Source organism: Triticum aestivum, chromosome 5B, assembly GCF_018294505.1.
Source record: "Triticum aestivum cultivar Chinese Spring chromosome 5B, IWGSC CS RefSeq v2.1, whole genome shotgun sequence".
NCBI lineage: Eukaryota > Viridiplantae > Streptophyta > Magnoliopsida > Poales > Poaceae > Triticum > Triticum aestivum.
In genome coordinates, this window is record NC_057807.1 from 94798616 (window position 1) to 94870472 (window position 71857).

A 71857-nucleotide genomic window follows, 5' to 3' on the forward strand; every position below is an offset into this window, starting at 1 on the left:
GACTCTTGCTTTCAACGTCAGCAAAAATCATCAGAGTGGAATTGACTTTGGGATAACCATCGTCCTCCTCTTCATCTTCACCTTGGTCCAACTCCTTCTCCTTCTCATTGGGTTGTTTCTCTCGGAACTGCTGGATTAGGAGTCGACATTGTCGAGTGGTATGCTTCGGGTAAATCAGATTACATTCCTCATCCTTCTTCGTGTGGATGTGGCATGGCAAATCCAGCACATCATTCCCTGCTTGATCTTTGACCTTCTTAGGGGGCCAGGGCCCCTTAGGTTTTCCCTTAAACTTTCCTAGACTCACTGCCGCAATCTCTCCAGGTGTCGCTGGTTTGGCCTTACGTTTATGTTTCTGACTAGAGTTACCTCCTCCGGCCTCTTGGCCGGCCGGTTTACTCTTCCCGCTACGGAGTCGATCCTCTATTCTCTGTTAGCGTATCGGGTTGCTATCTCCATCATCCGAGTCAGAGTCATATCCCCAGTCCAACCGAATTTCAGGACCAACTCTCTGTATTTGACGCCTTCCTTGAAAGCGCACACAGCTTGATGCTCTAACATATTCTCGACAGTGTGATGCAAAGTGGTCCATCTTTGAATGAATTCCCTCAAAGTCTCATTCGACTTCTGCACACAATGTTGCAACTCGGGCAACCCTGCTGGTCGCTTGCATGTGCCCTCGAAAGTTCTTATGAACACTCGAGATAGCTCCTCCCAACTGTGAATACTCCTCAGAGTTAACTGAGTCAACCACGCTCGGGCCGATCCTTCCAACATAAGAGGGAGATGCTTCATCGCTATCTCGTCATTACCGCCTCCAATCTGCACAGCCACTCGGTAATCTTCAAGCCAAGTTTCAGGCTTGGATTCGCCGGTGAACTTACTGACCCCAGAAGCCAACCTGGAGTTGGGAGGAATCACCGCTGCCCTGATGGCCCTGCTAAAACACTCGGGACCGGAAACATGCACTCTGCTGCCACTTGGACGATCTCTGCCAAGGTCTTCTCTGTGTGCTCTATTCCGGTCGACCAGGCCTTGAACGAGGATAGACCTCGCGTCGAAGCCCGGCTCCCTTGGATCAACTGAGGCTCTGCGCTCGCCACTGTGATGGTGCCTATCATCGTTCCGCCGAGGCACATACAATGCACTCCTTGGAGGAGGCGTGGATCCCCGACAACGATTGTCACGGTCGAGTGGATGATCATACTGCCCACGGCCTTCACGCCGTGGAGGCGATCTTGGGCTGTGAGCCGAGTGAACTGTGTCCCCTGCAACGGACCTGCTGTGAATCCTATTCCGCGACTGAGACACTGATGTGTTTTGCTCTCCTCCTGCCCGGAGCAAGGCCCGGATCTGCATCAACCCTCTGCCAGCTTCTGACTGGGAAGGTTGGATTGATTCTGCTATTCGGGCCGCACCTGTGAGATTCTGAATCGGAGTTCGGTATACCTTAGGTGGAGGCAGAAAAAGCTGTCGTTGACTGGACTCGTGGATCCGCTCCTGGGCGCGCTCGTCGAGAGCACGCTGAAGGTTATTCAGTCGAGTGCGCTCAGCCAAGTTAGCTAGGCGCACCTCCTCCAAGGCCGGAGCCTCGGGGGTTTCTCCTACGATGGGCGTGTGGAGTGCATCCATGGTGCGGCGACGAAGTTCTTCCCTCTACTGCGGAGAGAGGGGTTCGGGTCGGTATTCCTCATGGCCGCGCGACGGATCGCCGCCGCCGTCTCCGCCGCCATCACGGCGGAAACTGGGAGGGCTGTGAGGTCCGTCGACCATCAAGACTTCAGCCGCAGGGTCGCTGCTGTCGCACTCGGATGCGGTCTCCGCGGAGCCAGTCGACAGGTCGAACAGGCCATGGAGAGTTTCGTCGGGCTCGATTGCCGCGACTTGGTGGGTGGTCGAGCGCCGTGCCACCACGTGCTTCATCCACCGCTGAAGCCGCGATCGACCGGATCGCTTGTGGCGACGAACAACGGGGAGTGAAAGCACCGTCGGGGTCGACTGATACTGAGTCGATGGCTGCCGAAGGAGAATGCCGCGAACGCACGCCCGAAAGTGCGTTGCCCCTTGGACGGGGAGCGCCTCGACGTCTAGGGGGCTTCTTGAAGCCATGCGGAGTCGTCGGCGATGAACACCAGCGCGCCGAGACGGATCTCGCGGCCATCGGCCAGTCCGCCGCCGAAAACCATGACGATGATGATCGGAAAAAACTTGCAACTTCACCAACAAGTCGCTAAGATACCTGCCCCACGGTGGGCGCCAACTGTCGTGGTACTAAGGCTGATAGTAGAAAGGGGGTAGGTATGGAGAGGCAAGATATTAGCTATGATGAAGGTGTACACACGAGGTTTACGAGTTCACGCCCTTCTCGGTGGAAGTAACAGCCCTACGTCTTGGTGCCCGGAGGAGGTCGATTGGTTTATGTGTGTGATGTTTACAAACGGTGCAAACCCTTGTCCCAGAGGAGGGGGTGGCTTATATAGAGTGCGCCAGTACCCCAGCCATCCTCCGTTACAAGGGGCTTAATGTACATAAAGTAGGGGTGTTACTGGTAACGTCGGTCTTAAATACTCTTAATGCTCATGAAGACTAAGGAGTGAATGCCCGGCCGTTGCGTGCCCTTCCGACTCCTGGTCTTTGATATAGTCGAGTGACCCCCATATGGTCGAGTGACGGTGGGGGATGACGGTCGAGTGATGTGGTCGTCGAGTGGATTGCACTCGACGCACTCGACCGGCGCTCTCCTGTTGACTCTTGGTCTTTTTATCTTTTGGGGTAGTGACCTTAGGTAGGACGTATAGGTCAGGCCTATGACCCTACCCCAGGTCTGTATCCTCGTCAACTGAAACTGGGCACTATGTCAATAGGTTAGTACCAAAAAAATGATATAAAATGATTGTAAAACATCCAAGATTGATAATATAATAGCATGGAACAATCAAAAATTATAGATACGTTGGAGACATATCAGCATCCCCAAGCTTAATTCCTACTCGTCCTCGAGTAGGTAAATGATAAAAACAGAATTTTTGATGTGGAGTGCTGCCTAACATGTTCATCACATTTTTTTCTTTATAGCATGGACATTTGGAATTTTATATGATTCAAAACAATAGTCTAGTTTTGACGTGAAGACTTTAATACTCAAGCATACCAACAAGCAACCATGTCTTTGAAAATATCAACACTAATGCAAGTTATCCCCTAGCCCATTATGCTCAATCATTGATCCATTCATGAAATACACTTGAATATTAGCTACACCCAATGCTCAAATACGATCATAGTGCCCCTTAGTTGGTGCTTTATAAGAGAAGATGGAGACTCAAATTCAAAATAAAAATTGCATAAGTAAAAGAAAGGCCCTCCGCGGAGGGAAGTAGGGATTTGTAGAGGTGCCAGAGCTCAGAGCTTAAATTGAGAGATAAAAACATTTTTGGGAGGCATACTTTTCCCATGAACAAAAACGACTTAGAGCTCCCAACACTTCCCATGCTAGATACATCATAGGCGGTTCCCAAACATAAAATAAAGTTTATTCCTTTTTCCACCATTACTTTCACTTTTCATAGCTAGCGGAATCCACGGTTGCCCTCCATACCAACACTTTCCAAGGAATTTATTATTTGAAAACATAAAGTAAATTCAATTTTCATTTCGGGACTGGGCATCTCGTGCAATGACAAGTGAATAAACACTCATCATGAGAATAACACATATAGCATGGAAAATATTGGCCACCCTTCACCGCCTCGCGAGCGGTAGAGCACACAAAAGAGAAATTTATTTTGAAAATTAGAGATGGCACATGCAAATTTGCTTAGAACGACATGGAAATACTGCATATATGTAGGTATTGTGGACTCATATGGAAAAACTGGTTTAAAGGGTTTTGGGTGCACAAGTAGTGATCATACTTAGTTCAAAATGAAGGCTAGCAAAAAGATTGAGAAGCGACCAACCAAAAAGCAAAAAATCTCGTACCCAAGCATTAACCATAAGTAACACCAAATAATGCACCATAAGTAGGACATAAAGTTCATTGCATAACTATTGACTTTCGTGCTTGCATAGAGAATCACAAACCTTAACATCAATATTCTTACTAAAGCACAATTACTCATCAACATGACTCACATATCATATCGTCATATCTCAAAACCATTACTAAGAATCAAGTTTATTTTGTCCAATGATCTTCATGAAAGTTTTTATTATATCCTCCTTGGATATCTATCACTTTGGGACTATTTTTCATATGTTGCTTTTGATAAGCTCAAACAAATTTAAGTGAAGAACATGAGCATATTTTTTCTTTCTCTCAAAATAATCTAAGTGAAGAAAGAGAGAATTTCTGAAAATTTTACTAACTCCAAAATAAATCTAAGTGAAGCATGAGAGCATTTCTTCAAAAATAACAAAGCAAACCGTGCTAAAAAAGATATAAGTGAAGCACTAGAGCAAATCCATGCCTCTAAAAATTTTAAGTGAAGCATAGGAGCAAGCATAACATAATTTTTTGCTGTCTCAAAAAGGTGTGTCCAGCAATGATTCAAGACTTAGAACACAAAGCAAAACAAGCAAAGACTCATATCATACAAGACGCTTCAGGCAAAACTTATAATACGTGACGAATAAAAATATAGCTTCAAGTAATATACCGATAGTTGTTAGAAGAAAGTAGGGATGCCACTCGGGGGCATCCCCAAGATTAGTTGCTTTCTACTTCTTGAATATTAACTTGTGGTGCTTCAGGCATCCCCAAGCTTAGCCTTTTGCTAATCCTTATTCCTTCATCCATCATATGATCACCCAAAACTTGAAAACTTCAATCACACAAAACTCAACAAAACCTTTGTGAGATCCGTTAGTATAAGAAAGCAAACCACTACTATAGGTACTATTGCAAAATTATTCATTTTTTTGCATTATATCTACTGTATTCCAACTTTTCTATGGCAAAAACTCATCAAATAAAACCATAGAATCATCAAAACAAGCACATAATGCAAAGAAGACAGAATCTGTCAAAAACAGAATAGTCTGTAGCAATCTGGATATTACAAATACTTCTGTAACTCCAAAAATATTTCTAAATTAGGCAAACCTTAGTAATTTGTATATTAATCTTCTTCAAAAAGAATAAACTCAAAACTACGTTTCTGTGATTTATGAAAATTATTTTCGTGAGTGCATAAGTTTCTGTTTTTCAGCAAAATCAAATCAACTTTTACCCAAATCAACCAAAAGGCCTCGCTTGGCAAAAACACTAATTTAAACCACAAAAACACCTAACCAGAGGTATAATTGGGTATTTTATTAAAAACAGCAAGAAAACCAAACATCAAAAAGATACAAGTTGGGTTGCCTCCCAACGAGCGCTATCGTTTTACGCCCCTAGTTAGGCATAACGCGTATGATTTAAGTTTTGTCATCCTTATCCTTGTTTTCCTTGGAGGTATTTATGTCTGGAGGTTTTGTAAATAAAACATAAAACACATTGTCCATGGAAACCTTAGCACTATTATGTTGCTTTTTATCATAACCCATTTGATTACCGGCAGTGATCCAAGAATAGTGTTGATTAACATAATTAAAAACTTGTTGGATCATATCTAAAACGGGGGCTTGCTTCTTCAGATTCTCATCAAAGATTTGATTATCCCCAAGCAAATGTCTCAAAGCATAATCACTATTATAAAGAATTTCATCAATCATGGGTTTTTCACGATTCATGCCATAAAAATCAAAGATTTCCCTAGCTTCCCGTATTATGTAGTCAAATTCATTCATCAAAACAAGAGTGGCTAACTTTTTAGCTTTAGGATTCTTTATAACGAGCAACTCATAGAACAATTGTTGCAAGGTAGGATGAGTACGAATAAATCTAGTTTAAAGTTTCAGAACAAGTGCCGAAATAGCTTCCGCATAAGATTTTGTCCTCTTAAGTATAGGAATATCATCGAGACTTAATTTTCCGACACAATTGAAAAATTCTTGGATATGTTCTTTTCTCATAAAATTCCCTTGCCCCAAGACAAAAGTTTTGGCATCCAGATTACCCATACGCTCCATTTTAGGAGTTAGGCCATCGTTTGTTTCTACCCTACCAAAATCACTCATGATGACTTCACAACAAGATTGCACTCAAAAACACATCTGACGAGAAAAAATGGCAAACAAAAAAGAGGGTGAATAAAACGACAAATTTTTGTGAAGTGGGGAAGAGGAAAATGAGAGGCAAATGACAAATAATGTAAATTGCGAGGAGATGAGATTTGTGATTAGGAACTTGGTTGATGTTGAAGATCCTCCCAGGCAACGGCGCCAGAAATTCCTTTTGATGTCTGCTAGAACTACGTCAGTATTTCCCCAAAGAGGAAGGGATGATGCAGTATAGAGATGGTAGGTATTTCCCTCAGTGATGAGACCAAGGTTATCAAACTAGTAGGAGAACCTCCTCACACCACGTAAATAGCACCTGCACACAAACAACAAAATACTCGCAACCCGACGTGTTAAAGGGGTTGTCAATCCCTTTCGGGTACGGGGCCTCCAGATAGGCAAAAAATGTGAGGTAAAACTGGTAGATAGGATAAATAGATCGCGGAACAAATAAATTGCAGCAAGGTATTTTTGTATTTTTTGTTTAATAGATCTGAAAATAAATGCAAAGGGAAATAGATCGCAAAGGCAAATATGATGAAAAGAGACCCGGGGCCATAGGTTTCACCAGTGGCTTCTCTCGATAAAAATAGCAAACGATGGGAAAACAATTACTGTTGGGTAATTGATAGAACTTCAAATAATCATGACGATATCTAGGCAATGATCATTATATAGGAATCACGTCCAAGATTAGTAGACTGACTCCTGTCTGCATCTACTACTATTACTCCACACATCGACCGCTATCCAGCATGCATCTAGTGTATTAAGTTCATGGAGAAACGGAGTAATGCAATAAGAATGATGACATGATGTAGACAAGATCTATTTATGTAGAAATAGACCCCGTCTTGTTATCCTTAATAGCAACGATACATACGTGTTGTTTCCCTTTGTGTCACTCGGATCAAGCACTGTAAGATCGAACCCATCACAAAGCACCTCTTCCCATTCCAAGATAAATAGATCAAGTTGGCCAAACAAAACCCAAATATCGTAGAAGAAATACGAGGATATAAGCAATCATACATATAAGAGATCAAAGAAGACTCAAATAACTTTCATGGATAAAAACATAGATCTGATCATAAACTCACAGTTCATCGGATCCCAACAAACACATCGCAAAAAGACTTACATCATATGGATCTCCAAGAGACCATTGTATTGATAATCAAGAGAGAGAGAGAGAGAGAGGAAGCCATCTAGCTACTAACTGCGAACCCGTAGGTCTACAAAGAACTACTCACGCATCATCGGAGAGGCACCAATGGACATGATGCACCCCTCTGAGATGGTGTCTAGATTGGATCTTGTGTTTCTGGACTCTACGGCGGCTGGATTTGATTTTCGTTGACTCCCCTAGTGCTTCTGGAATATTGGGGTATTTATAGAGCAAAGAGGCGGTTCAGGGGCACCCGAGGTGGGCACAGCCCACCTGGACGCGTCAGGGCCTCCAGGGGCGCCCTGGTGGGTTGTGCTCCGAGTACCCCCCCCCCCCCCCAGGTGCTTTCCTGGCCCACTGGATGACTTCTGGCCCAAAAAAATCCTCAAAAAGTTTTGCTGCGTTTGGACTCCGTTTGGTATTGATTTCTTGCGATGTAAAAAACATGCAGAAAACAACTGGCACAGGGCACTATGTCAATATGTTAGTACCAAAAAGTGATATAAAATGACTATAAAATGATGTTAAAACATCCAAGAATGATAATATAACAGCATGGAACAATTAAAAATTATAGATACGTTGGAGTCGTATCAATCCTTGGTTTGCAAATACTTCGAGCGCTCACTTCATAAATAATTGTTGGAATACATTTGCAAGAAGGGTACTGCATCTTTACCATACCGAAGCTCACAGAAATCATATGTTTCAGATTGTTTAATTCCGAATTTCCTCATTTGCTTAATCGTGTGGCGATCGACATCTAAGAGTTGACATTGTGACCTTAGCATGTGCCTCTTATCTGGACTTACCAGCTGATGATTGTGATCGAGGATTACCTTCTAAACACTCCAAATACCCTCCTGAGTGATTCTGAATTGAACACAAGCCATGCAAGCAGTCCTCGAAATACCTCATTCTTTCTTGGTTACATGTGTTGGATGAGTGGCCTTTACACCTACCTTGCTACAAACAAAATATCTTGAACTTAAAGTCGTATCTTCTCTACACTTAAGGTGGTACTTCCTAATGTTGAATCCTTTGGTTTGAGCATAAGAATTGTAGAACGTGTATGCCTCTTCCTCTGGTCCAAAGCACATCCTAGCTCTTGGAACATTACTTTCATCTTGCAAATCATTCCTTGGTTGGTTGCTCGTCCTCGATGGAATTGTGTTCATTGGCGATTCCTGCTAGGGTAACGAAATCAATCAAGATATAGATAGTCCAGAAAGAAGAATTCCTAGGAGAGGATTGTACTAGTACTCAACTCACCATGAATGGAGCTATGCATAGAGAAGGTTCCGGTGGAGGGGTTGTTGTACCTTGATCTAGTGCCTCATTGTCGTCTTAGGGTTGCATCCTCTTGTCGTGCTTAATCAAGATGGTCCATAACAAAGAATTTCCAAGTAAGAGGACTGTACTAGGACTGAACTCACCATGAGTGGAGCAGTGGGCAGAGTAGGTTCCGATGGTGGGGCTGATGTGCCTTTATCCACTGACTCGTTGATGTCGTCGAGCTGCGTCATCTTGGTTCACATCCTGTTGGTTCAGATACATGTGTATTGTCCTCAAACAGGTATCTTGTTATGATTGATGATTTATGGAGTGTGCAGACCTGGGGGATAATCAAACACTATTTTCCAGCGAACAGTCTCGGGAGTCGGATAATCACTACAACAAGAATTGAGGCTGTTGCAAAAGCAGCTGCAGGTGCCCATGTTTAGAAGACTTGTCTTCTTGATGAAGTCAATGCAGAAACCTCGTTTTTCCCAAAAAACTTTTGGGAGTGTGGGTGGGTGCCCTGCCCATTTGAAGGATGTTTCAGCTCAGATCATGAGAAAGTGTGGTGGTTTGCCACTCGCTATAGTGAGCGTGGGTGGCTTATTAGCCAGCAAGCCACGCACAAGAGATGAATTTAAGCGGTCAGGACTGGAATGGCAGACGAATTCAGAGCTATAAGGGATTAAACAGATCATCAAACTCAGCTACAGTGATCTTCCTGCCAATCTCAAGGCATGCCTATTGCACCTAAGCATATTTCCTAAGAACCATGAGATCGAAATAGAGCGTCTTGCGAGGCGTTGGGTTGCAGAAGGGTTCATCGATGAACAGCATGGCACAAGCATGGAGGAAACAGCGAGAAACTACATCAGCAAGCTCATTGGCAGAAACTTAATCCAACCATCACAGCTGAATCATGATGGCACCCATAGGAGCTACGTTCTTCATCCAGTAATACACGACTTCATCATTTGCAAGTCCATGGAAGACAACTTTGTCGCTCTGGTACATGCTCAGCAGCAAGATGTCCCACCTGTCAATGGCACTGCCCGATGGCTATTTTTGCTGAATAGTGGTAAGCATGATCAGGCCGCTACACAAATCGATGGGGCAAAAGTATCTCGTTCTCGCTTGATCACCGTATTTTCTCACACCGGTCGCATGCCTCGTCTAAATGAACTCAGTGTACTGCGGGTTCTTGACCTTGAAGGCTGTCAAGGTCCACTGTGCCTTGATGGTCTCTACGAATTGCTGCTTATGAGGTACTGGAACCTCAAGGTAACAGATGTCAGTGAGCTCCCTACACAGATTGGAGAGCTAAGATGCCTGGAGACACTGGATGTGAGATCCACAAAGGTGAAAGAGCTACCTCCCAGCATTCTCAGGCTGGAAAAGTTAATGCATTTGCTCGTCGGGAACGCCAAGTTGCCGAGTGGGATAACCAAGATGAAGTCACTGTTGAAACTTTCGTGCAGCAATATCGGGAAGAGTGTTGATGTGGATATCATTCAAGAGCTCAGTGAAATGGCAAGCTTGCGGGAACTGAAGTTATTTTGTAATGTTCCTCGGACTTCTGAGGATAAGAAACAAGTTGCATTTCCAAGTGATGGATTTCAGAGTCTTAAGAAGATTTCGATAAGGTGCAGCTTGCCATCTATGACCTTTGTGACCGACGCTTTATCGAAGGTTGAAGTTCTTGAGCTAAAGTTTGAAGAAGGCCTTTCAAAGGAGTCGAGTGGTGTGTCTGGCGTTGAGCATCTGTCAGGCCTGAAGCATATGCTCATCGAGTTTTCACAGCATGATGCGGGTGCTGCAGCAGCAATGGCTGCAGTCAAGAAGGTTGCTGAGAAGGTCCACCCTAATTGTCAAGTGATCATCATGAACATTGATAAGAAGACTGACCAATAGAGTTTTGGAGCATTGTGCATATCTGTCACACCCTGATTTTCATGCCACAACACTTAATAAATCATGATAAAATGTGGTTTGACAAAAACTTTTGAGTGTTTTGGACTTTGTTTTGCTTGGATTTTGTCTGTAGTTTGCAAGTGCTCTAAAAATCAAATAAATTCTCAACCTCTTATACTTCCTCTCCTTGATCCAAAACTTTGCCCAATGATCATGCCATGTGTATAGGACATCATAGTATTTTCTTTCAAAAATAATTTGGCCAAAAAATATTTTCTAAATTAGGTTTTCCAAAACCCCCCGAGTTAAGGCTTGAACTACAGGTACTTAATCTGGGATGTAAAAAAATATTTCAAAATTTATATTTGAATCCTATTAGATATAGGACTCCCTAAAACCACAAAAATATTATTTTAAAAGTTGTTTTGCTATTTTATTTAAAGGCTTTTTCTTTAGGCCGGAAATGGTCTTTAATAGGTTAAAATTATTTTAAAGCTTCAAAAATATTTGAGAAAATTTAGGGGAACTCAGTGGACATATATTTTCCATATATATGAGTTTCAACACATGGTCATGTTCAAAATGTTGGGCAAAACCCTCCAAAACCATTTATGTTCATTTGAAGTATTTAAAATATTTCTATAAGAAATATTTTCAAATAAATCCAGGAAAATTCTAGCAAGTCACATATGCATAATGTGATGATCTTGCAAAGTTTCATCTCAATCAAAATCATTTTGGTTCACAAAAGGCCCCAAAACCCTCTTTGTCCAGAACCAAACTTGAACAACTTTACATTGCCAACTTTCTCCATTTGATCCCAAACTTTGTGGACATGATCAAGTACCCAAATGATTACACTACACCAAGTGGTGCACCAAGGGGAATAGTTTAGCTTAGCTAGATCTAAGAAAATCCATTTCTGTTGATTTCTAGGGTTTGCCAAAGTTACATTGTGAACTTTGTTCAAATGGGCTCAAATCTCTACCACATTTCCAAATGGTCAAGGGCATCACCCCAATCAAGTGGGGCAAGAAGGAGACAAGTGTAAGTAGCTCAAACTTGCATCAAACACCTTGTGCCATTTTTCCAAAATCATCATTTTGACCTCTTCCACTATTCTCCTTGAGTTTAAATTTTTACCAGAGCTTCTCCTGGGCCTACTCTACCTCCAGTAAAAATGGCAAGTTCACAACTCCATTATTGGGGGGGTGAAAACCTCTCCCTCTCTCTCTGGATAGCCTCTTTCTCTCTCTCCCTCAACCTCTCTCCTATCCTAGTGGCTCTCCAGAGCATCCAATGCCTCTCCCCACTTCTTTACTTCTCCCTAGCACTACCAGACACGAGTGGGCACGTCCTTGCCCCTTAAACGATGCCAGGGCATGCCAAACACATGCTCTAGAGCGTGCTATAGTGCGCCAAGACACTGTAGCCGCCCTCTGCCTCACGCCTCCGACCACCTCGCCGCGCGCCAGCAGGACAACCTCGACGTCCACATCACGCTACACCCCTGTCCCCTCTTCCTTCTCCCTCCCGCTGCCTCCCTCACACGCGCGCAGTGGCTGCTCGAGAGCTCCAATGAGCGAGCTCACACGCACGGCGCCCTGGCACTCCCCCCCTCTCTCTCTCTTCCTTCCCCTGGCCCTAGACCAACCCCACGAACGCCCCCGACTCACCTATGCAAGCCCCTGTGACCCATAGCAACGACAACAAGCTTGCCCGTGCACGGGCCCACGACAAGCCCTGGCCCAGCTATATAAGACCTCCTCGTGCCCTCCTCTCCTCACCACTCGCCCTCTGCAGCACCTAATCCACCCCCTGAACCTCCCACTCCTCTCCAGAAGCGCCCGAGCTCGAGCTCCGCCGTTTTGGCTCGCCGGCGTTCGCGAGGTATAGGCCTCCTCCGTCGCTCCTCTTCCTCGATCTGAAACCACCGCAAGCCACTGACTCTTTCCCCTCTCTCCCCCGCTTCTTTTGCCACTGGGAACGACCAAAACCACCGACGGCCGAAGCTCCTCTGCTGCGTGACCTCGTCGCCTGCGAACCAGCCCACTCTGGTGACCGCATCCACCACCAACCGAACGGCGACTCGACCTCGTCGTGCCCTCTCCCGACCTCGTCGTGCCTCCTATCGCCGCCGGTGAGCTCGTCGGCTTCTTTGACGCGAGGTTGGAGATGACAGGTGTAGCCCACCTGCCATCCTCTCCTCTCCCTTGCTCCTCTCTCTCTCTCTCTCTCTCTCTCTCTGACGTCGGGCCTCACCCGTCAGGTTTAAAACCTGGCGCGTGCGCCGCTCTGGCTCGCCTGGGTTGGATCCCCTCTGGGCCTGCTGCACAGTGGCCGAATCGGCCTAGTTGCACCGTGCCATTTCTTCTTTTTCTTTTCTGTCAACTTTCTAAAAATTCCACAGGATAAAATAATTATCCAAATGCAATAATTCCAACTCCAAAAAACTTGTAATAATCCCACCTATTTAATGGTGTAACTTTCATGCACATCCATCACACTTTTCTGTACTGTTCAAATTTAAATTCAAATTTGAGCATTTAAGTCCGTCTTTAAAAATCCATTCCTCTGTTTCTATAGCCCAAAATCCAAAACTAAGAATTTTTCCATTCTTAGTTTTCATCCTAATATTTAACAAAAAAAAGTGAACATTTTTATGAGCAATTTTATTTTATGTTTGTGTTATGGCCTTATTGTGTGCCGTTATTTTTGCAACGTTAGATTACAATGTTGATGAAGGAGTTGGACCAGAGACATTTGAAGACCCCAAGAACTTGGTTGAGACAGGAAAGCAGCCCTTTGACCATGCTGCATATCATATAGTTTCCTGTTGTTGGACCAGAGACATTTGAAGACCCCAAGAACTTTGGTCTTGCTCTGTCTTCTTGTCCTTAACTATTCCACGTTTTCCTGTTGCTCTGCTCTACTCTGCAGTAGTCCATTTGTGTTTTTACGTACATTGCTATTGTACTTTGAGAAACATACAAAATAGGAGAAGACATAATATAATCTCCCTTCTCACTTTGTTGCTCACCGCTGAACACTATTCATGTGATATATCATATGCACATATCAAAAGCACATGTATCATGAAATATGTTGAGTATATTGATTATTAGGAAAGATGATATAGAGTAGGATTTGGTCCTGCCTTGTCTTGTATTCCAAGTTGATTATTGTACTCCTATATATATGCCCATGAGGCTCAAGAAATACAACAACTATTCCACCAAATCTCTCTCCCCCTTCTAACAAAATTCAACATTATTGCCCATGCATTTCTAGAAATCCTTAATACTCGCACCACGATCACCATATGTTGTCATCGCTTTCTTTGCTCCCTTGGATCTGTTCTACAAAAAAGGTAGTAGATTAGACATGGTTGGAAATGTACAATTGGTTTCTGTTTTTCCATATTGGAAGTGAAACCACTAAATATTATCCAAGATATATGAGTATAACAAGTGATTTGTAATAATTACGCTGTTACTATCCCTTTCCTTCTTTGTTACTATCCTTGACGAAGAAGATGACGGCTTTGACACTGGCTTCATCGACTACAGCGGAGAATCCAAGGATCCTCACCTTCGGAGTGACGGTTTTAGTAGATTTCTACTTTAACCGTGATAACTCCTCTGAATTTGTTGCATACTTTGGAGTGTTGGTTTTAGTAGATTTCTACCTTAACCGTGATAACTCCTCAAATCATAAAGCACGCAATTTGCTGCATACTTTGCCGGATATATCATAGTGTTATTTTGGAAGAGCTTTCCAGATTGTTATCATGCATAAATAGGTAATTGTAACACCGTGATAACCCCTCAAAGAGTTTTGCCAACTCTTTGATATTTGTAGATGTTTCCGTTCAAAATAGTTTATGATGTTTCCATAAAAATAAATATCATGTAATCATCTATCCTAAAGGAATCAAAATAGAAATAGCTAGCACAAACCCATAATTATAAATGTTAGTACACAATCCTGGATATCATTTCTTTGTCATCCTGTGTCTGCACAAAAAATAGATAAAGGGTAACATTATTACAGAGCTTAGAGATCAATAAATTGTATGATCAGAATTTTTACAAAAAAAAAATGTGGTCAGATATGTTTGATTACTCAAGAAAGAATTTGGGGTTCGCAAGCTTCTTATATGTGCATTGGTCTTGGGGATTCAACGATCAACAAATACAAACAATTCTTGGATAAAGTTGCATTACTATCCATCTTATTGGAGGAGACTACATGAGATGATGGTCAGGAACTTGGAAGTGCGTTCAGGTCACATTCTGGAACAAAACTGCATAACTTGTTATAAAAAACGACAGGTACATAGTAGTAATAATTGTTCGGCACTATATGCTTGAAAAAAAATGAAACGTATCCATAGCAGTAATAATTGTTCGGCATGTATGCACATTATTGCAGAACGGATGGTTTCCTAAGGAAAAAGATGGAGAAGTTACGGATCAGACTGTGTCTAAAAATATGATGTTCCTCCTATACTGCATCAACTTATTATAAAAAATGACATGTTTAAATCCGTGGGAGAGGGTGGGGCACAAGCATACCTTGCCGCCTTGCCCGTGCACAATTCACATCCATCCACTACTGCAGGTTCTCGATCTAGAGGACCTTGACCTGCAACCAACGGACCCCTGCACTGCGGCCGTCGTACTATGCAACCTGGGAAACGGCAACAGCTGGCCCGGCATCTGCAGAGTGGGCAGCGCTCGCTGCTGCTGCGGCGACAGATGGTGCCCGAAAGTAGCGGTGCGAGATGATGGTGAGATGAGGGGGAGGGGGATATGGGGAAGAAAGGGATCGTGATCTGTTGGGTGGGAAGAGAGGAGAGGAAAAATCGGCTGGCTTTTTCATCTGTGTGGGTAGGAAGACCATGGTTGATAGAAGAAAGGAATTGATTGAAAAAAGAAGGAGATTGATCACCGTTTGATTGAAAAAAGAAAGGAGATTGATCACCATCATGAATGAATTGATTGCCATGCATGAATTGATTGCGTTTGGTTATCTTATGTGAATTATTTGTTTACCAAAGATAGAGTCGATTTTGTCCGACCAGATGAGGATAAAACCGGCAGAAGAAACCAATGGAGGGAGAAAAGAAAGTCCCTGAAGGGGAGATGGGGTCATACGAGAGAGTTGGACGAAGAGCGGGGAACGTAAGAGGGAAAACAAAACACTCCGTTTCTTTTAGGTAGTAGAGAAGATATGCAAGCATGCCACCTCATGATACAACTACGATTAGGATAGGGCCCACCTCAACATGCAATAATGCATAGGAAAAGACCCACCACAACATTCAAAAATATTTTCTATTCAATTGCTCCCTCCATTCCTAAATATAGTGCGTATTAGTTTTTTAGGAAAATTCCATAATGTAGTGCGTAGTTTGAGCTCAATGCAATTCTGGACAAAATTAGCCCTCCACCAACCCCATCAAACGCATGGCCTCAGTCCTTTGTTTATTTATTCTCGTACACATCAGATGGGACCCAGATGGCGGGAAGGTGTGGTAGTTTCCCTCTATTTTCTCTAATCTACTGATGCGTTGGGCACATGGAACTTGGAAAAATATTTTGATTGGGGCTTTCTTGTCCAAAACATATCGCCAGCATATGCATTGGTATGTGGGCATCTATCCATGCACATTATATTATAGATACATCAATATTGATAAATATTGTTACAATTATACATAATTTAATATAATAATTTATATGTTTTTTAATTTTGATTCTCATGTTAGCTATCCAAATTTCATTAACCAATTTCCGTAGCATCACGCGAGGTATCCTGTAGTTATGAAAATGTTTACCTTATATTAAGAAAATGTTCGCCATATATTATAAAAGCTTCAACTCACATTATAAAGATATTTATACTACTCTAAGAAATTATTCAGCATATTTTTACAGAAATGTTCAATGTGTACTTTTAAAAAACTCAGTGTATATTTAAAAAGTCCACTATTTTAAAAGAATTTTTTCGTATATTAAAAAAATGTTCAGAGTTTTATTTGGAAAATTCACAGTATATTGTCCAAAATCTTATAGTCCAAAAACTATTAAAAATAAAAATGTGAAAATATAAAAAAGGAAAAGTATAAACTTTGCGTTGGGAAAGGGGGCAGCGCGCGCAAACGCTCATATGTCTCGCCTACAGCGAGACAAGAGGATGTCTCGGTGAAGGCAAGCTCCATATTGGCCGGCTCATCGCGAGGCTGACCACAGGCCATAGGCCAAATTCTCGTTTTTCAATGTTTTTTTATTTTCTTTTACTTTATTTATATTTACAAATATTCTATATTACAAAAAATAGTTTACATAAAATTTCAGGAAATGTTAAAGGCCGATAGAAATTGTTTTGACCATGTATGCAGAAAAACTAAACTTGCATCTAAACAATGTGAAATGTTTATACAAAAAATATTGTCCATGTATTATAAAAATGTTAAACTTGTATTTGAATTTTGTTGACCATTTATTCAAAAACAATTAAACTTGTATTTGAATCAAGCATTTCAAAAAATGTTTAATAAGTATTCAAAAAATATTAATCAAGCATTTAAAAATGTTATATTTGTATATGATAATAGTTTTATGCGGGTATAAATTTTTTTGATAATGTATTTAAAAAATGATTGTTTTTTATCTTTAATATAAAAATGTTAAGTTAGCATTTTAAAAAATGTTAAACAGGTACTCCCTCCGTCCGAAAATACTTGTCATCAAAATGGATAAAAGAGGATGTATCTAGATGTATTTTAGTTCTAGACACACCTTTTTTTATCCATTTTGATGACAAGTATTTTCGGACGGAGGGAGTAGTTGATAAGTTTTAATCAAGCATTTCAAAAAAATTAAATATTTATAGAAAACAATGTTGACCTTGTATTAAAAAATGATGAAATAATCGATCATGTAGACAATAATATTAGTCAAGCATTTCAGAAAAATGTTGAGCAAGTGTTTGACAAATGTTAATCAAGCATTTTAAAAATGTTAAATGTGTATAGAAAAATAATAAAAAATATTGAATGTGTATTAAAATGTGTTAGATATACCAAAAATTATAGAAAAAACAACGAAAACCTGGGAGAAAAGAGAAATAAAAAATAGATAAAAAACTGAGATGGAAACTAACAAAACCAAAGAAAAATGAAGAAAAAGAAAACAGAAGAAAAAATGCTATTGAAATCCCTTTACGCATGAGCCTTGTTAGTGCATGTCTCACTCCCTTGAGACATGCTCAGACCTATGTTAAACCTAACAGTGTAATGGCCCTCCCCCCGAGGGCCGTCCTCCATCTCCTCCTCACCACCTGGGTATGAAAGGAAATAAACAGTATTCCTGCTCTAATCTACTGACCTTCCTTTCATCCCAGTAGAGGTGTCCGTCCCCCTTGAGGGGGCCTACTGGGGCGTGAAAACCAAGAAAGAAACCAAAAAAACTAAGAAAAAAAAAAGAAATAGTCGTCATCGTGCCACCATCAGTCGTCGAGATTGACTAGTGGCAGGGAGACCACCAATCGATCCGCGGGACCACCACCGAGCCATGACTTCGTTCGACGCTCATGCGGCGCAGCGTCACTGGAGTTAGCAGCACCTCTGGAACCCCTTCGGCCCCTTGTCCCTCTGGACGCCATCCCTATGCGTCCCCGACAACCGGAATTGAGCTCGGTGCCCTAGCAACCGTGAGATCTGCCTTCCGTTTCCCCATCCGTCGGATCCTATGAGAGCACCCAAGCTGAACCTTGTGGGCACCAGTTTTACATCATTTGGAAAAGCAACAGCAACCACGGTGTCCAAAAACCTTCTCCCTCATGCATTATAACTTTTTTAGGGCACCGAGTTTGATGGGCTGGAGATGTTCTAAAGGTAATGAAATGTCGTCCAATATACAGGTTGGGTGACGCTGTTCTTGTCTAATTGCAGCATCTTATTGAAGCCTTGGTGGTACAGCATACGTATTAAAGAATTTACCATGAAATTTGAGGTAGTTCTTAATCGCAGGACGTATTAAAGAACTGTAGGCCGATAAGATGTGGACACGTGGACGGGTGCAGAGGCTTGAGGAGTGTGGCAGAGAGAGCAAGGTGGCCCGGCTGCACCATGGGTCGGACGGACGCTTACCCGATTTGGCCATTTCGTCCTCTCGATCGCCTGCTCGATCGATCACGGGATCATCATTCATTCACCTCCTCCGCCTCTCCGCTTTGCTCTGCTCGGCTACAGCACCTCGCCGGCGCCGAGGCAAGGTGAGCCCAACCCCTCGGACTCGCTCGCCTCCCCCTTCCTCCGAACGGCATTGGACCGACCGATCCTTACTGGGCAGTAAACCTAGGTTGGTTGGCGGCGGGGGCGGCGTCGGTCTGGCCAGCAGGCGCCCGGGTCCATGGACTCCGGCGAGGCACCTGATGAGCGGTACGTGATGCTTTCCCCCTCCCTGAGATTTCGCTCCATACCCGAGAGGCGGCTGCAATTGAGCGTCTTTCCTTTCCCCATTTCGGTAGGATTCGCGAGGAAGGGGGTTTCCGGAGGAGCGACCGGAGTGCCAGCGATACCCTGACTCGGCGTCACGCAGATGGAGCAGGCTCAGACGCTAATGGGCATGACCGCGGCCTCACCAAGCGCGCGAAGGACGAAGTGCCGGACTCACCGGAGCCGCCGCCGGCCGTGGGGCCTCGCCGTGTCCAGAGCAGAGAGGAGCAGTTCGTGTGGCCGTGGATGGGCGTGCTGGCCAACGTGCCCACCGAGCGGAGAGGCGGGCGGCAGATCGGGGAGAGCGGGAACCGGCTCAAGGAGCAGCTCGCCGCCTTCTGCCCGCACAAGGTCGTGCCTCTGTGGAGCCACAGAGGCCACACCGGGAACGCCATCGTCGAGTTCGGGAAGGACTATGCCTCTCTCGGCAATGGTCTCAAATTTGAGAGTCACTTTGAGGCACAGGGCCGTGGCAAACTTAGCTGGGAGGCGAGCAGGTGCCGAGGAGCGCCGGAGATGATGTTCGGGTGGGTTGCAAGGGCCGACGATCGACGGAGGCCGGGGCTGATCGGGGAGTACCTGCAGAGGAATGGCGATGTGAAGTCCGTTGCAGAGCTTGAGAGCGAAGGGACGCGCAAGACTGACAAGCTGGTGGCCAATTTGGCCAGCCAGATTGAGGTGAAGGCCAAGCATGTCCAGGAGCTTGAGTCCAAGTACAGTGAGAGGACTACCTCGATGGACAGGGTGATGGAAGAGAAGGAGCTCATGCTCCAGCGATACAACGATGGTTAGTTGGTTGCAAACTCTTTCTGTTCATATGCTCTGTTATTATGACAGAACAACATATATGCATTTCTCTCCTTTGAGCATTGGGAGGGACCTTTCAGTTATTTAATGCCTTCTGAACTTGCATTGCATTGTGACCAGAAATCCACAAGATGCAGCAGCTTGCTCGTCGGCACTCTCAGATGATTATCAATGAGAATCAGAAGGTCCGTTCGGAGCTGGATTCCAAGATGCAGGATCTTGAGCTCAAATCCAAGCAGCTCGATGAGCTTGCTGTGCGTAGCGAATCTGACATAAGGAATCTCGAGAAGGAGAAGGAAAAGGTACGCACCGGATGTCTCCCATAAAAATATGATATATGGAAATTAGTTTTGTGTCACCTCTTTTTGTTTGTTACGAATGATGGTTCATTGTTTCGGTGCTTCTTTCTAGATTACGCTGCAAGAAAAAATCACCACAAAATTGCTTTGTAGAAAATATTTCCTGTGTTCAGAACCTATTGTTTGGAGAATCATAATTACAGAGTTTTTGTTTGGAGAATCATAATTACAGAGTTCCACTTCCACTAGGCCTAAACATAAAAAACCTATGTGCTCCACTAGGCTTAAACACAAAAAACACTACCCTAGTGTTCTTTCTGTTACTACTTCTTGTGCTGTGTCTGCCAGAGAAACCAAAAACATATTGCGTTAAGATGGGATTAATCCAGAGAGAAACCTGAGGGGGGGGAAATGATGAGGTGATCAGATCCCATGTCCATCTGACAGAAACACATGCCATTGAAAAAATGTGTCTTTCTGTTTACTTTTTTTTTGTCGTTCGACATTTCGATCTAGAACATTTCAACAATTTGAGCAAAATGCATGGAACTTGTTTTTTAATCTCTAGAGAGGGCATCGTGGTAGGTAGGTAAACATGTAGATGCCGTTAGGTACCCCCTACTCAGTGTTTCTGCATAACACTCATGTCAGGCTGTTGTGGTGAATACAGAACATGATCAAGGCAAAATATCTCAAGATGGCAACATTGGAGCAACAGAAGGCCGACGAAATGGTCCTGAAGCTTGTGGAAAAACACAAGGTTTGTGCCTTGATATATTGTTTCACTTGACTTCTTTAGATGCTAATTCATATGACTGACTTTGCTGGAAATGGCAAACTGTAGAGGGAGAAACAAGCTGCTGTAGATGAGATTATCAAGTTAGAGCAGAAACTGGATGCCAGACAAAAGCTTGAGTTAAAAATAAAACATCTGCAGGGAAAATTGAATGTTATGAAGCATATGCCAGGCGAGGAAGACTTTGAATCAAAGAGGAAAATTGATGAACTTAGCAAGGAGCTGCAGGAGAAGTATGATGAAATAAATGAGATGGAATCACTCCATGGGGCTCTGCTTATTAAGGAAAGGATGAGCAACGATGAGTTGCAAGATGCTCGGAAGAAGCTAATAGATGTAAGGCAACTCATTTATTGTGCACTTGCACTTGTCTAGTATTTTTTTTTTGTATTTACATCTTCGAGCTATCTGTCACATATGCTGTAGGGTTTGTTGGATGTCACAACTGGCCGAGCAAATATAGGCATTAAAAGAATGGGTGATCTTGATCTGAAATCATTTGCGATTGCCTGCAAACGTAAAATGGCAAAAGAAGATGCAGAAGTTACTGCCTCCATTCTTTGTTCAAAGTGGGAGGATGAGATTAGAAATCCAGAATGGCACCCTTTTAAAGTTGTTGTGGATGGCGGCAAAGCGAAGGTAATAATCTCTTCAATCTTGCTTTTACACACTTTTCTCTTCTCTAATAGCTTGTAATCTTGAGTTGCCAATTTCGTAGTGAATTTCCAGTTCTGCAAACAGTAACATGGTACGTCTATGAAATTGTGGTGAAAGATGAGAATCTGAGGCACCAACTTACTCCCCTAGATATTCTTACATTGATCTAAAGGGACATAAGTGTTGGATAAACAACAACTAGTATTCACCGAGGACCAAAGGCCATTACATATACATGTGTGGTAAAGTGCAGAAAACCCCTTATACAATGGGGATAAACCAAAAAGGGGCTATACACATCTAACACCCCCCCCCCCTCAAACTCATGGTGGATCAACAACACTGAGTTTGGAGAGAAGAAAACTATGTTGCACTCGAGTCTATGCCTTCGTGAAGAAGTCGGCCAACTGTAACTCAGAGGGCACATAGTGAAGAGCGAGAGTCTGATCCTGCACAGTAGCACACACAAAGTGGGCATCCACACCGATGTGCTTGGTGAGCTCATGTTTTACCGGGTCACGCGCAATACTGATAGCACCGGTACTGTCTGACAGTAAGGGAGTCGAGGTAGTAGCAGACACACCAAAATCCTCAAGTAGCCACCGTAACCAGATCACCTCAGCCGTCAACATAGCCATTGCTCGCAACTCAGCCTCTGTACTCGAGCGAGAAACTACAGTCTGTTTCTTTGTCTTCCAGGCAATGAGAGAGCCACCAAGGAAGACACAATAAGCAGACAGCGAGCGGCGATCAGAGGGATCACTAGCCCATGTAGCATCAGAGTAGGCCTGGAGCTCAAGAGAGCTGGAGCGGGGAAAGAAAAGGCGATGAGAGATCGTGCCACGAAGATATCAGAGAACACGAAAGAGATGACTATAGTGGACAGAGGTGCGTGCTGAAACAAACTGACTCGGTATGTGAACAGGATAGGAGATGTTAGGACGCGTAACGGCAAGGTAGACAAGGCTGCCAACGAGGTGACAATAGCGAGTGGGATTAGGAAGAGGGTCACCGTCAGAGGCACGAAGCTGAACACTGAGCTCCATAGGAGTCACAATAGTGCGCTCATCACCAAGAGTAGCACGAGCAAGAAGATCATGAATATATTTTTCCTGGAAGATGTAGAAGCCATCAAAGGTCGAGGAGATCTCAATCCCAAGAAAATATCGAAGTAGACCAAGATCAGTCATGAGGAACTGGTCGCGAAGGCGGGCCTTAACAAAGGCAATATAGTCAGAGTCGTCACCAGTGATGATCATGTCATCAACATAGAGAAGGAGAAGAGTCCGACCACGAGGAGACGTGTGAACAAACAACGCGGGGTCATGATCACTAGGCAAGAAACCAGCGGCAGTCACCACAGAGGCGAAACGCTCGAACCAGGCGCGAGGGGCCTGTTTAAGACCATAGAGGGAGCGGCGTTACAGACCAGACCATCAGGAGCATAGTACCCCGGTGGTGCCTGCATATAAATCTCCTCATGCAAATCGCCATTGAGAAAGGCGTTCTGAACGTCAAGCTGAGACACAGGCCAATGACGAACAGAAGCCACAACAAGGAGAGTGCGGATAGTGGTCATGTGGGCCACAGGAGCGAAAGTCTCATCATAATCACGCCCATGTTCCTGCTGAAAGCCACGAGCCACAAGACGAGCTTTGTAGCGCTCAAGAGAACCATCGGAGCGAGTCTTAATCTTATAGACCCACTTGCACGTGATGGGACGAACACCAGAAGGGGGAGGAACCAGATCCCACGTGCCATTGCGCTCAAGCGTCGCAAGCTCCTCAGCCATCGCAAGCTGCCATTCAGGCTCAGTCATGGCAGCCCGATAGGTGGTGGGCTCAGCAATGGCAGAGAGACCATACTGGTCAGGAGAATAGCGACTGGGTGGGGGACAAGGCCTAACGCGAAGGTTATGGACCAGTGAGGCGTGAGAGGAGAAACACCGTAAGTAGAGGGTACATTAGTAGGATCATCCACAACACGAGGACGACGAGTGTAGTGGAGAGGAAAGGGGGAGTGAGGGCGAAAGACTGGGAAGGAGGGTGGGGAGGGAGAGGAGGAGGAGGAGGGAGGTGATGGTGGTACTGGTGGTGTAGGGAGACTCATCGGGGGAGAGGGAAAACAGGAGGCACAGAGGGAGATGTGTCGGGAAGGAGGAAAAAAGAGATATCTTCCACGGAAAAGCTCGAGGAGGAGGGACGCGGATAGTAAGAGCGAGACTCATCAAAAGTCACATCACGCGAAATGCGCAGTCGGCGACCAACAGGATCCCAACAACGATAGCCCTTGTGCTCATCACTGTAGCAAGAAAAACACACTCAACTGACTGAGCAATCAACTTGGTTCGTTCTCGCGGAGCAAGAAGAATATAGCACACGCATCCAAACATACGAAGAGGAGAGTAGTCCGGAGAGCGACCAGAGACGCTCCATAGGAATACCACCCTTCAAGGCAGCCGATGGCTGAATGTTAATGAGGTGGGTGGATGCGGAAACAGCCTCAGCCCAAAAATGGGGTGGAAGAAAGGCGGCGATCATCATCGTCCGAGCCGTCTCAACCAAATGGCGATGTTTGCGTTCAGCAACGCCATTCTGAGGATGGGAACTAGGGCAAGAGTACCCTGCTCCACAAGAAAACCACGCAACATGTGAGAGATATACTCTCCAGCTGAGTCAGCACAGAAGATACGGACAGGCGTGGAGAATTGAGTGCGAACCATGGCAGCAAAACACTTGTATATGGAGAGAACCTCGCTGCGAGATTTCATACAATAAAGCCAAGTGTAGCGAGAGAAATCATCAATAAACAAAACATAGTAGCGATGACCCCCTTTCGAGTCAAAAGGAGCAGGACCCCATACATCAGAATGAACTAAGTCAAGAGGACGCTGAGATACAGACTCACTGGTAGGATAAGGTAACTGAGTCTGTTTGCCAAGCCTACAACCATCACAATGCAACGAAACATCACCAGAGACAGATCCTAAGACGCCTTGGTGAACTAATGAGGACAAGTGAGAGCCACAGATGTGACCAAGTCGATGATGCCACTGCTGGAAGGACGCAGAAGAGGAGGCAGCTAGAGCATGAGAGCTGGCATATGTGGTAGCAGCGGAAGGAACACAAAGCCATTCAACCTCCCAAAGGCCCTCAGACTCACGGCGCCGAGGCCCAGCGCCAACTAGAGCCTGAGTGCGATGATCCTGAACAGAACAAGAGTCGGCATCAAGAATGACACGACAGCCAGAATCAGTAAGTTGGGCAGCAGAAAAGAGATTTATGGCAAGACGAGGAACATGAGAAACACTAGGAACCGAAAAGGACGGAGTGGAAAGGATGCCACGACTAGTAACAGGAAGAGGTGTGCCATCGGCAGTGAGAACATTAAGAGGAAAATCAAGAGGTCGAAGAGAAGATAAAGCAGAAGAATCAGAAGACATATGAAAAGAAGCTCCAGAATCCAGAACCCACGAGGATGTACCTGACTGAGTAGGCTCCGGCGGGGGCGGAGTGGTGGTGGCAGTCACAGTGGCAACACAATCCGTCGAGGGAGAACCAAAGGAAGCGAACATGCACTTGAGCCGCACAATATCCTGGTTAGTGAGCGACGAAGTCGAGGAAGACGCACGAGTCCCACTAGAAGAAGAGCGTTTCACGTCTTTCCGCTTCTTGTGACAATCAGACTCTGGGTGACCTGGCCTGTTGCAGTAGCCACAGAAGGTGTGCGAGCGCGACCGACCCTCTCCTGAAGAAGGAGGATAACTCGCCCCCCTGGAGGTGTGGGCAGGAGCGGTGGAGTGGTGAGGCGAGCAGATGACACAGGAGCTCGGGCAGCAAGAACCGTGGGAACCACAAGCAGACCAGCAGAACAAAGGCATGTCTCCTCAGCACGAATCTCTGCAAGCACCTCCGAAAAAGCAACACGACCACGAGCAAGTAGGTGAGCACGCCGAGGCTCAAACTCGGGACGAAGTCGAGATAAGAACTCATGGAGGCGATGAAACTCCAAGTCTGACCGCACAGTCTGGCAACAACGGCAAGTGCCACAAACAGCTGTCCTGAGAGAGTCAAGTTGATGCCAGATGGCAGAGCTCTATGATTAGAACTCATCAACAGAAGAGTCACCCTGCTGAAGAGCGTGCTCCTGACACACCACAAATAAGTAGAGAGCATCACCAGATGGCTGATAGCGCTGACAAAGATAGGACCACATCGCAGCAACAGTACCGAGACCCATGAACTCAGATGCAAGCTGAGGTAAAAACTCACAGTGAGAATAGCAGCAGCTCGAGCATCATCATTGCACCACTGAGTGTAAGCAGACAAATCATCTCGATAAGTAGAAAGAGCATCTGAGTAGGCGGATACCTGCTGATCATAAGCATCAACTGCAACATCGTCAAGGGCCTTGGCTGTATCCGGATCAGCCTGAGAAGTATCAGCAGCAAGAACAGGCGGCACCGACGGGATAGGAGCCACAGGAGCAACAGGGCAAGGCGGACAGGGAACCTCGCCAGAGAGAACACCCCACAGGAGAAGACCACGCATGTGGATGCGCATGAAACCCACAAACTTGGCATAGTTGGTGCCATCAAAGATCACCGAGCACCGAGGAACAACCACATAGCCCGACGAAGACATGACGAGCTCACTGTTTTTTTGGAATAGATTGCTACACGGGGTCAACCAGCCCAAGGAACAGCCAGGCCGAACAAGAGCAGGAGCACTCTGTACGAGCGGCCAAGCGAGAGATGGCCGAGGCGAGGAAGGCCAAGCGGAGCAGGGGGTGCCGGCGGCCGGCCGGCAGGAGGCGGCGGCGGCGGCCGGGCCGAGCCTGGCAGCGGAGAAGGACTGGGCGGCCGGGTCCGCGGCAAGAAGGACCGGCAGGAGGCGGCGGCCTGTTGTAGTAGGTGACCGACAGGAGGTTCGGCCTGGCCGTGGAGCAGACCGGGGCGGCCGGATCCGCGGCAAGAAGGACCGGCAGGAGGTGATAACCCACAAGTATAGGGGATCAATTGTAGCCTCTTTCAATAAGTAAGAGTGTCGAACCCAATGAGGAGCTAAATGTAGAACAAATATTCCCTCAAGTTCTATCGACCACCGATACAACTCTACACACGCTTAACGTTCGCTTTACCTAGAACAAGTATGAAACTAGAAGTACTTTGTAGGTGTTGTTGGGTAGGTTTGCAAGAATATAAAGAGCACGTAAATAAAAGCTAGGGGCTGTTTAGGTAAAGAAGCAATAAAGTTAGTATAGCGAGTGTGGAAAAGCGGTGGTAGGAGTTGCGAAATTGTCCCTAAGCAATTGACTACTTTACCAGACCGATAGCAAGTTTTATGTGGGAGAGGCCACTGCTAGCATGTCATCCCTGACTTGGAATTCTATGCACTTATGATTGGAACTATTAGCAAGCATCCGCAACTACTAACGTTCATTAAGGTAAAACCCAACCATAGCATTAAGATATATTGGCCCCCCTTCAATCCCATATGCATCAATTTCTATGCTAGGTTGAAGCTTCTGTCACTCTTGCCCTCCAATACACAGTCCTATCAACATACAACTAACCCTATGGTGTGATCCACGCGCACGCTCATATGATGGGCACCAAAGGACAACAACATAACCACAAGCAAATTAAACCAATCATAACAATTCATCAATTACCAATAGGACAACGAAAATCTACTCGGACATCATAGGATGGCAACACATCATTGGATAATAATATGAAGCATAAAGCACCATGTTCAAGTAGAGGGTACAGTGGGTTGCGGGAGAGTGGACCGTTGTAGATAGATGGGGGAAGGTGATAGAGATGTTGGTGAAGATGACGGAGGTGTTGGTGTAGATCACGGTGATGATGATGGCCCCGGCGGCGTTCCAGCGCCACCAGGAGAGAGGGGGAGAGAGCCCCCCTTCTTCTTCTTCTTCTTCCTTGACCTTCTCCCTAGATGGGAGAAGGGTTTCCCCTCTGGTCCATGGTCTCCATGGTATGGGAGGGGCGAGAGCCCCTCCGAGATTGGATTTGTCTCTCTGTCTCTCTCTGTTTCTGCGTTCCTGATTATGCCCTTTCACCGTTTCTTATATATCCGGATATCCGTAACTCCGATTGGATTGAAACCTTCAACACGATTTTTTTTCGGAAATTAGCTTTCTTGCGGCAAAAGAAGAGAAGCAACTGCCTTACGGGGTGCCCACGAGGGTCAGGGCCGCGCCCCCTGCCTCGTGGGCCCCTCGAGCATCATCTCGCGTCGATTCTTCTTCCCAAAAATCATAAATATTCCAAAAATATTCTCCGTCCGTTTTTATCCCGTTTGGACTCCGGTTGATATGGATTTTCTGCGAAACAAAAAACATGCAACAAACAGGAATTGGCGCTGGGCACTGGATCAATATGTTAGTCCCGAAAATAGTATAAAAAGTTGCCAAAAGTATGTAAAAGTTGTAGAATATTGGCATGGAACAATCAAAAATTATAGATACGACGGAGACGTATCAGGAGGCGGCGGCGGCCAGGCCGAGCCTGGCCGTGGAGCAGACCGGGGTGGCCGGATCCGCGGCTAGGAGGGCCGGGGCGGCCGGATCCGCAGCGAGGAGGACCACGCGGAGCTTGGGGCGAGGGCGACTGGCCAGTCAGGAGGCGGCTGCGACCGGGCCGGACCAGGCCCAGTGGGCGGATCGGCCGGATTCGCAACGAGGAGGGGCAGATGCGACAGCGGCCTAAACGGGCAGCGAGCACCAACAGCCGGACGGCAAGGGGACGGATCGGGGGAGGAGCTAGCACGGAGTTGCAGCGTGCGGGAGAGAGGGGAACCTAACATCTGATACCATGTTGGATAAACAGCAACTAGTATTCACTGAGGGCCAAAGGCCATTACATATACATGTGTGGTAAAGTGCAGAAAACCCCGTATACAATAGGGATGAACCGAAAAGGGCTATACACATCTAACAATACGTAGCAAAAATTCTCACATTAGTAAGAAGGAAATACCTAATCTGTTGATCAAAGTATTATTGAGGTAGAATTTGCCACAGTACAAAGATTGGACTTACCAAGTTAATGTCTCCGAATAGTGTTATATTCTTCGAATCTTGCTGTATTTGAGCTTGTTCCGTTAATATTAGTTGCATTACCAGTTCATATCCTTGCAAAAAAGAGAGGAGGAAAACAAGAAACTGTCAGCCACCAAGTGTCACCAGCTATATTCTTGTGTTCGTTGACTAATCTAGTTTTTCTTGGGAGTTTAAAAGATCTTATTTTTCATATCATGGCGTGGTTGTAAGCTACCACATGATGGTCTTCACAATTAATCAGTTTGCCAGTCATATTAGGCTGTGCCATGAATAATTATGTTTTTGTGCAATAGTTAATATTCGATGGATGCTTGATGAACAAATCTGACAATTCGGTCATATGCTTACAGTAACTGGTTGGCTAAGTTTCATTTACTTAAGATGGCACCTTGTGCAGAGTTCAGTACCTTGTGCAGAGTTCAGTCATATGCATAGCATCTTATTGAAAAATAATTGATTTGTATTTACTCAAGACTCGCTTTCGTCCTTTTGTCACTTTTCTCTGAAGTTGACGGTCAGTTCTATACCAGTTAAGTTATATGTAATTCGTCAGCTCTAGGAGCAGAGTGCATCTAGTATTTGCTGCTGGACTCGTGTGTTGGGCAATGGAACTTGTGACTAAAATGCTTGCCACAACACAAGCATGAAATGGTTGGTCCCTGTGTATGTGTATTTTGGTGTAGTTTTTCACCATGATGCATTACAACATAATGAACGTGCTTTACACTAATACTCTGTTCATATCCGAAATGAAGCAATGTCGTTTATCTAACGGTGTGTATGCTTTGTTTGTCAGGAGATTCTCCGTGAGGACGATGAGAAGCTGCGGGAGCTGAAGGAGAAGTACGGTGAGGAGGTGTGCACCCTGGTGACGAAGGCGCTGCTGGAGGTGAACGAGTACAACCCGAGCGGGCGCTACTCGGTGCCGGAGCTGTGGAACTTCAAGGAAGACCGGAAGGCGACACTCAAGGAGGTGGTGGAGTTCGTCCTCAAGCAGTGGCGCGCCCTCAAGAAGAGGAAGCGCTGAGCTGAGCACGCTGTTGCGACTGAAGCAGAGTAGTGAGATACCGAACCTAGAGCAGCTGCTGCTGCACTGACGTCCCATATTCCTATTGTCTGATGAACAAACAATTTAGGTCTGACACTGATAACCTTTGTCTGTTGTGTTCTCTCATGAACGATGATCGACTCTTGATGTTGGTGAACCTACGGTTGGTTGTCGGAGTTTAATGGCCGGATTATTCAGTGAATGCTGCTAATTTGAGATTCTGAAGTGGCATTTTAGGACCATGTATTTTGTGTCAGGCTGCTAATCTGGGTGGGTGATTTGGCTGGTGTGATTGCCTGGTGCTCGGTATGCCTAACAATGATCATGCCCCTTTCTGGATCGGAGCAGTTTCGATAGCTAGGGTATGGTTCGTCGCAAATCTCTGAAAAGGGGGGAAAGTGCAGCACGCGTGAACCATGGCATATGCGCCATAAGAGGAACTGCATGTGTTTTGATTTGGTTCGCAGAAGATGGATGCTCATTTCAGGTAAAGCCACTGGCTTACATAGCTCAGCGGAAAACGGTAAGAAGGTAAACAGTACGACACGGTGAAATTTAACAGTAACGGTAAATCATGTTTCAGCCGTTGGATCGTGCCGCGAGCCTCGATCTGGACCATCCGTTCACTGAAGGCTTGAAAACTGCTAACTGAAGGTGTTGTGGAGGCCCTGGAACAGAGTTTGGTCTGACAATGCACCCTTTGCTGCTATGCCTAATTTGAGCTCGGACGCCAAGTCTGGTACGTAGTTATCTGGAATCAGACAGAACCCACTATCTCGCCATGTCTGTTGCCGCCGCCATTGCCGGGAAACTGTCTCACCAATCCGAAAAAGTCTGAGCATCTTCAGTACTCGGATTAGACACAGTGTGCATAGCCAGGACCCTGCTACTCCATCCAAGACTTCGCCCAAGTACGCACTCTGGGTACACCTTGTTGAACTAGCCCATGCGCGCACGCGCGTACAAAAGCCTTGGAAGGGCCTCTACTTTCCACTCTGAATGGGGGTTGAATTTACTAACTTATAAAATCATCCCAAATTTTTATGGAGGTCGTCAAACCATTGTTTCTAACTCTGATGAATTACTAACTCACGATTCCGGTGCAAGTCGTTGAATTATTCCTAGCACGTGCGCACGTATATACTCTCTCCGTCCCATAATGTAAGATGTTTGATGGGACAGAGGGAGTACTAGACATACAAAAGGTCGCTTTTTGTTCCATCCCGTTGGTCCATGGTGTCCCGTCCCTTTCCAGATGAATGTAGTAATAATATTGAGAGGAAGATATATTGACTGCAAGCCCCAGCTCCAATCGGTCACAACCAATCAACCATGGCTCTCTTTCTCATGCCCTGCCGTGCCGTTAATTCACCTTTATTTGACTCACGAGGGAAAATGTGCGATAACGAAGAAACACCGTTTCATCAGCCTAGAAACCACCAGATTATTCATGTGCAAAATTTTCTTCGGTACAGCTTTAATTAATTTTTTTTATATTATTTGTAATTGAGTGGTTTCTCAAAAAAATAAAAAAATTCAAGGGGCAACCATCATTTTCATCTAACAGTACGTGCATATTGAGATTGCAGCTTATCATCAAGATATCTTCAATATTACTCCATTCAACCCGAAAGCGACACAGCATGGACCAACGGAGTAGAAACAAAAATGACCTTTGTTATGTACTACCTCTGTCCTGGTTTATTAGTTTCCTATGTAATTTGTGCTAAATTTTGATCAAAAATTTAACGAAAACAATATTAGTGCATGTCAACAAAAATTATATCGTTGAATTCGTATTTAAACATAGTTTTCAATGATATAATTTTTGGTGACATGCATGAACATTTTATTAGTTAAATTTATAGTCAAAATTTGACACGGATTACAATAAGGACCTCCCTCCGTCCGGGTGTATAAGTCATTCGCGTAGTTCTAGGTCATCAATTTGAGGAATTAAATATGTGTTATATGTCATGAAAAGTATATCACTAGATTTCCACGCGGATGTAGTTTCTAAATATATATTTTTTGTCACATATAATACATATTTAGATAGTTAAATTATCGACCTAGAACTACGCGAATGACTTATACACCGGGACGGAGGTAGTAGTACTTCTTAAAGCTTGATATCCTGTTCAGAGTGCCAAACAATCCATTGACTTTGACGACTTTGATGGCATCATTTCTGGACATCAGCTAAACCAGCGTTGCAAACCCTGTTAACTCGTGGAATCTGAAGAGTTGTATGCACTTGGTTTTCTGTCCACCAAGGGACGACACACGACTTCACCATTTGGAAGATTGGTGGAGCAAGAGTATTTTGAACCGAGATAAAGCTTGCCTTTCACAATTTATTTGCCGAAGTGATGATTTGTGGAATGTGTGGAAGGAGCGGATCGGACGAACCTTCAACGAAATCACACTTACTATTGTGCTCGATGTGGTTTATCTTGTAAAGGAAGACGTTGACCAAAGATGGTTAGCTCTCACACTAGATATGAAGTTCACGTTCTTCTTTTTCTTTTCTTTTCTATCTTTTTTTCCTATCTCCATGTAATATTTTTGTACTCCTTTTTCCCATGTCCCTATGTTGAAATGGGCAGTGCCCCCCCCCCCCCTAAATGGTAGTATGATTTTGGTAAATCAAATACTCCAGGCTTTGTCCCTGTGTTGATAAAATGGGCAGAGCCCCAGACTTTCCTGTTTTTCTTTTAAAAAAACTTCTCATTCTGCGTGACGAATTTGGTAAATTCAATTGTTCAAATAACCTGGGCTTCATAATTCACTAGTTTGCGTAGACTTTGAGCGAAGTTGATCAATTACTCTTTTTATGTGAGAAGGTTTATACATGCCTTTTACCTTTAACTAAAAGAAAAATATTATAATCACAACATTGTACTAGGACACCTATTCACAAGAATGGTTTAGCTGTGGTCTTCACTCTTGATTCTCCCAGACCAAGCTCCTTTGAGCTAGAGACACCAGTGGTCTCATTTGCTGCAACACAGAGGCGATAATCAGCAATGTAATTTACATATTTATGAATCTTCATTCGTACTTTGGTTGCGATCTCATTAAAAAGATCATCCGCAACCTGGAATGACAAAAGTACAAAAGTAAGAAATGGCAGTCTTGCTGAACTTAGAACAGAAGTACATGTTCTGCTAAACCTAGCTAAATAAGTCCATGCAATGACAACAAACCTTCAGAAGAACTTCTGTCAACACACGTGTAATTTCCTTGTTGATTGCTGCCATCCATGCCGCTTCGACTTCATCCTGCAAATGATTCAAGTCCAGTACATCGATTTGAAATGAGGGCCATGTTAATATCCAAGTCGAATATGAACAGGAACAAAAAGGATTAACTTTTCAGTAACTAGCATCCTATGTTTCCACCAGATCCGAAAGAAGTGAACATGTGTACAGATGCAAAAAGACACTGCTCGGGAAAAATGATTACAGGAATTAGGAGATTTGCCGGTACAATAATACAGTATGACAAGCACTCAAGTCTCAAGTAAATGATATCCAGGTTGCTTCACTGACAAATCTGGAAAAAATTGACACATAGCCATGCCATTTCTCTCACTTATGAAATCACTGTTCTTCAGAAATTGCTATATAAACATTAAAAGACAATAGACGGAAGTAGGTAAATTATTTAGTTTCTCAAAGCCACCAGGCACTAACCTCCACTCAGTCTAACAGCCCAACCTTTCTATCATGATTAAATTAGTTCACTTTGATTTACAAAAGTTGTCCAAATATTATTATGCATTTAAAGTCCGCCACATTACTACTCCCTCCGTTCCTAAATATTTGTCTTTCTAGAGATTTCAACAAGTGACTACATACGAAGCAAAATGAGTGAATCTACACTCTAAAATATGTCTATATACATCCGTATGTGGTAGTCCATTTGAAATCTCTAGAAAGACAAATATTTAGGAACGGAGGGAGTACTTAGCTTTAAACCCGTTAACTTGGACATGGTACTATTCGTACTGAAATAAATCATTAGGGGCAGATTTTTGCATGCAAGTGAATCACAATAGGGCAGATTAATAGTGTAATATGCACTACACTAATAATTAGACCATAAGAAGAAGCCCATCGCTAGTGTCCCATATGTCCTGCAAATTATTTATACCTTGGCACCACTTGTAAACAAGTAATGTGGAGGTGGTTCTGAATCAGCAGGCCTTATACAATTTGGGAAGAGGTAACGTTTGTCCCCTTAACACCACAAGTATTGGACAATTTTGTCTGCAGCATCATCAGTAATTTCTCAAGAGGCTCAATTTCATATACCGGGATCAGGTAGCTATACAGATCCATAAATTCAATACCAACTTCTCCTTTAAAAGCACGCCGAGTAAGAAGATGCCGTTTTATGCTTGAGAATTTCCTTGACTCCAGCCAATGGACCGTGGTTAATAAATAGGATGCTTCCCATGTCGAATCTCATGCCGACGCCGGGGCGCTTCATTAGGATCCAAAACTAACCACAGAAAACCATACAAAACAGAAAAAATAAATCAAGCAAAACGTACCAGGAACATATTGAGCGGCACTTAGAACAGATCGACCAGAAGATCCACCGCCAGAAGCAGCATCAGGAATATATTCAGAGTGACTTAGAACAGATCGACCAGAAGATCTAACGCCAGGACTTTATAGGCAGCAGAAGAAAAAAGAAAGGAACACACCCGTACCACCGGAAGAGCCCAGAAAAATCAGCCCAAACAAACTGATATACAAATATGATACGTGGCAAACAAGGAGAAACAGTCAAAACCAGAAAGCACATGTCACCTATGATGGAAACAATCAAAATTCACACACAGAAGTAAAACAAAGCACCATACACGTCATGCTGACAAGGCACCGTAAAAAATTTCAGAAAAAGGGAGAAAAATCAAACCCTTATAGGCCTAGATTCTTAGTTACTCGCTTCCCTGTGGTATCATATAAGAAAAACACTGACCTCGTACAACTTTAGAAAGGAATCACATGCAAACAAATTATGTGAAGATTCACTATCGATTAGGATAGTAACCTAGACTGTGTAATTTCTATCGACACGCGTAATGCAAACAATACAAAGGAGGTAACTGCAGCTCCCTCCACATTTTCACATCCGGGCTTGGGACCGGCAAAGGCAGTGTTAGGCCCCAACAATATAAAACAAGTTATACACAACCAATCATTCAACAAAGCATACAAACCACACCATCAAGCAAATGCAATATTCACACAGTCACACAAACACACACAGAGAGAGTCAAGCACACAAACAATCAAGCCACACACAGTCACACACACAGTCAAGCCACACACACAGAGAAAGAGAGAGAGAGTCAAGCCACACACAGTCGCTTCCCTTTGGTATCGTATAAGAAAAACACTGACCTCGTACAACTTCAGAAAGGAATCACATGCAAAGAAATTATGTGAAGATTCACTATTCGATTAGGACAGTAACCTAGACTGTGTAATTTCTATCGACACTCGTAATGCAAACAATACAAAGGAGGTAACTGCAGCTCCCTCCACATTTTCACATCCGGGCTTGGGACCGGCAAAGGCAGTGTTAGGCCCCAACAATATAAAACACAAATTATACACAACCAATCATTCAACAAAGCATACAAACCACACCATCAAGCAAATGCAATATTCACACAGAGTCACACAAACACACACAGAGAGAGTCAAGCACATAAACAATCAAGCCACACAGTCACACACATAGTCAAGCCACACACACACACAGAGAGTCAAGCCAGACACACAGAGTCAAGCCACACACAGTCACACACACAGAATGGAGCGCTTGAACACAAGAAACAGACAAAGCAAGGGGCACAAATGGAAAGCTAACACATGCAAGACCGAAGTAAACTCAGAAAGCTATAAAGAATTTCCAGAACTTGAATGAGTAAACTGATTTCTCTAGAGGGGTGAGGGTGATTCAGATCTTCGTTCCTGAAATTAGGAAGCTAGTTAGAAGCTGATTACCATCAAACATAAGTGGAAAAATTACAACAGCATAAATATACTCAAACCATACTTGATTTTGCTTGGACTTTCACATTGACACCGATTGATCGTTTTCATCATCACTGCTGGAGCTCTCTTCAGAACTGTCGTCATCACCACTGCTTTCTTTCTTGGCAACCTAAGAGACCAAAATCTTCAGATGAAAAAGCAAACACCAAAAATTCCTTAGGCTTCTTTAGTGCAGGCTCTTCATCACTCTCATCAGAACTATCATCAGAATCATCCTTGGACTGCAAATATTGAATTACATCAAGATGAATTAATGTACAACAAATATCACAGAAGGCAATGCTTTAAAGAAAATAAAATTTTAAAAATAATGCGTACATGTTCACTCTTTTTCTCTGTTGTCAGAAGCCTCTTAGCAGGAATAGTAGATTTTGCTGGCTGCAAAACATTGGAAGGAATTTTAAACATTGCACAACAAAAAAGTGACCAGGAGTAAGCAAGTAGCAGAACACTTACTTCATCAGAATCGGAATCCGAGTCATTATCTGAGCTACCACTAGATTCTTCTTTCTTTACAGAAACTGTTTTAGCAGTGGTATCCTGGACATAGAAAGGAACCGCATTAGAAAGATGGCATAGACAAAAGATTTGCTAGAAACAAAACAATGTTTAAGAAATACAAATGTCACACAAGATAAGTTACCAAGAGTAAACAAGTACAACAGAGAACTTACTTCTTCAGAATCTGAATCTGAGTCGGAATCTGAGCTATCACTAGATTCTTTATTCTTCTTAACTGGTTTAGCAGTGGTATCCTGGAAATATATTGAAAATGTTAGTATCACATTATAAAGACAGAATAATGAAGCCTTAGTTTTCATATAACTAGTAGACTGATACCTCCTCAGAGTCAGAATCAGAACTTTCACTAGATTCTACTACTTTCTTGGCTACTGGTTTTTTAGTGGCTATCCTGCAAACTCCACAGAATTAGAAGACAAGATTAGGGGAATGGTAAGTGAAGGAAATATGTTTTATGCTTTTGTAATTATCTCACGTAGACATGCATTGCTAGAAATATGATTCTTACCTCATCTGATGAATCATCAGAATCACTGTCAGAGCCGTCCAATTCCTGCTTTTTCTTTTGTGCAGTAGCAACCCGCAGAATTCTTCACTTCGGTAGCTGGCTTCTGAAAACGAAGTGAAACATGGTGAAATCAGGCAAAAAGATAATTAAAAATGCTATTAAATGATGAAGCTTCCACTTCAAAATTGGTAGGTAAATGAATACCTCAGTCAGAGCTTTCAGAATCAGAACTTTCATTGGATTCTGCAAGAGGCAAAAACTTACAGGATCACCAAAGTATAAGATATCAGCAAGAGGCAAAAACTAACCGTCCAGCACCGCGTTTGCCACATCAGTTGCCTCCGCGCGAGCAGGCCTTAGGTTGTCCGTCATACTGACCAAAACATGAGTAACAACAGCAGGCTTTCCAGCCATGTTGCACTTGTGCAGAGCAGACTTCTGAAATAAGAACACCTAAAGAACGAACAAAAGTAGTGCTCAATACAGACCCTTGATTTTTGTTTAAAAAAAGAGCAAATCTAAGTAAAGCACATAAAACCATCACTAAGATTCATGCAAATGGGGAAAATACATGTTAATCAAGCAAAATGCCTTCACAACTGCCAAGGGCACTCACAATGCTTCTCTTAGAAAGATGGCATAGTCAAAATGCTGATGTGGTACTGTAATAATTAAGAAAGAATGAGAGTGGAGCTGTATGTTCATATAGATATGGCTCTTAGCTCGTTTTCTTGCACTCCCTGTTTTCCTACTCTTTAATTTTCTCCACAATGCAACATCATTTAGATACAACCCTTAAGAAACAATGCATTGGGGTGATTCTCTCTAATTTTTTCACTACTAGGACGACACGTTAAGAGATAATGCATTGCGAAGGTTGAGATAACCAACCTTTTCAGGTGGAAGATCAATTCCAAAAGTTTCCTCTTGACAGAATTATACCATCTGCTTCTTCCAGGATCTCATCAAAATGGTTCAAGCCCTGCAAGGAATAAGGAGTCAATAGGTGGTAAACAAATCCAAGTTGCTCAGGAATGTTGAAGGAATATCTTGAAATTACCTCCACATTCTCAATTTTGGCAAAAATCAGAGTTTGGCTAAGATCACCTAACTTTGAGAGGAACTCCCATACCTATTGCAGGAAAAAAAATACTCTATCAACATTAGGAACATTTTTCCAAAGTATGAAATGCAAACAAACATGTGATACTATTCAACCCAATATCAATATAAAAAAATGCAATCTGTTGGGAAAGATGGCACTGTGAAGTAGTACACTCTAAATATCTGACATAATGAGTTACTTACTTGCCACACATCTTCTGCATGCCTTGTATAAGAAAGAGAGAGGAAGTCAATCTTGGTTGGGGAACCCTATTTTTCTCATAACCTGAAAGTGGTGCATGCTCATAAAGTCATATAATGGGTTACAGCAAGGAGCTCCAGTTTCACGATTTTTTTTAATATGTAAAGCCGAGTCGTCAAGTTAATACAAAGAGCAAAAGAGATTCTTGGGAGGAGTTCCTTACATCTTTATCCTCATCAGACAGCGTGGGCATGTCGATATGGATCGAGCAGTGCAATGTGAAGACATAATCACAAAAAAGTTTTAAAAAAAGAATAGTCAGTCTACACTATACAAGTAATAGGTGATCAGGAACTACCAATACCAAGTTAGCATACATGATTATTCGTCAAGATACGAGTTCGCATTCAACAAACAGCAATCAATCATGCCACAACAATATAAAACACAAGTTATACAACCAATCATTCAACAAAGCATACAAGCCACACCATCAAGCAAATGCAATATTCACAGAGTCACACACACACAGTCAAGCCACACACAAATTCACCATCAAGCCACAGACGGTCAAGCCACACACACACAGAGTCAAGCCACACATATTCACCATCAAGCCACACACACACACAATCAAGCCACACACACACACACAATCAAGCCACACACACACACAGTCAAGCCACATATATTCACCATCAAGCCACACACAGACACACACAGAATGGAGCGCTTGCACACAAGAAACATACTTAGATAGGGGCACAAACAGAAAGCTAATACATGCAAGCCCGAAGTAATCTCAGAAAGCTATAAAGTTAGCAGCATTGATAAAAAAACATGTGATGAACAAACTTTCACAGATAAATAAATTCTGGAGTTATGCTCACAGCAGAATTATATGCCCAGGTGTGTAATGACAAAATTCTGGAGTTATGCTCTTTTATCTAGAACAAAGTCTAAGGGGAACTAACTAGCAGCACCTCATCTAGTACTCGTATCATGATCAGTTAAATGGAAATAGCAACATGAGGAAGAAAAGAAGGCCACATGGTTTGCACTCTTGTAAAACTTTCTGTCTAAATGGTTTGCACCCCTTAATACACATCACCATATATGGGAACATGAGCAAAGCATGACAAGAAGTAAGCAATTGAAAATAACATAGTAACACCCTGAACATCCATCAAGTAGAATGAGAATCGACAGATGGCCAACAATCCAATTTCAATCAAAATAACCGATCTGAACAACGCAACATTTGAGATCCGAACATCCATCAAGTAGCATCAAAGGGCGCATGCGTTTGAGATATGAAAGTAACCGACGAACAGCGCAGGTGACCGAACAGAGGAACCGATCTGAACGAGCACGATAAACAGCAATCCAATTTCAAAAGCAAGACGTGAGCGTCTCTCGGATAACAGAAGCGCACGCAGAAGTTTCTCAAACAGACTTGTTAGTTCGCAAACCAGAAGACCCAAACCGACCGACCGCTCGCTTCCTACACGGATACCCCCGATGAGACGGCACGAAGAACACGCGAGAGCATCAGTGTAAAGAACCCAGCAGCAACACAGGGGATCGAGCAGAATCAAATCAGACATGATTCCAAACGGACTAGGATGAGAACGAGCAAAATCAAATCAAGACGCGATTCTATCTAAATTGACGACGGCGAGGACAAGAAAAATCAAAACAGACGCGATTCTGATCTAAACGGGCGACGGGGAGGACGAGCAGAATCAAATCACACGCAACTCTACACTGACGACGGCGATGACGAGCAAAATCAACTCGGAAGCGATTCTAAACGGACGACAAGGAGGACGAGCAGAATCGAATCACACGCGACTCTAAACTGGCGACAGCGAGGACGAGCAAAATCAACTCGGGACCGATGCTAAACGGGCGACGGCGAGGACGAGCAAAATGAAACCAGACGCGATTTCTATCTAAACGGATGAACCGAGGACGAGCAAAATCAATCAAATCAGACGCGCTTCAAAACACACGAATCGAGGACGAGCAATTCTTTCTAGTATAAACGGACAAGACGAGCGAGGAGGAGCAAGATGAAACCAGACGCGGGAGGAGGAGAGGCAGGAGTCGAGGACGAATCGAGGCGAGAGGCATGGCCTGGGCGAAGAGAGGAGGAGCGGACGACCAAAGGGCGCGCCTTTATAGCCGGGGCAGAGGCGGTTGCGGCAGCCGGAGGCTTGTCCTTGCGGACGCGGCTTCGCCGAGGTGGCATGCGTGGCGTGGCGTGGCGGCGGATATAGAAGGAGAGTGGAGGTGGGGGCTTGGGGCTGGATCCGGAGCGGGAGCGGGGTGGGCAGGAGGAGGTCGGTGGCGGCGCGTCCGTCTCGAATCGGGAGCGGAACGGGAGATTTCTAACTAGGGTACTCGGGGGATATACGTACTCGGGACGGGAGTTGCAACGGTCCAGGTGATGACGTGTCTTTTCTCTTCTTCTTTTTTTGAGTGACGAAAACAAATGTGTGTTATTTTTACTACTGAAAAAAATGTGTTCGGGTTAGGAAAACGCTACTATTGCCAAAAAAGAAAAGGAATAAAAACACCACGTCCATAGATGCTACATGGAACGAAAACATTCACAATGTACTTCTCATTTCGTTGGCACCAACTTCATAGAATAGCTAGGACGCAATCTGAGTTGATCGAAAACTCGTCTCGCCCGATAGTGTGCGCAAGGGTGTGAACCCTAGCTTTTGTCGCTTCCCTCCCCCTCCTCGCCTTCCCTTCCCTTCGTCGTCGCCGGCAAGCCCAGTCAGTGTAGGCGGCAAGGCGGGGGGGGGGGGGGGGGGCATTTCTCCCCTCCCAATAGTGTGCCCAGTGCGGGGCGGCACCGTGTCGAGGGTGCGGCGACAGCAAGTCAGATGGGCGTGCCGGCAGCATGGGCAGATGGCGGGGCTGCGACGGCTGCGCGGATTCCGAAGGTGTGGTGGTGCGTGCTCAATGGGCCAGCGTTGGTCTGGATAGCGGCGGCCTTGCCGGTCTGGTGTGTTGAGCGGCGCAGGTCGGGTAGGCATGGGCCGACGGTTATGGCCCTGCCTTCAGGCGATCATGGTTGTTGGCGGGGGGGGGGGGGTATGCTGCAGGCGAGTAGTGGTGGCCCTAATCCATCGAGGGATATGGCCGGGTGCTACAGGCGTGGTGCAAGGGAGATGCTCGAGGTCATCAATGAATCTGGTTGGCCTTGGATGCTCCTCGCGGCTCCGGTGGGCGGATGGCTAGGTCGTGGCAGGGATCTCCCCTTGCCCGGTCTAGTTCGGTCATCACGGGGTGGCTACAATCGATCGGCGGGTGAGTCGCTGCGGCTTGGGCGGCGGCGGTTGGCAGCAGGGTGCGGGTGCTGGTGGTGCCTCTCTTATTCCAGGTCCGGGTCGGCGGTGCAGGGTGCTCATGCGGCGAAGATGGCCAAGACTTGGAGCCCGTGCTCGGGCAGATGGGTTTGGCCTGGGATTGGTTAGATCTCCACTCCGGGTAGATGATGGTGGGCCCAGTCTAGGTGGTGCCCATGGGCGACGAGGTCCCTCTTCTCGTGGGTACAGTGGTTGATGGTGGTGGTCAGGACATCGCGAGTCCATCAGGCAGATTGGCGTCGAAGACCATAGATATGGTGTCGTGTGAGCATGCTCGGCGGCGACCATTGGTAGCCACGGAGTTGTGTCTCCCTCGGTCCACCGGGACTAGTTGTACCATGGAGGTGTCAATCCAGACTTAGTGGTTGATGTTGGGCTAGGAGTAAAAGGAGATGCCTTTTACTCCTCCTACCGGGGTGGGTGCACCGTGATGTGGGCGAATGGTTATGGCTTGGACATGGATCCCGGGGTGGCAGCCCCGGGTGGCAGTTTGCATGTTTTGGATCTCTAGTGGGGAACACTACGGCGGTGGTGCCTGTTTGTCTTGGACGTGTGGGCAATGGGACGGGTACAGGCGGGTGGATCGGGTGTCTTCTTTGTCTTTGCAGTGGTGACGCTCTGATCCGGATCTGGGGGGGGGGGTCTGAAAGTGCAACTATCCCTCAAAATACTAAGGACAAAGGATTGGCTCAAGCTCAAAAGCTCAAGACTCTTCATTTTACATTTTAGTGATCCAAGATCACATTGAGTCTATAGGAAAAGCCAATACTATCAAGGAGGGATGAGGTGTTGCTTAATGAGCCTCTTGCTTCATGTGCTTAGTGATATGCTCCAAAACCCTCAGCTACTTTCTCACATCCACAAATGACCTAAACCCAAGCCAAAATCGGTCACACCGATTCTTCCTATCCGGCGCCACCGATTTCAAAAGTCATAGCCACTGCCACCAACCCTAGGCAAATCGGTCCTACCGATAGGGATCTCGGTCTCACTGAGATGGGATTGTAATCTCTCTGTTTCCCTTCGTAACGTTTCGGTCAAACCGAAGTGAGCGATCGGTCCCACCGAGATTGCAATGTAAACTCTCTGTTTCCCTTTTGTAACATTTCGGTCTCACCGAAAAGAGCAAATCGGTCCCACCGAGTTTACCTGACCAACTCTCTGGAAAGCTTATTACCAAAATCGGTCTCACCGAGTTTGTGTAATCGGTCTTACCGAGATTACATTATGCCCTAACCCTAGCCGAATCGGTCTCACCGAGTTGCATGTCAGTCCCACCGAAAATCACTAACGGTCACTGGGTTTACTAAATCGGTCCGACCGAGTCTATTGAATCGGTCCCACCGAGTTTGGTAAATTGTGTGTAACGGTTAGAATTTGTGTGGAGGCTATATATACCCCTCCACCTCCTCTTCATTCGTGGAGAGAGCCATCAGACTAAACCTACACTTCCAACTTACCATTTCTGAGAGAGAACTACCTACTCATGTGTTGAGGCCAAGATATTCCATTCCTACCATATGAATCTTGATCTCTAGCCTTCCCCAAGTTGCTTTCCACTCAAATCCTCTTTCCAGTAGATCCAAATCCTATGAGAGAGAGTTGAGTGTTGGGCAGACTATCATTTGAAGCACAAGAGCAAGGAGTTCATCATCAACGCACCATTTGTTACTTCTTGGAGAGTGGTGTCTCCTAGATTGGCTAGGTGTCACTTGGGAGCCTCCGACAAGATTGTGGAGTTGAACCAAGGAGTTTTTAAGGGCAAGGAGATCGCCTACTTTGTGAAGATCTACCGCTAGTGAGGCAAGTCCTTCATGGGCGACGACCATGGTGGGATAGACAAGGTCGCTTCTTCGTGGACCCTTCGTGGGTGGAACCCTTCGTGGACTCGCCAACCGTTACCCTTCGTGGGTTGAAGTCTCCATCAACGTGGATGTATGATCGCACCATCTATCGGAACCACGCCAAAAACATCCGTGTCTCCAATTGCGTTTGAATCCTTCAAACCCTTCCCCTTACTCTCTTGCAAGTTGCATGCTTTAATTTCCGCTGCCCATATACTCTTTGCATGCTTGCTTGATTTGTGTGATGATTGCTTGACTTGTCCTAAGATAGCTAAAATCTGCCAAACTCTAAAATTGGGAAAAGGTTAAGTTTTTAATTGGTCAAGTAGTCTAATCACCCCCCTCTAGACATACTTCAAGGTCCTACAGGGTCAATCTTCGACGAGCTTGTCCTGGTGACCTGGTAGTGGCATGGGTAAGCTAGCAAGCGAAAGCTCTGTGCCTCGGTGCCAACAATGGATCTTGGGTAGGGGGTCCCAATGTAACGCCCGGATAATTAAGCTACAGTAAACCTATGCTAATGATGCCACGTCACCTATAATTACTATTGCTAGTCTCGCGTTAGATCAAAACGTTTCAAATTTAAATTTTTGGCAAACATCAAAAAATTCAAACATTAGAACTAAAATGTTCGGAGTGTGCCAATAAATGCCTAAGTATTTATGGTGAAGAAACCACGCTTCTACAGAATGCCTAAATATTTTAATATAAATTAAAACCAAAAATAAACTAAAGAAAAAGAAAAAGACAAAACCAGAAAACAAAAAGACCCCCCCACTGGGCCACGGCCCAGCAGGCCACCAGGCTGCCCGGCCGGCCCACCTGGCCCAACCGGCCACCCACTCCCCCTCACTCCCTTATCCACCCACGCCCATGAAACCCTAGCCCACAACCGCACACCCCCACTCCTCCCCACATGTCTCTCTCCCCCTCCCCGATCTAGATCGGGAACAGGGGAACGAAATCCCACGACGCCCCGACCCCGTCGACCATCCCCGCCGCCTCGATGCCTCCCGGTGCCACCTCGCCGACCTCCTCCTCGACTCTTCCTCTCCGTCGTTGATGTCGTCCCCATCGTCCTCCCCACGCCCCGTTGCCCAGTCCCCTATGGCTCCCTCCGTGAGCCCCCTTCTCCTTCCCTCTCTCTCGCGCATCACCTCGTTTGTGCGCCCGATGACGTGCCCGCCCACGATGGCCTCCTTCATGGCACGCCCCGTGCCACTGCGCCCCGGGCTCCTCAGCCGTGGCCCCTGCTCACCGCTTCGCTGCCGGCCGCAGACCGCTCTGGCCACGGCCTCGCCTAGCGCAGCCGCGCGCCCCGCCCCTGTCGCCGACCCTTCCGGCTGGTCGTCCTCGCCCGCCGCTCGCCTCACGCGCCCCGTGCTGCTGCTGCGCCGCTGCCCGCCAGCGACCATGCACCGCGCGTGCCCGCGGCCTGCTGCTTGCTGCTGCCCACCTCCGCTCGCCGACGGCCAGCTCCGGCGCCCCCATCACGCCCGCTAGTCCCGCCCCCGCTGTTGTCCTCGGCGAGCGCCCTCGCGGGTTGGTGCTTGTGGCCCGTCTCCACCCGTGCCCCGTGCGCCCGTTAGGCCTCTAGGCCACACACATGTGGGGCCCAGCCCCCAGAAACTTAAAAAAAAAAGAAGATTTTTTTAAAAAATTAATTAATTAATAATAAAAATAAAAATAAATAACAATTAATTAATTTAATTAACTTAATTAACTTAGTTTAATTAACCTAATCACTTAATTAAATTAACTAATTCTGCTCATGATGACGTTAGGCTGATGCAATATATTCATTTTTGGAATTAAAATAATTTTAGGAAATGAAATAAAACTTTGAAAATTAATATAAAATAAATCGTTTATCAGATGAAAATACTTTGTACATGAAAGTCGCTCAGAAGGACGAGACGAAGCCGAATACGGGGGGACGTTTGTCAGCCACACGTCCCTAGCATAGCGATCGTGCAATATTTCACCTCCGGTTCATCTGTCCGAAAACATGAAACATCGGGAATACTTCCCCGGATGTTTCCCCCCTTCGTCGGTATCACCTACTACTGCATTAGGGCACACCTAACACCATTCATTGTCATGTCATGCATTGTCATGCTTATGTTTGCATTATATTTATTGTTTCTTCCCCCTCTTCTCTCCGGTAGACTACGAGACTGACGTCGCTGCTGCCCCGGTCAACTACGGTGTTGACGACCCCTCCTTCTTGCCAGAGCAACCAGTCAAGCCCCCCTTGATCACCAGATATCGTCTATTCCTTCCCTCTACTACTTGCATTAGAGTAGTGTAGCATGTTACTATTTTTGGTTAATCCTATTCTATTGCATATCCTGTCATTGTTGCTACAGTTGTTGATACCTTACCTGCAATCCTAAATGCTTAGTATAGGATGCTAGTTTATCATCTGTGGCCCTACATTCTTGTCCGTCTGCCATGATATACTATCGGGGCGTGATCACTCGGGAGGTGATCACGGGTATATACTATACATACATACATACTATTCAGGTGGTGACTAAAGTCGGGTCGGCTCATAGAGTACCCGCGAGTGATTCACGGATTGGGGGCTGAAAGGACATCTGTCCCGACGACCGTCTGTGTGGATCTTTGTGGCGGAGCGACAGGGCAGGTTGAGACCACCTAGGTGAGAGGTGGGCCAGGCCCTGGTTGGCGCCCGCAGTTGCTTCATAATAAAATGTTTAACAGGATCTTGTTATTTGATCTGAGTTGGGTCGTTGACCTTATACGCACTAACCGCCACGTGGGACAAGATATGGGTAACTGGCGTCGTGGTATCAGCCGAAGCCTCCTAGACGTCAACGACTGAGCGGCGCGCGCCGAGTTGGACCGCGTAACACAACTTCCTTTGTAATGGAGGTTGCTAGGTCTGCTCACCGGCTGCGTACGCAACGTGCAGGTGTGCAATGGGCGATGGGCCCAGACCCCTGCGTGCATAGGATTTAGACTGGCGTGCTGACCTCTCTGTTAGGCCTAGGTAGGGTTGCGACGTGTTGATCGCCTGAGGCCGGACATGACCCAGGAAAGTGTGCTCGGTCAGAGGGATTGAGCATGTCGGGTAATGTGGTGCACCCCTGCAGGGAAGTTGATCTATTCAAATAGCCGTGTCCACGGTAATAGGACGACCCAGAGTTTCCCTTCGACCTTATGACAACTAGAACCGGATACTTAATAAAACACACCCAGACAAGTTCCAAAGACAACCCGGTGATCGCTTTCCCATAGGGCGACGAGGGGAGGATCGCCGGGTAGGATTATGCTATGCGATGATATTTGGTGAACTTACCATCTACTCTCTTCTACGTGCTGCAAGATTGGAGGCTGCCAGAAGCATAGTCTTCGACGAGACTAGTTATCCCCCTCTTATTCTGGCATTCTGCAGTTCAGTCCACCAATATTGCCCCTTTACATAGATACCCATGCATATGTAGTGTAGATCATTGCTTGCGAGTACTTTGGATGAGGACTCACGGTTGCTTTGCTCCCCCTTTTCCCCCTTTTTCCTTTTCTTCTCGGATGTCGCAACCAGATGCTGGAGCCCAGGAGCCAGACGCCACTGTCGATGGCGACCCCTACTACACTGGGGGTGCCTACTACTACGTTCAGGCCACCGACAACCAGGAGTAGTTCAGGAGGATCCCAGGCAGGAGGCCTGCGCCTCTTTCGATATGTATCCCAGTTTGTTCTAGCCATCTTATGGAAACTTGTTTAACTTATGTGTGTACTTATATATTGTTGCTTCCGCTGACTCGTTTATGTTCGAGCACTTGTATTTGAGCCCTCGAGGCCCCTGGCTTGTAATATGATGCTTGTATGACTTATTTTACTTTTAGAGTTGTGTTGACCGTACACATTTGCATGCATGATTAGTGTACGATTGAATCGGGGGCATCACAAGTTGGTATCAGAGCCGACTGCCTGTAGGAATCCCCCTTCCACACTCCTTGGCCGAAGTCGAGTCTAGTCACTACAAAATTTTTACTAACATGGATGTGTGTCTTATGGGCCCATGTTGCCATTGTTGGTATTAGGATCTTTTACTCCTTGATCTTTATTCCGGGACTCTGAACTCTCTTCTACTCGGGTTAAATGAATTTACTAACTCTAACATTAGAACGCCGTGACCACATTCACCCCAAAGTTGAATAAGCCATAGTTATTCCTTAGAATGGTATTTTGAACAATACCCACACTGTCATTTGATTCCTTTGAAACATCTTTGTTTTCAGATGGAACCCACAAGGCAGGTCGTGCGCCACACGACGACCATTGGTGTCTCAAAATCACCTGTTGTGCTAGTCGAGATGATGACCTATCTGGGTTATCGCTGGCACCCTGAGTACACCGTGTACGAGCAGTACCAGGACTTTAACCAGGAGCAGTACCATGCCATTGTCCACCTCTAACCTCGGGAGTATGACTCCACTACTGTGCTGCACACCGCTCATGGTGTTGGAGTGACCATCGATATGGCAGTCCACGATGCTGCTTATGCTGCTCTGACATGTCACCGTGGAGAGTATCGGGTGTTGGACACCTCCCCTTTCAGGCACATTGCTATTGCATCCGACGTTGGTGCGGAGGGATACTACAGTACTGCCTACTCCATCACCACCCGAGAGCCCTTCCACCATCAGAACCTGGTTCTACATGCTGATGGGCCGGATCGAGCTAATCGAGCTCTTCGCCATGAGTTGTACACCACCCGTCAACACCTTTACAGTGCTCTGACGCTGTTGCACCCCTTTGTCTGATCTGGACAGCTGTCATGTTTTGCGATCTACCCAACCAGGATCGTGATGCCCACGGTGTCAGTTGGCCAGATGTGGGAGGCTACTCTCCCGCACTTGGTCCTCTTCTGCCACCTAAATGTCAGGTTTTGCACCAGAGTGTTTGTGGACTGCAGGCTGCTGACGTGGAGGACTTTCCATCGCGTCACTACCAGCTGTCAGGCTACTCCTTCCTCCACAGTTTTTCTTGGGACTGATGTAGTCTTGCTTATTAGTATTAGATACATTCATCGCGAGCCTGCGTGCCACCTATGATGACTTAGTCTGTGTACTAAACTTTGTGTACTGAACTCTATGCCCGACCCCTTTTGTAAGTTATGTCGACTATTATGTAGTATCTTTCCTGCTCCTTTCATTATGCACGTTTCATCATGAATGATTCTTGTCTTTGCAAATTTCTCAATGCTGAACTACCCCTGTTATATATTAGCAGGATGGTTAGACCAGGTGGTCGTGGTGGCGATGCCCCCACCACCGCCTGAGTACATGGCTGGTATGCACTACTAGGGAAAAGCCTATACACAGGATATTACGAGCAGCGCGTTCTAAAATAAGGCGCTGCTGCAATGTAGCAGTAGTGTGCTCTAGCAGAACTCGCTGCTGAAATAAAAGTAGTAGTAGCGCGCCTCCACTAAGCCGCGCTACTCTATAATTCCCACGACCCCGCCGCGAAGCTAGTTATAGCAGCAGCGCATTAAATCGAAGTGCACTACTGCTAGGTAGCTTAGCAGCAGCGCCTTTACCTATAGCGCGCTACTGCTAAAACTAGCTACCTCCCACCACCCACGCCCTCCTCTATCCGATCCACACTCACACTCACACTCACTCCATCTCCCCCTCAACCCCCTCCCCCCACCACCGGTCCTCCCCCGCCGGCCGCCGACGCCTACCCCTCTTCCCTCTGCGCCGCCGTCACCTCCTCCTCCTTGCTGGACTTGGTACCATCCTCCTCCTCCGTCCTTCCTCTACTTGCCGCCGGCCGGCCCCTCCTTGCTCCTCCCTTCCTACTCCGTCCTACTCTCTCCTCCCTCCTCCAGTCGCCGCTCCTTCTCCCTCCTCCCTCCTCCATCCACAACCCCTCATCCTGAATGAAATGTGCCCTAGAGGCAATAATAAAGTTATTATTTATTTCCTTATTTCATGATAAATGTTTATTATTCATGCTAGAATTTTATTAACCGGAAACTTAGTACATGTGTGAATATATAGACAAACAAAGTGTCACTAGTATGCCTCTACTTGACTAGCTCGTTGAATCAAAGATGGTTAAGTTTCCTAGCCATAGACTTGAGTTGTCATTTGATTAATGGGATCACATCATTATAGAATGATGTGATTGACTTGACCCATTCCGTTAGCTTAGCACTTGATCATTTAGTATGTTGCTATTGCTTTCTTTATGACTTATACATGTTCCTATGACTATGAGATTATGCAACTCCCGTTTATCGGAGGAACACTTTGTGTGCTACCAAACGTCACAACATAACTGGGTGATTATAAAGGTGCTCTACAGGTGTCTTCGAAGGTACTTATTGAGTTGGCATATTTCGAGATTAGGATCTGTCACTCCGATTGTCGGAGAGGTATCTCTGGGCCCTCTCGGTAATGCACATCACTATAAGCCTTGCAAGCAATGTGACTAATGAGTTAGTTGCGGGATGATGCATTACATACCGAGTAAAGAGACTTGCCGGTAACGAGATTGAACTAGGTATTGAGATACCGATGATTGAATCTTAGGCAAGTAACATACCGATGACAAAGGGAACAACGTATGTTGTTATGCGGTTTGACCGATAAAGATCTTCGTAGAATATGTGGGAGCCAATATGAGCATCCAGGTTCCGCTATTGGTTATTGACCGGAGATGTGTCTCGGTCATGTCTACATAGTTCTTGAACCCGTAGGGTCCGCACGCTTAAAGTTCAGTGACGATCGGTATTATGAGTTTATGTGATTTGATGTACCGAAGGTAGTTCGGAGTCCCAGATGAGATTGGGGACATGACGAGCAGTCTCGAAATGGTCGAGAAGTAAAGATCGATATATTGGACGACTATATTCGGACATCGGAAAGGTTCCGAGTGATTCGGGTATTTTTCGGGGTACCAGGGAGTTACGGAAATACGAGGAAGAAGTAATGGGCCTCATGGGACAAGTGGTGGAAGAGAGGAGGCAGAGCGCCCCCCCCCTAGCCCAAACTGAATTGGACTAGGGGGCCGGCCCCCTTTCCTCCTTTTCCTCCCTCTCCTCCCTTCTCCCTCTCCTCCTTCCTTTCCTCCTCCTAGTAGGAGTAGGAAAGGGGAGTCCTACTCCTACTAGGAGGAGGACTCCTCCTCCTGGCGCGCCCTACAGGGGCCGACCGGCCTCGCCCCTTGCTCCTTTATATACGGGGGTAGGGGGCACCCCAAGACACCCAAGTTGATCTATTGATCTCTCCCAGCCGTGTGCGGTGCCCCCCTCCACCATATTCCACCTCGGTCATATCGTAGTGGAGCTTAGGCGAAGCCCTGCATCGGTAGCAACATCATCACCGTCATCATGCCGTCGTGCTAACGAAACTCTTCCATGAAGCTCTGCTGGATCGGAGTTCGCGGGATGTCATCGAGCTGAACGTGTGCTGAACTCGGAGATGCCGTAGGTTCGGTACTTGGATCGGTCGGATCGTGAAGACGTACGACTACATCAACCGCATTGTGCTAACGCTTCCGCTTTCGGTCTACGAGGGTACGTGGACTCACTCTCCCATCTCGTTGCTATGCATCACTATGATCTTGCGTGTGCGTAGGAATTTTTTTTAAATTGCTACGTTCCCCAACACCTCCCTGCTACATTTTGATTTAGTAGGCTAGTTCATATGCAACATTTTGATTTAGTTCATATGAATTAGTTGATTTAGTAGGGTAGTTGATTTAGAACATTTTTATTTAGTTGATTTAGGTAGGCAATTTGATTTAGTAGGCAAGTTGATTTAGTTGATTTATAGAACATTTTGATTTAGTTGATTTAGTAGGCAAGTTGATTTAATAGGCTAGTTGATTTAGTTGATTTATAGAACATTTTGATTTAGTTGATTTAGTAGGCAAGTTGATTTAGTAGGCAAGTTGATTTAATAGGCTAGTTGATTTAGTTGATTTATAGAACATTTTGATTTACCAACTATTTTTCTTTCCTATGAAGTGGATCGTTAATCCTTTGCTCATATTGCTTTAGAAAAATGGCGCCACCACCACCACCATGTCGATTGTGGAAGTCAAGGTGCGTCAGCAACTTTGCAACTGGCAAGTTGTTCGGCATCTACTTCCAGCCGAGTTTTCGTCATGCGGCGGTAAGAAATTATATGAAATGTAACAACTATTTTATTTTTAGTGTTGGCATTACTGCATTGTGTCAGTTTGCTTTTTTTACACAGATCGTCCCATGCAATGTGAGGTTGAAATTCAACAAGCTGACAGGAGACACTGTGACATTTGAGGCTCCTGGGGGGCCGTACACTATGGAGGCCAAGAAACGATGTAATATGTTGTGGATTGGAGGAGATGGATGGGCCCGTTTCCTCGCCCGCATGCGTCTTACTGGTGGTGAGCTGATCAGCTTCTCCTTCAGAGCAGAAAGGCCCAAGCTGGTTGTCATTTATATCAACCTGGTGGAAGATGATGAAGATGACGAAGATGATGAAGATAATGAGGACACACTCGATGAAGATGATGAGGACCCACTTCATGAAGCCATTGTAGCTCAAAGAATGAGGCTGAGCGAGGAGAAGGTGTGCAACCTATGGGACATAGTTCTGCCACGTGCTGACTTTGTCGGGGTGCCATTCGTGACCCGCCTAACAAATACCATGGTCGATCGACATGATATGGTATGTTATACTTACAAATGCAAATTATCCGATGATATGCTTAGTGTAGAGTCCAATGATATGTTGTGTGGAATCTAGTCGATGATATGCTTTAGTGTAGAGTTCGATCACATGCTTATTAGTGTAGAATCTAAGGAACTATTAATAGTGTAGATAGTCCACATATACCTATTTGCAAGAGTATGTGCGAGGCTATTTATTAATTGATACGTTTTTCTTATTCAGAAATTGGCAAAGAGCCTATCCGTGAGTTATGGTATCGAGCCTGATGAAGAAGGCTCAGATGGACTACGCCTTACCACAAGAGGCTCTGTCACAACCTATACTTACCGTGTGGACATGGACGGCCGCACACACTTAAACTCGGTTGGGTGGAAGAGATTCCTCGATGGCAAGAATCTTCGTGTTGGATAGGCCATCCTAATTACTATCAGGAACACCCACCACCCAGGCTTGAGGATGATGATCATCTTCGATATCATCTAGAACTACATATGTGTGTGTGGCTATATCATCTAGAACTACATATGATGATCGTCGTCGATATCATCTAGAACTACATACGATGATCGTCGTCGATATGACCTTGTATTGCTTGAGGATGCATGTTGACTATACATGAAATTGTTATCTAGTACTCCCTTCATTCTAAATTACTCTTCGTGGTTTGAACTAAAACCACGATGAGTTATTTGGAACAGAGGGAGTACTACCTAGTACCTATAATGCTTTATGAAATTGATATCTAGTAGTACCTAGTATCTGGAAATTGCAGTTTATTGAAGCCGAAACAGGAAACGATGTAGGAAGCGGGGGAAAATGATGAAAGATATAGCAGGAGCAAGGGGCTAGGAAATCGCTACAGCTAACTAATAGTAGCGCATTCCAGAAAAGTGTTGCTGATATAGTCAACAGTAGTAGCGCGGGTGCGGACCGCGCTACTACTAACAGTTAGCTGTAGCGTCGTAGTAGTAGCTAGTGCGGTTGCCCGCGCTGCTGCTAGCCTCAAAACCCGCACTACTACTAGGGATTTCCCTAGTAGTGATGGTCCAACAGTTCGAGATGAATCGCCAGTTCATGGAGAATATGTTGGCTCAGTTTCCTCGCCCCAATATGAACCAACAACCAACCCCAGTAACTCTATAGGATTTCATGCGCCTCAACCGAACCACCTACCACAGCTCAACTCAGCCTCTGGATGTTGATGACTGGCTCCGTGACATCACCTATGAGACGGAGTCTGATGATGTAGCCCCTGCCAGCTATGTCACCTTTGCTCCCTTCTTCCTGAAGGGACCTGCTGCTCAATGGTGGGTGTCGGTGTCAAAACCGGCGGATCTCGGGTAGGGGGTCCCGAACTGCGCGTCTAAGGCTAATGGTAACAGGAGGTGGGGGACACGATGTTTACCCAGGTTCGGGCCCTCTCGATGGAGGTAATACCCTACTTCCTGCTTGATTGATCTTGATGATATGAGTATTACAAGAGTTGATCTACCACGAGATCGTAGAGGCTAAACCCTAGAAGCTAGCCTATGATTATGATTGTTGTTGTCCTACGGACTAAGCCCTCCGGTTTATATAGACACCGGAGGGGGCTAGGGTTACACAGAGTCGGTTATAGAGAAGGAGACCTACATATCCGAATTGCCAAGCTTGCCTTCCACGCAAAGGAGAGTCCCATCCAGACACGGGATGAAGTCTTCAATCTTGTATATTCATAGTCCAACAGTCCGGCCAAAGTATATAGTCCAGCTATCCGAGGACCGCTTAATCCAGGACTCCCTTAGTAGCCCCTGAACCAGGCTTCAATGACAATGAGTCCGGCGTGCAGATTGTCTTCGGCATTGCAAGGCAGGTTCCTTCTCCGAATACTCCATAGAAGATTTTAAACACAAGGGTCATGTACGGCCCTGCAAAAGAATTTCCACATACCACCGTAGAGAGCACAATATTCCACAAATCTAACCCGCTGACAACTTTTCACAGCGTGACATCAAGTCGCGGCCCGGTCATTATTCGAACCGTTTTTTCCAACCTGCCACCGCACATATTGCGAGGCGGTTTTATTGGCACGTCTTGTCGAAGCAGAGATCGTGTCCCCTTATCACGGGATTCTCATCAATACAGGTGTGGGTAATCCAACCGCACCATCAATCGTGGCGCTTGGGGAATGAGCGAGTTTATCGGGCAAGTGGGGAGGCGCAGGACCTCTGCTGCCTTTATAAGGGGATAAGGACTCCCTTTATCACCCACGCCTTCTTCCTCTGCTCATCCATTCCTTCTTGCTCGAGCCCTAGCGCCAAGGCGTTCGTCTTCTCCACCCAAAAGGTTTCCCGAAAATGTCTGGATCCGGAGCAGGAGGGAAGTGGATGGCCTCTACTGTCCGGGAGAAGGATATCAAGAAGCTTCGGGGGGCCGGGTATTTGGCCAAGAGAATCGGCCACCGTCTTTCGACTGAGGGACAGATCGTTCCCACTCCGAAACCCCACGAGAGGGTGGTGTTCCTCCCTCATTTTGTCCGCGGGCTAGCGTTTCCCCTCCACCCATTCGTTCGCGGCATCATGTATTATTATAGAATTGATTTTCATGATCTATCCCCCAATTCCTTCCTCAACATCACGACATTCATCGTCGTGTGCGAGGCCTTTCTCCGTATCCCGCCACACTTTGGTTTATGGCTGAAGGTTTTTAATGTGAAGCCCAAGGTAGTGAGCGGCGAGCACGCCGAGTGCGGAGGCGCCATGGTGAGCAAGATACCCAACGTTACATGGCAACATTACATGGCCAACATGTACTTTCAATGATTCCGTCAAGGAGTGGCAGCAGCAGTGGTTTTACATCACTGAGCCGCGCGGCAAGGAATGGGCCGCTACTCCGAAATTCAGATCCGGAGCCCCCCTGCAACTCACGTCCTGGCCCAAGAAGGGCCTGAACTCTACCTCGTCCGATGAACTAGTGCTCCAGACGCGCATCCAGGATATGGAAGACAAGAACATCAAGCTCGTCAATGTAGTCCAGGTGATGTTAGTTCGTCGGATTCTACCTTGTCAACACCGGGCTTGCAATTTATGGGAGTTCGACCCGGCCAAGCACCAGACCCTGCTAGAGCTCTTTGGCTCCTCGCACAAGGATATCTGGAAGGTGCTTTTCAAGTCCGGCAAATCGTGGCCGGACTCCGCTGAGGACCACAGGTACCAACTGTCCCGCCCTGCAAGTTTGGCGAGTCACTATATGCTGACAATTCATGTGTTTTATTCACATATCCTTAGGAAAATGCTTAATGTGTTTCCCACAACTCTCCTAGGGCTGGGCGAAGACGGAGGGGCGGATCTACTGTCCGACCCCGCTGCCAGAAGAACCGGCCGGCCCACTTCTAACGAAGATGCTAGTCCCGGTGCCTTACAAGGTGCCGAAGAAGAAGGCCGAGAAGGAGGCCAAGAAGACCAGGGGCGGCCTCCGTCGCCGTGGCGCTTTGGACACAAAATCCGAAGACTCCAATGCCCGTTCTTCCTTTGAAGAGGACGAGGAGGAGGAGGAAGACGAATCCCAAGCGGGGGGGGGGGGGGGGGAGAAAGAAAAGGACGACCTCCACATCTTTGGAGGCTGAGTCGCCTAAGAGGGAAAAAACTCCTCTTCCAGAGGAGTCCGCCGCCGCTACCGATAACAGCCCGGAGTGGGATCCTAGGGCCTAGCCCCTGGTGAACTCGTGAGTATAAAACCCGAACACGCTTATGCGTCCAGACTTGTCATGGCATAATATTTTAATCTGAGCCGTACTTTTTACAATCCAGCAAGGTCCCATGCCGAACAATCCTCGTTGGAGGATTTGCTGGGTTTGGATGCAATGGAGAGCGGGACACCCCCAAAGGCCCCCTCCCCCAAACATGTGAATGACACCGAGGTTTCGTCCCAAAAGGACCTAGGCCACAGAGGGGGGGAAAAGATCGCAAAGGCGACGCCAGGAGGCTAGACTTCAGGGTCCGGACACACGGGAGAGAAGGCTCCCATGGACGTCGACGGTGGGGGTCATCTTGAATCTGGCCCCCAGACGGACATGATCCCGGAGACCAATAAGGCCCCAGAATCAGGCAGGCGGCCTCCATTGGCTGGAGGGGTGTGTCTGTCCCACCGGCAACCTCTGTCCAATCAGAGGTGCCGGATGTTTTATTGGCGGCGCTAAAGGGCCCCTCCATCATTGATGAACACCGTGCCCTTATGGGTGCGGTGATTGAGAGGATTCAGTCCGCTGAGAGTGGACTGAATGAATCCTATATCAGCCTTATGAGAGGCTTCGAGGTATGTTTTATGAGGTTTGGAAGAGTGTCATAGTATAGATAGCAGCCCCTGATACACTGTTCGGTAAAAAGAGGAACCGGACGGAGGATCAATTTTATGTTCGCAGGAGACTCACTTGATGACATCTATCTCTTTTAATAAGAAGGCGTCTGTAGCGGCTGCCACCTCTCATGCTGCGGAAGTATCCGGACTAAGGCATAGTCTGGAGCGGACCGAAGGAGAACTTGGCCAAGTGAAGGAGCAGTTGGAGGAGAATCAAGGTATGCGGAAACCTTGTTCATTTAGCGCAAATGAATAATTGTGCATGATGAAAATGTTTTTATGATGTGCTCTAGGGGCGACGGCCGAAATTGAGGCTCTTAAGAAGGTTGTGGCCGAAGCTGAGAAGAAGGCAGCTGCAGAGTAGGCTCTTCGCGAAAAGCACGAGGCCAGAGTTATTGAAGCTGAGCGAGAGCTTCAGGAGGCCATGAAGAAATGTGAGACCTTGGAGCAGAGTTTATCAGGGAAAGAATCTGAACTCTCCCAGGCTCGCCAGGCCGCAAGTGATGCCCGGGGGGAAGCCCAAGGTGCCCTGAAGGAGATCGAGGAGGCGAGGAAGATTGCGGCTGGTAAGGCTTTTTCTATACAAAGCAAGTATTTTAGAGGAGAAAATTAAGTTGATAATTTGAATTCTGATTTCTCCTGGGGTATTTGCGGAGCTGCCACGCAGCATATCTGATGCCGCCCAATTCTACCAAACCAAAGAAAGGAACACTATGGATAAGCTCTTCTGGATGCAGTATTTGGCGCCGAATTATCCGGTGCCTTTTACCGATCAACTGAAGCAGCTGATCGAACTGCATAAGGCGTCCGAGCTAGCCATGAAGGATTTGATTATCCGGCTATGGCCCGCCGAGCCGATTCCGAGTAGTTACTTCAGGGCTCGTGAAGCAGCTTGTGAGTGCCTGCCCTCGACTCGAAGTCATCAAGCGGTCGGTCTGTATAGAGGGTGCATGAATGGCCTTCGCCCGTGCAAAGGTGCACTGGGGGAAGATGGATGCGGAAAAGCTGATTACCGAGGGACCGCCAGGGGGAAGGAGCACCGCAAGCCCGAATTATATTATGAGGGTGTCTTGAAAGGAGCCCGCCTTGCGGCGGAGCGATGCACCAAGGACATTATATTTCCATGAATACAATCATTTTGTCCTTTGTAATATTGAAGAAGGTCATTTATATTATCTATTGCTTGTTATTTGAAAGCTTTTCCTCCTGGGCGGCCGTTTTTATATATTAATCCTAAGAGTTGGCCAGTCGTCGGCTTCTGCCCCCACATAGTAAGTACGGGGGTGTTCGTGATAAACCTGAGCACTCTTTATCCCAGTGTTGGGTCCTTGAAGGAGGTGTTCAGCACAACGAACCAGGCAATCGGACTATAGGGCTTTATCACTCTCACTTAGCCATAGGAGTTTTAACAAAAGGAAGGCAGGTGCAGCCCCTGGTGTTCGGAAGACCGCACGAGGGGCTCTATAAGCACCTGATCGGAAGGAAGCCGATCCATCGCATGCTGCATTGGTTATGGCATTCTGCGGAAGAAAACCTTAAATATTTTACAACCTCTCAAACAGCTTACCAGCTCTCGTTGTATCATGACAGTCAGTTTTCGGCTTTCTCTACCGAGGTGCTCGTCCGGAAGAACCGGGACACAATCGCAGTAGTTCTCCCTATGCTACCTTAGCCGATATAGCGGAACGTAAGGTACCAAAACATGGGAGCCGAGCAAACCCAACTATTGACCCAAGACATGATTCGGAGCTGATGCATATAATGCTATAAGTTCGGGGTGCCGAACTGCCGTGAAGGTGTTCGGACTTTATTGCCGTATTATGGGTATAATGAAGCCCCTGGCATATTTAAGGCATATCGCGATGTGCGGCTGCCTTTTGACAAAAGAGTTTCAATAAGAAATAATAGCATATAGGCATCATATAAATCCACATGTTGTATTTGAATAATACGTCGATGTGCATGAGTACAAGTAATTGTGATAAAAAGAAATATGAGTGTGGAACCTGCTGAGACCAGGCAGGAGGAAGTTGTATGCGGATCCGGAGTGTAGTCGGATGGTCATCGAGGGGAATATCTAAAGATTCCCTTACGTGTTCGAACTGTTTCCATGCCATCAGTCCTGGCCTAGCAAGGGTGAACCTGCAAACAAAATACAAAAAATGTTTGTGTGCCATAGAGCGGTTGAGCCGCAGTACGTGGCATGTCTTAACTTCTGCCGGAGTGTTTAATTGAGCTCCGGACGAGCCGGGATATCCTGCCGCGCCGTAGTTCGGACTCCTTTGGCGGTGTCTGGGGGCTTGGCCATTGACTCGAGGTTCGATTGAAAGGTGCCACTTGTTGCTTCTGTTGTTAAAGCGGCGGTAGACTCTTCGGCAGTGAGGGGAAGTTCTTCCCTGCCATTAATCGTGATGACGCCATGCGGACCGAGCATCTTGAGCTTACGGTAGGCATAATGTGGCACCATGTTGAATCGAGCGAACGTGGTTCGTGTGAGCAGTGCCTGATAGTCACTGCAAAAAGGGATGATGTCAAAGACTAACTCTTCGGTACGGTAGTTGTTTGGTGATCCGAAGACTACCTCCAGAGTGATGGAGCCTGTACAATTGGCCTCCACACCTGGTATGACACCTTTAAAGGTGTTTTTAGTGGGCTTGATCATCGAATGATCGATACCCATCTTGTGCACTGTGTCCTGATACAGCAGGTTTAGACTGCTGCCTCCGTCCATAAGGACTCGTGTGAGGTGGAATCCATCAATTATTGGGTCAAGGACGAGTGCAGCTGGATAGCCCTGGTTGGTATTGGCCGGACGATCCTTACGATCGAAGGTGATCGGCCATAGGTTGTATTGTGGGGTGACTGGCTCCGTTAAGTCGACATCCCTAAGAGTGCATGTTCATTCCAGCTTGGGAATGTGGGTGGCGTTTATCATGTTCACCGTTTTGATTTGCGGGGGAAATTTCTTTTGGCCTCCTATATTCGGTGATCGTGGCTCCTCGTCGTCATCGTTGCTTTGAGACCCCTTCCCCTTGTTTTTGGCACCTGACCTGCCGGCTTGTCTGAAGACCCAACATTCTCTATTGGTATGATTGGCTGGTGTTCCTGGGGTGCCATGAATTTGGCATGGACGGTCGAGTATGCGGTCCAAACTGGACGAACCCGAATTGTTTTTGTTGAATGGTTTTTTCCGCTGACCGGACTTGGAGCCACTGAATCCGGCGTTTACTGCCATGTCTTCGGCTCTATCACCGTTTTTGTGACGCTTGTGTTTGTTGCGTCGTGGTTTGTCGTTGCTATTTCTGGCTTTTGATGTGCCAGGATTGCTTGTTGTGTTGTTGCTACGAGCCAACCAGCTATCCTCGCTCGCATAGAAGCAGGTCATGAGTGTCGTCAGAGCTGCCATGGACTTTGGCTTTTCTTGGCCGAGATGTCGGGCAAGCCACTCGTCATGGATGTTATGCTTAAAGGCCGCTAGGGCTTCGGCATTCGGACAGTCGACAATTTGGTTCTTTCTAGTTAGGAACCGAGTCCAAAATTTCCTGGCTGACTCTCCGGGCTGTTGGGTTATGTGACTTAGATCATCAACATCCGGTGGTCGCACATAAGTGCCCTGGAAGTTGTCCAGGAATGCATCTGCCAGGTTCTCCCAACTCCCGATGGAGTTTGCTGGCAAGCTATTCAGCCAATGCCGAGCCGGTCCCTTGAGTTTTAGTGGGAGGTACTTGATGGCGTGTAGATCATCTCCGCGGGCCATGTTAATGTGGAGGAAGAAATCTTCTATCCATACCGTGGGGTATGTAGTACCATCATATGATTCAATGTTCATGGGTTTAAACCCTTCTTGGAATTCATGATCCATTACTTCATCAGTGAAGCATTGGGGGTGTGCGGCGCCTCTATGCCGGGCTACATTGTATTCGGTCCGGCCAGATTTATTGGTATATCCGGCGTGATGGTCATCGTCACGCGTTGGGGCGCGCCCCCGTGATCCGTAGATCGATCTTGACTGTCATGCTTTGTTTTTCAATTTGTCTTGCAGGTCATGCGTGGAGCCCCGGGCCTTCGTGTTTTTGCTTGTTTGGCGTTGGGGTGCGGGCTGGACTTCGGGCTGAAACGCCGCTTTGTCTCGGCCACGAGGTGGCCGGTCCGCCGCGTCATGCGCTGGTAGTGTGGGCTTTAATGCCTCCTCCTCGAGTTGAGGTAGCAACTTGCGCTTCGGGTAACTTTTGGTTAGGCACTCGAGTCCGTATTCCTCGGCTGCCAGGACCTCGGTCCATCTATCAGTTAGCAGATCTTGATCAGCTTGAAGCTGCTGCTGCTTCTTCTTCAGGCTTTTTGCAGTGGCTATAAGCCGGCGCTTGAAGCGCTCCTGCTCGACAGGGTCCTCAGGTACGATGAATTCTTCATCGCCAAGGCTTACTTCATCTTCGGAGAGAGGCATGTAATTATCATCCTCTGATTCTCCATCTGTTGCCTGTTCCTTAGGGCTAGCTTGCCCGTCTTCTTGCTCGGCCTGCTCGAAGCCTGGCTAGGAAGGATTGTTTTCTTCTTCGGCACCATCCGGATTACTATCATCTCTTGTGCCGGTATCGTTATTTTTGCTGTGGCGGGGCTTAGAGCGGCGCCTATGACGCCGATGCCTAGATTGCTTCTCCAAGGGATTATCCTCTGTTTCCTCATCACCATTGCTTTCTTTGGGGGTGTCCACCATATATATATCGTGTGATGAGGTGGCTGTCCAGCGCCCTGTGGGCGGTGGTTGCTGTTCTTCTCCTGCATTGTCGTCCATACCGTCGATGTCTTTGGAGTCGAAGTCAAGCACGTTGGTTAAGTCATCGACAGTGGCTATTACGTGGGTGGTGGGTGGGGAACAAATTTCTTCATCGTCCACTTCCCACTCCAGCCGTACATAGTTCGGCCAAGAGTCCCTTGATAGAGAGAGAGACCTTAATGAATTTAGCACGTCACCCAAGGGCGAGTGCTAAAAGATATCCGCAGAGGTAAACTCCATGACCGGTGCCCAATCAGATTTGATAGGCACGGACGTACCCGGTTCGGATCCTATGGCCGGAGACGAGTCCGAGGTTCCGATGACACAGATATCTTTACGGATGAAGTCTGTGTTCGGCTCTAGCGCCGATGAGTGTGCGGCCTCCTTGGCAGGGTCCATTCACCCATCCTCAGATGGCACGATTTGCTCCAGATTGATTCCCCGGGTCGCCGTAGGCATGATCTCCCGAACACTGTCCGACGGCAGATCTAAGTCACGCTCATCGTGACTGTTCGGCGCACCTGACATGGGCTTGAATCCGTCGAAGATCAAGTCTCCACGGATGTCGACAGTATAGTTCAAGCTTCCAAACCTGACCTGATGACTAGGGGCGTAGCTATCGATCTGCTCCAGATGGCCAAGCGAGTTGGCCCGCAGTACGAAGCCGCCGAATACGAAGATCTGTCCGGGGAGGAAAACCTCACCCTGGACCGCGTCGTAGAAGACGTTTGAAGGATCCATCAAGCCTTATCGTGACGACACAGTGGAATTCTCAATGAAAGCACCAATGTCGGTGTCAAAACTGGCAAATCTCGGGTAGGGGGTCCCGAACTATGCGTCTAAGGCTAATGGTAATAGGAGGCGGGGGACACGATGTTTACCCAGGTTCGGGCCCTCTCGATGGAGGTAATACCCTACTTCTTGCTTGATTGATCTTGATGATATGAGTATTACAAGAGTTGATCTACCACGAGATTGTAGAGGCTAAACCCTAGAAGCTAGCCTATGATTATGATTGCTGTTGTCCTACAGACTAAGCCCTCTAGTTTATATAGACTTCGGAGGGGGCTAGGGTTACACAGAGTCAGTTACAGAGAAGGAGATCTACATATCCGAATTGCCAAGCTTGCCTTCCACGCAAAGGAGAGTCCCATCCGGACACGGGACAAAGTCTTCAATCTTGTATCTTCATAGTCCAACAGTCCAGCCAAAGTATATAGTCCGGCTGTCCGAGGACCCCTTAATCCAGGACTCCCTCAGTGGGACAGCCACAAGCATACTCTACCACCTAGAACAATCATCACCTGTCCATACTTCTAAGATGCTTTCCGTGCCCGCTTCATTTCTCAGGGAGTCATGGTCCGAAAGAAGCATGAGTTCCGCAACCTCACCCAGGGCAACAAAAACCATGGAAGCTTATCAACGAGAGTTTCTGGACTTATCCCGCTATGCTGAAGAGGACATTGCAACTAATGCTCACAGACAGGAGAAGTTCCATGATGGACTACAAGCTAACATCAAGCTCGCACTGCTAGTGCATGACTTTGCTGATTTTGCCACCTTGGTGAACAAGGCCATCAATGTCAAAACTGGTCTGCAGGAACACCAGAGCTCTCACAGGCGCAACCGTGACACGGGCTCATCTTCGGGCCCTCCCTCGCAGAAGCGTAGGATCTGGATTCCCGACAGCATGTACCATCCAACTGCACCTGCTCCATGGCAGTCCTATGTTGCACCTCGTCTGCCGCCTCCACCATCTAAGCAGCCAAGGCTTCCAGCTCCACCACCCCGAGCTCCTATTCCCACTCCCAATAATTGTCTGTGCTACAAGTGTGGTCAACCAGGTCACCTTGTCAGGAACTGCTTTCAGAACCAGAATCAGCTGGCCCTTCCTGCAGCTGGCCATGGAAGCAACCATCCCCGCAAGAACAATGCCAAGTGTCGGGTGGTAGGTGCAACATATGCCAACGGATGGCTTATCTGTGTGGGAGCCAGTAAGACATCGCCGGTGCCTGGAAACGGGATGAGGCGAAGACATGCACGCCGGCGGATCTTACCCAGGTTGGGGGCTCTCCATGGAGATAATACCCCTACTCCTGCTCTGAGGGGTCTCCGCATGATCACTAGATCAACAAGAAGCTACAAGAGGCTCCTTGAGCTGTTCGGTGGAAGGAGGAAGAAGGGCAAGGCTAGCTCTCTCCTCTCCCTATAGTGGTGCCTAAAACTTTATGGGCTCAACCCTTTGCATGGGTGTCCCGGGGGGTTTATATAGGCCTAACCCCTGGGGGTACAATGGTAATCCGGCTGGGTGTGGGCCCTAGCCGTTAGTGTCTGTGATCGCCGGCTTCTCCGCCGGCTGCTGGGGCCCGCCGACTGGTGCGTCCCGCCGGCTGCCGGCTCATTGGTCGATAGGCCGGCCCCACCGCTTGGGGGTCTTGTTGGGGGCTGGTTACTGTTGCCTTACCTCTGATGACGAGGGCTTTGTCGAGGTAAGCATGGCTACAGTACAGCCGCCTTGCGGACTCTCGCTGTAGCCTTACCTCGTCCTGTCTCCTTAATGGTGCGCACGCCCCGAGAATGGGGGCAAGCCGGCTATAGGAAGCCAGCCATGCCTCAGGCCGGCTGGGGGGAGGCTAGGCCGCCTTCAGGCATCTCTCTAACCGAAGGGGCCCGTCGCCTACGGGCCATACTGGCAGCCTGTCGTGGATGGCGTCAGGATCATCATGGCAACAGTGCCACGCCGGACGGGTGATGGCTGTCCCGTACGATGCACTGTAGCCATGTGAGCTCCGGGATTCGTGGGTGGCAGGGTCCACTATTGCCACGCCCCATCCCATCATCGTTATGAGGGGTGCAGACTTTTAGGGCATGACCCCTGGCCGCCTGCCTGGGGCCGACCTCTTGGAGTCGGTTCTCTTGGGCCGTCTTGTCGGAGCCGATCTTTCCGTGGCCGGCTTCTTGGAGTCGGCCCTATCATGGCGACCCCCAAGAGAGTTTAGGGCCGGGCCGCCCTCCGGTAGCCGGCCAGTGAGATAGCCGGCCAGAGGAAGGCGGCCCCACGTCTTGTGTGCTTTAAGGCTCGGTCGGCCCGTTGTTTTTTCTAATGGCCTAAGGGGGCCGATTAGGCTACCCGTAGTCATTTACTCCGACAGTAGTCCCCGAAGCTGGTTGGGCTTCGTGGTTGAAAGGGGAATCGAGAAACTCAGCTAGCTTCCTACCCCGAAGAGCCGGCAGCTAGGAGCCAGGTTCTCCTATGCGTGCCTTCTCGATGAAGTATCCTTGAAATCCGAAGGCGGGAACCAGCTGGCGCACTAGCCAAGCGGCGGCCTGGCCGCCCGCCACCCGCGCGCCACGTGGCACCCTTCGGCTAGAAGGGCCCGTTAGCCCACGCGCATGACGGGACGCCGCCGCAGGCTGAGCCCCGCCACTTTCACACCTCGGCCCGCGCGCGGATCTTCTGCAGCCCAAAACGACCGCACGTCTTCCGACGGCGGTTCCCACACGTTGTAAAGGCACGATTATTGCGGGACATGGGGGAGTGGGCACAGTTAATCCCACGCCCCAAGCCTTGCCTCCTCGGCTTCGCTGCACGAGGCTATAAGTAGGGGCGGGGAGGGGAAGCGGCAGTCTTTCGCACGCCCGCCCTCGCTCCGCCACTACCTTCTCCCTTCTCTCCATTGCCGCAGCGGCTCCCCGCGGCGCCATCGTTCCGCCACTTCCCTTAGCGCGCCACGATCTTGCCGCCGCCGCTTCGCGTGTTCCGTGTTGCCGCGCTCTCCATCGCCCTTGCATCGCCATGGCTCCGACGTCGAGCTCTTGGGACGGCTCCAGCATCCGCGACGACCACATCGACTTCCTCCGCAAGACGCGGCGGTCGCCGGGCGAGGATCTCGTGCGGGTCCACCTTGCGCTGGCGAGGGAGGTTTCGCCGGTGCCGGAGGAGGGAGAGCAAGTGATCTTCTACTCGCACTGCCTGCACGGCGTGGTTCTTCCCGCGAGCGGCTTCTTCCACTCGTTTCTTGATTTCTACCATCTTCAGCCGCACCACCTCACTCCCAACACGGTGGTGCTGCTGTCGGCCTTCATCACTCTGTGCGAAGGCTTCCTCGGCGTCCTCCCCACCATCAAACTCTGGGTTTTTTTTCCAATCCAAGCTCGACACGGTCGTCGCAGGCATGCCGGCTCCATGCGGCGCCTTCATCGCCATCCGGAGATCCACCGCCGACAACCCGTTCCCGCCTATCGCGCTGATCTAGTTGGTGAAGCTCTGGCAGAACTCCTATTTTTATGTGAAGACCGTCGCTCCGCAGGGCGACTACGTCAACTTGCCGGCTTACGTAGCTGACCCGCCGCCTGGGAGGCAGCCCTCATGGTCCTTCCGGGCCAGGTCGCTGACGCCGGCTGGAGCTGGTGCCGTCGCCTGGCTTCGGGTGCTGATCCAGTTGGAGCGCCTGACTGGGCCCGACTTGATAGCCGCCTTTGTCGAGCGCCGGGTACTCCCGCTTCAGGGCCGCCCTCATCTGATCTGCCAGATGAGCGGCCGCTTCGACCCAAGTCGGCTGAGTACCAGGGAGATGCCTCATGACGAGGTATCTTACATGGTGAACTACATCGCCAACTGCAAGCTCACCGAGGAGTGGCAGTATGGCAAGGAGTCGTACTCTCGCGCCAACCCCCCGCCTGTGGTAAGCTCTCTTTCCTCTCCTTTTTTCTTGTTGCCGAGTTCTCTCTGGCCGGCCTCTGACCAGTCGGCTTGATTTTTTAATCAGAACCCCCTCCTTCACCCTTCGGTCGGGACCGCAGGGGCGGAACGCGAGTTCGCCCCTGACCGCGTGGTGGATGACCCTACCGATGAAGACCTGGGGGCGGTCGCCCTTGACGATGATGTCCTGGGGGGAGGCGGTGAGACAGGTGGCTCCGGGTTCATCGCCGGCTTTGAGGACTGGCCTGACGATGACGAGGTCGACCCCATTCCGCACCGCCAGCCGTCATCCGACCCTCAAGGCGTTGGCCCTTCCGGCGGGCCGGCTGCATGGGGTGGCGCACAGAAACGCCGGGCAGCGCCGACCCTCTTCGGCGGGCGGCCGAAGAAGCCCAAGGGTTCCACGGCGGCGACCAAGCGGGGAGAGGCGGTCGCGAAGGCGGCCTGTATTCGCAAGGTGGTGAAGTAACCGCAAGCGGTTTCGGCGTAAGCATTGATTCTTACTTGCCTTTCTCTCTTTTCTTCAGTCGGTGATCTTCTAAGTCTTTCTTGTTTTATCAACTAGGGCTCCGCTCTCTCTTGAGCGGACTACCGCCACCTCCATAGTCGGCGGGGCCGGAGGATTAGCGAGCTCCCGCCGCGTAGACCCTCACGCTGAGTTCCAAGCAGCGACGGAGCGGAACACGCGGGAGGCACGGGAGGAGCGGGAGGTGGAGGAGCGGAGGGCAGCCGCCACGGAGGCAGCTCAGGAGACGGCGGCGGAGTCGGCCGAGACGCGGGCCGATGCGGCGGCCAAGGCCCAGGCAGAGGCCGAGGCCGCAGAGAGGGCGGCGGAGGCCCTGTGTAGCCAGCCTCCGCAACTCGTCATCCCCCTTCGCGTCGTGGCCCCCAAAATCCCGGTGCCCCTGCCGAAGGAAACCAGCCGCGACCCACCGACGACGGAGAGGGAGGGGGGCGACGTAGTCGTCCTGGAGGGAGAGGTGGTGCCGCCTCCTTCAGCCGGAATGGGCCAAGGCGGCAGTCCCGAGGTGCTGCCCACGCAGCCGGCTAGAGACGAGCCGACTGGGAGGGTGGATCTTGTTATCTTGTCGCCGACTCGTCGGCGCGCGGGGAGGGCGGCTTCAGATCCGGATCCGCAGAGGGCCGCCGGCTCCAGCTCGTTGTCGCACGACATGGAGACGGCCAGCGTCAGCTTGCCAGGGTGGATGCCGGGCGGCGGGACAGCCGCGCTGAATCTGGCAGCGCAGGATGTCTGTAGCCGGCTTCAGGCCCAGGCTACCGCGCTGAAGCAGTGCACCCAGGAGTTTCTCACGACGCGGTCGGTCATTCGAGTGAGTTTTCTTGCTCTTGATTTCTTCCGTGGGGGCGCGTCAGCGCACCCACTGGGTGTAGTCCCTGAGTTCGAAGTCGGCTGCTGAGCAGGCGACTTGGAACTTCTCAGAAGACTTTGTTTTAACGACTAGCTCTTGCTCGTATCTTCATCCTGTTTACAGGATTATCACAACCTCCAAGCCGCCACCTACAACTCCCAGGCCCGGGAGATGAACCAGAAGGCTGCTGATCTGATGGAGAGCCGGCGTGAGTGCTTTGTCTTTTTATCTCATGTGGGGGCGCGTCAGCGCGCCCACTAGGTGTAGTCCCCGAGATTCGGGCCGACTGCTGAGCAGTCGGGTCGGATCTTTCTTGCCGACTTCTTTCTTAATTTCTTCTTCATATTGGCAGGAGCCAACGCCGACTTAAGGCAGCAGCTCGGCGTGGCCCAGACCGCCCTTCGGACCAAGGAGGGTGAGTTCAATGCCTTGGTTTAGGAGCGTGATCGTCTGTCCAAGAAACTGGCCTTCCAGGAGACGATCCATAAGGTGGCCTTGAAGGCAGCGCAGGACAGCGAGGCCGCCCTCAAAGCCGAGTACGAGACCGAGGCGGCGAGCTGGGCCGAGGCGAGGCTGGCTCTGAGCAAAGGCTACAGCCGGGTCGAGGACTTGATTGACAGTAGGCCTTCTTCTTCTTCACTTCCTTGCTTATCTTTGTAACCCGGTTTGTCTTCTGACTTGTTCTGTTTCTTTCTTCTTTGTGAAGAATACTTCCCCGGCTACTCCGTCGCTAGCAAACAAGCCGTCGAAGCTCACCGCGAGGCCTGGCGGCAAGCTAGGGTTGAGGTCGCATCGGACGCCAACCGGTCGCTTGAGGAGCATCTTCTAGCGATCCAAGCCCGCCTCCAGCCGGCCTACCGCATGCTCCGCCGGCTTCAGCATGCTGGAACGCAGGTGCTGGCCGCCCTATGGCCTGGCGAGGTGATTCCCCGCACCCCCAGCCGTACTGCCGACTGGCTGGACGTAGCAGTTGGCCGCCTCAAGGCCTGGAAGGCTTCAGCAGCTCAGTCCGGCTCTCGACGGGCGTTGGAGTTCGTCCGGGCTTGGTATCCTTGGATGACTTGGACCAGCTGCGCAGCTGGCGGCAGGAGGCTGGCGAGGAGCTGGAGGCGGTGCGGCCAGCTATCATCCAGCGTGCCTTGGCGATCGCCGACTTTACCGACACCAGTGCCTTCGCTCCTAAGGTCAACGAAGATGGCATTGCGCAGCCGGAGGAATGGTTCGGGCTGAACCCGGTCGACGGTGAAGACTCGGCGGAGGACATTAACTCCAGCAATGAGGGCGAAGAGGAGGAGGAGGAAGACTGCGAAGACGTTGTACCGGATGGGGAGGTAGCCAGCCAGCCTTAGCCTGATCGTGCCTCCAGCAACGAGGCGCGTGCGAATGCGTCGCCTGCCGCAGGTGACGATCAGGCTGAGACTCGCCAGCCGGCCACTCCTCCGGCTGATACCACCGTCGCCATCGATCTGCCCGACACCCCAGTTGCTCCCGTGGCTTGACTCACCGTTTTTACTGTCCTGCTTGTCACTCTTTGAACAACTTTGTTAACTTTGCGCAATTCCACCCACTAGGGGTGTCTTCAAACATTTGTTAAATGCCGGCCTCTCAAAGGCCTTTTATGTAAATATAATTATGCATGTGCTTGGCTTCCGTTCCTACTTGCTTTTTATCTTTAGGTTGTTTTCTTTTGTCGCCCTCCTTTGGTCGCCGCCTTTCCCAACCGGACAGTTGCTCTGCAGTCTGTGGCCGGGTACGGAATTGGCCGTCTAGGAGGGCAAGTACTCAAGTTTTCTTAGATTGTAGCAGAGTAAGAAGGGAAGCCGGCCAGCCGGCTGCTTCAACAGCCGGTTGGCGCGGGGAGGGGGGGGGGAGCCGGCTTGCGTTATGTAAGTTCGTTAGTCCTTAGCCGTTTTTCATGTGGGCCCCATTTTCCGCCTTTGGCTCTTGCTAGTCGGACAGTCGATTCTTCGAGCTGCGACTTTCGCAAGAGAGGGCTTGGGTGCCGGCACATTACTTGTCTGACTGCAGGTAGAATTTGGACATAACTCAAGGCGGCAAGTCCCCAGGCCGACTAGTCGAACCCGGTGCCGGACGAAAAAACGAATGTAGCGGCAAACCATGGGTATGATACCCGGCATTCATAGATAAAAGAGGGTAGTCCCCGAGAACTCTTTGGGGAGCCCATTGTCTCATACTTAATACAAAAGGTAGCATGGTACATACTGCATTTTAACTGTAAAATCTTCGGAGAAGATTGGCGTTCCATGGTTGCTCCGACTCCTTGCCGGAATCATCTCTCTTGCGTGCCTTCGGCTTCTGCGCATCGATCAGGTAGTAGGAGTCGTTGCCCAGAGCCCGGCTGATGACGAAGGGGCCTTCCCAAGGGGCCGAGAGCTTGTGCTGGCCGGCTGTTTGCTGGATCAGCCAGAGCACAAGGTCGCCCTCTTGGAAAGATCTTGACTTGACCCTCCGACTGTGGTAACGGCGTAGACCCTGCTGGTAGATGGCAGACCGGCTGAGGGCTAACAGCCGGCCTTCTTCCAGCAAGTCGACACCGTCTTCTCGTGCTTCCTTGGCCTCCGCCTCCGTGTACATGGTGACCCGAGGTGAGTCGAACTCGATGTTAGTTGGGATGACAGCCTTGGCACCATATACAAGGAAGAAAGGGGTGAAGCTAGTTGACTTGTTCGGGGTAGTGCACAGACTCCAGAGGACGGCCGACAGCTCGTCGAGCCAACAGCCGGCCGAACGCTCCAGCGGCATGACCAGTCGGGGCTTGATGCTGGAGAGGATGAGGCCGTTTGCTCGCTCGACTTGGCCGTTTGACTGCGGGTGGGCAAAGGACGCTAAGTCCAGTCGGATGCCCTGTGTCGCCAAGAAACGTGCCAGTGCTCCCTTTGCAAAATTCGTGCCATTGTCGGTGATGATGTTGTGTGGTACTCCGTACCTAGTTGTAATATCTACAATGAATGTCATGGCAGTCGGCCCATTCAGCTTCTTGATCGGCTTTGCTTCAATCCACTTGGTAAATTTGTCCACGGTGACAAGCAGATGTGTCATGCCGCCGCGCGCCGTCTTGAATGGGCCGACCATGTCCAACCCCCAGATGGCGAAAGGCCAAGTGAGGGGGATGGTCTTGAGTGCAGAAGCCGGCAGGTGATGCTTGGAGCCGAAGACTTGGCACCCTTTACAGTGTTTGACTAACTCCTTGGCATCCTCCAAAGCAGTCGGCCAAAAGAATCCATGTCGGAAAGCTTTGGCAACTAGTGCCCTTGAGGCGGCATGGTGGCCACATTCGCCCTGGTGGATGTCTTGGAGTATTGCTATGCCCTTCTCCGACTCGACGCAGCGCTGGAAGACTCCAGTGACGTTGCACCTAACAAGCTCTCGGTTCATTATTGTGTACGATCCGGCTTGGTGTTGGACTTGTCTTGCCAAGATCTCATCAGTCGACAGCTCTCCGGATATCAGGAAGTGGAGGATGGGCTGGGCCCATGATGGAGCTGTGACTTCTTCTATCGCCAAAACGGCTAGTGCAACCAGGGTGGGCAGGCTGGGTTCTGAGGAGTTGGAATCGGCCGCCGCCTGTTGTGCTAGTGCAGTCCCCGGGCCGGATGCAGTAGTCCTCGGGCCGGGTTCGACTACGGCAGTCCCCGAGCCGGCTGTCGAAGTCCCTGCGCCGCCTGCTTGGTTCTCGAAATCGGATCCGACTGCGTCGGGGTCAGGCGGCACGAAGATGGAACTGGATTCCGGAGACGGCTTGACAGATGGCTTGAGGAGGCATTGGAGGGCAACGTCGGTTGGTATAGCTTGCCGGGTGGACCCTATTCGTGCCAAGGCATCTGCTTGCTCGCTGTCGGCCAGTGGCACGTGGAGGAACTCGCACCCCTCAAAGTGTTCGCTGATCTGCTGAACGACGAAGCGATAGCTCACCATGTTTGCGTCCTTGGCGTCCTAGTCGCCGGATGATTGCTGGACCACTAAGTCCGAGTCGCCATAGCACAAGATCCGGCGGATGCCGAGTTCCTTGGCTAGCCGGAGCCCGTGTATGAGGGCTTCGTACTCGGCCACATTGTTGGAGGCGGCAAAATGGATTTGCAGTGTGTATCTGAGTTTGTCGCCTTTGGGAGAGGTGAGGACGATGCCGGCTCCCAAGCCGGTGCACATCTTGGATTCGTCAAAGTGCATCCGCCAATGAGTGGAGTCGGGGGCCGGTGGCAGGTACTGGGTCTCGACCCAGTCGACAAGGAAGTCGGCCAATGCTTGGGACTTGATGGCGGTGCGGGGCTGGTAGTAAATCGTGTAGGGAGCCAGCGCAATGGCGCACTTCACCACTCGGCCGGATGCATCCCGGCTGCCTATGATCTCGGCGAGCGGGGCAGTGCACACGACCATGATGGGATGCTCTTGAAAGTAGGGCTTGAGTTTCTTGGAGGCGAAGTACACACCATAGCACATCTTCTGATAGTGCGGGTAGTTCTGCTTTGAGGTGGATAGTACTTCGCTCAAATAATACACCGGCCTCTGGACTAGCTGAGCTCGGCCTTCTTCTAGACGCTGGACCACGATAACTATGCTGACCACCCGGCTAGTGGCGGCAATGTAGAGGAACA

General features: G+C 47.9%; 2 protein-coding genes and 1 pseudogene across 3 annotated transcripts; 2 read left to right on the plus strand and 1 right to left on the minus strand.

The window, feature by feature from the left end:
- Positions 1-8798: 8798 nt before the first annotated feature.
- On the plus strand, positions 8799-10538 carry LOC123114680 (disease resistance protein Pik-2-like; annotated as a pseudogene).
- Positions 10539-18663: 8125 nt separating this feature from the next.
- On the plus strand, positions 18664-29960 carry LOC123110588 (factor of DNA methylation 1). 2 transcript variants are annotated; one of them, XM_044531145.1, is made up of 8 exons: positions 18690-18802; positions 18889-18968; positions 19058-19812; positions 19953-20134; positions 20802-20891; positions 20976-21263; positions 21354-21566; positions 29467-29960. In XM_044531145.1, the coding sequence occupies exons 2-8, from the start codon at positions 18940-18942 to the stop codon at positions 29695-29697; spliced, it is 1788 nt and encodes a 595-aa protein (XP_044387080.1). In that variant the 5' UTR covers positions 18690-18802; positions 18889-18939; the 3' UTR covers positions 29698-29960. The 2 variants fall into 2 exon arrangements, with proteins under 2 accessions (XP_044387079.1, XP_044387080.1); XM_044531144.1 differs by having other exon boundaries at positions 18664-18968.
- A 3768-nt stretch (positions 29961-33728) lies between these two features.
- LOC123110589 (nucleolin 2-like) lies at positions 33729-40481 on the minus strand. Its single transcript, XM_044531146.1, has 12 exons — positions 38358-40481; positions 38137-38218; positions 37889-37960; positions 37720-37810; positions 37033-37281; positions 36829-36931; positions 36639-36711; positions 36473-36553; positions 36255-36338; positions 36117-36176; positions 35800-36019; positions 33729-35714 (listed from the first exon to the last, which is right to left on the minus strand). The coding sequence occupies exons 6-11, from the start codon at positions 36843-36845 to the stop codon at positions 35882-35884; spliced, it is 453 nt and encodes a 150-aa protein (XP_044387081.1). The 5' UTR covers positions 36846-36931; positions 37033-37281; positions 37720-37810; positions 37889-37960; positions 38137-38218; positions 38358-40481; the 3' UTR covers positions 33729-35714; positions 35800-35881.
- Positions 40482-71857: the final 31376 nt, after the last annotated feature.

Excerpts from the sequence above, each read along its gene's own strand:
- LOC123110588 (XM_044531144.1), top strand. The coding sequence starts at position 18,940 with ATGGACTCCGGCGAGGCACCTGATGAGCG. Across the intron at positions 18,969-19,057 it reads GGCGAGGCACCTGATGAGCG|GATTCGCGAGGAAGGGGGTT; the intron begins GTACGTGATGCT and ends CCATTTCGGTAG. Across the intron at positions 20,135-20,801 it reads TCGAGAAGGAGAAGGAAAAG|AACATGATCAAGGCAAAATA; the intron begins GTACGCACCGGA and ends TGGTGAATACAG.
- LOC123110589 (XM_044531146.1), bottom strand. Across the intron at positions 36,177-36,254 it reads CGGATTCCGATTCTGATGAA|CCAGCAAAATCTACTATTCC; the intron begins GTAAGTGTTCTG and ends AATGTTTTGCAG. Across the intron at positions 36,020-36,116 it reads CAGAGAAAAAGAGTGAACAT|TCCAAGGATGATTCTGATGA; the intron begins GTACGCATTATT and ends CAATATTTGCAG.